The sequence below is a fragment of the Thunnus thynnus genome, chromosome 10 (genome assembly GCF_963924715.1).
Source record: "Thunnus thynnus chromosome 10, fThuThy2.1, whole genome shotgun sequence".
Lineage (NCBI taxonomy): Eukaryota > Metazoa > Chordata > Actinopteri > Scombriformes > Scombridae > Thunnus > Thunnus thynnus.
The window spans coordinates 24,131,348-24,184,982 of record NC_089526.1 but is presented as its reverse complement, the minus strand read 5'-3'; the positions used below and the strand labels follow the sequence as shown (position 1 = coordinate 24,184,982).

The 53,635-nt window shown below is 41.6% G+C and overlaps 4 protein-coding genes and 1 long non-coding RNA gene across 13 annotated transcripts; 2 read left to right on the top strand and 3 right to left on the bottom strand.

The window, feature by feature from the left end:
- Window positions 1-4,851: 4,851 nt before the first annotated feature.
- On the bottom strand, window positions 4,852-27,228 carry LOC137191792 (microtubule cross-linking factor 3-like). Of its 7 annotated transcripts, none has more exons than XM_067602189.1 (12): window positions 27,025-27,228; window positions 25,126-25,935; window positions 24,656-24,880; window positions 24,372-24,530; window positions 23,590-23,661; window positions 22,905-23,224; window positions 22,585-22,744; window positions 22,059-22,128; window positions 21,305-21,851; window positions 21,052-21,181; window positions 20,597-20,717; window positions 17,307-17,424 (listed from the first exon to the last, which is right to left on the bottom strand). In XM_067602189.1, exons 2-11 carry the CDS (start codon window positions 25,873-25,875, stop codon window positions 20,601-20,603), a joined length of 2,550 nt encoding a protein of 849 aa, XP_067458290.1. In that variant the 5' UTR covers window positions 25,876-25,935; window positions 27,025-27,228; the 3' UTR covers window positions 17,307-17,424; window positions 20,597-20,600. The 7 variants fall into 7 exon arrangements, with proteins under 7 accessions (XP_067458286.1, XP_067458287.1, XP_067458289.1 ...); XM_067602192.1 differs by having other exon boundaries at window positions 17,409-17,424; window positions 20,597-20,921; XM_067602191.1 differs by lacking the exon at window positions 27,025-27,228 and having other exon boundaries at window positions 25,126-26,973.
- LOC137191793 (uncharacterized) lies at window positions 18,935-21,283 on the top strand. The gene is made up of 3 exons (XR_010930447.1): window positions 18,935-19,025; window positions 19,679-19,768; window positions 21,054-21,283. It is a non-coding gene; the product is annotated as an uncharacterized lncRNA (long non-coding RNA).
- A 6,579-nt stretch (window positions 27,229-33,807) lies between the features above and the next one.
- Window positions 33,808-40,550, bottom strand: elovl4a (ELOVL fatty acid elongase 4a). The gene is made up of 7 exons (XM_067602181.1): window positions 40,314-40,550; window positions 39,270-39,352; window positions 38,368-38,555; window positions 37,969-38,049; window positions 37,113-37,284; window positions 36,188-36,315; window positions 33,808-35,991 (listed from the first exon to the last, which is right to left on the bottom strand). The coding sequence occupies exons 2-7, from the start codon at window positions 39,334-39,336 to the stop codon at window positions 35,665-35,667; spliced, it is 963 nt and encodes a 320-aa protein (XP_067458282.1). The 5' UTR covers window positions 39,337-39,352; window positions 40,314-40,550; the 3' UTR covers window positions 33,808-35,664.
- A 936-nt stretch (window positions 40,551-41,486) lies between these two features.
- prelid3a (PRELI domain containing 3A) lies at window positions 41,487-45,279 on the top strand. Of its 3 annotated transcripts, none has more exons than XM_067602183.1 (7): window positions 41,487-41,876; window positions 42,246-42,405; window positions 42,633-42,722; window positions 42,909-42,979; window positions 43,206-43,308; window positions 43,592-43,668; window positions 43,828-45,279. In XM_067602183.1, exons 1-6 carry the CDS (start codon window positions 41,845-41,847, stop codon window positions 43,661-43,663), a joined length of 528 nt encoding a protein of 175 aa, XP_067458284.1. In that variant the 5' UTR covers window positions 41,487-41,844; the 3' UTR covers window positions 43,664-43,668; window positions 43,828-45,279. The 3 variants fall into 3 exon arrangements, with proteins under 3 accessions (XP_067458284.1, XP_067458283.1, XP_067458285.1); XM_067602182.1 differs by having other exon boundaries at window positions 42,246-42,414; XM_067602184.1 differs by lacking the exon at window positions 43,592-43,668 and having other exon boundaries at window positions 42,246-42,414.
- Window positions 45,280-45,900: 621 nt separating this feature from the next.
- Window positions 45,901-53,168, bottom strand: fbxo32 (F-box protein 32). Its single transcript, XM_067602179.1, has 9 exons — window positions 52,939-53,168; window positions 52,263-52,384; window positions 51,859-51,908; window positions 51,633-51,725; window positions 49,069-49,162; window positions 48,337-48,521; window positions 48,010-48,192; window positions 47,370-47,513; window positions 45,901-47,265 (listed from the first exon to the last, which is right to left on the bottom strand). Exons 1-9 carry the CDS (start codon window positions 53,049-53,051, stop codon window positions 47,176-47,178), a joined length of 1,074 nt encoding a protein of 357 aa, XP_067458280.1. The 5' UTR covers window positions 53,052-53,168; the 3' UTR covers window positions 45,901-47,175.
- Between the last annotated feature and the right edge of the window lie 467 nt (window positions 53,169-53,635).

Here is a 53,635-nt window from a genome sequence, read left to right as displayed (position 1 = left end):
CCAGGCAGCCAACAGTTATATTAACATGGCCTATGAAGGTGAAACAGAAAAAAAAAAAAAAAGTATTTTTCTTTTGGTGTAATTTAAGCTTTGTAATGCCAATGTGTTCGACACCAATGAGCAGACTGATTCTAAAAGGCAATATTGCTGTGGATACTTCCAAGTCTAACACCATGTCAGCGTCTTGTCAAACAACAGCCCGCTCTGAGATTTGGTTTCATGTCTTGCCAAGTCAAACATTTAAAACTGTGTACATCTTCAGATGAAAGTGATAATAATCATTCAGTGGTATTAAACAAGAGGGTTTAGAATAATGGATGACGTTAAGATTAGGGTTATTTTCTCCTGTGCTGGAACAGTGCAAACATGTGGTGATAAGACAAAAGAAAAAAGCATTCTTAGAAGATGTCTTCCCAGTTTGAGGAATAGTCCACTCCTCCTAGAAACATGTAATATCATACCAACAGGGACCACCACCTTTCTGAGGGGCAGTAAAAAGTGTGAAATGCTCTGGGATCATAGTACTGTGCAAACACAGTCATAAACTGCTGCTGACCTGTTGGCACACTATTTAGATAATTTGTCTAAGCTGAGTAATACTGAGGTCCATGGATTCGTACAACTTTAAGTGTGCGTAGGAGACAGATGGAAGGTCAAAGGAGAGATGAATGTTATGTTCAGACAGTGAGACAGACAGGCATAAAACAAACAAACAGGAAAGAAAAGTTTATACAAAGACCAAGAGATGGTGCAGGGAAAAAAGAGAGAAATGTGCCAAAAGCAGAGGGGGGTTACTAGGACTTTCTGTCCTGTGGTCTACTGGGAGCATAAATCCTTCACTTCTATCCACAGCAGTGAACATCTCTGTGAAAACAAACTGAGAAAACCAGTAATACCTTTCTGCTTCACTTGGATTACTGAGGATTCCAGAGACATGTTGAATCAAAGGTCTGACACAAATTTCAGGGTTGCAAAAGTGAGCATGTGAGCACATTTGAAGAGGAATTGGCAAAACATTGTGGCTGCTCACGTACCAATAACCATCACTGATCTAACATCTGCATTAAGTTTATCTTGGAAGCATATGGTTTCACAATAATATTCAAAGGAATCCCCCCAATTTTCTGCACATGCCCTTTGAAGTACAATTATATACTCAGATAAGCTATTTAAGACACAGTAACACTATTGTATCAGATTTGATCAGATATGTGTGTAGATAATGATCAATAAAATGTATTTTTCCATAAATAAATGCCTTTTTCAGACTCCTCCATGACTGTACCACAAATGCAAAAGGTCATCAGCAAGGATACAGTGCACTGCATCCAAGACTGCCATAGAGCCAGCTCTGTTTTAAAGTCCACACCTCTCCGATCTATTTAAAAGTGGGGAAGGAATTCAAAAAGGTCGGTGGGACTCTTCCCAGACAAGCATTCCAGACACGCTGACTCTCCATGCTCTGTACAGTACATCCAGCTAGGTCAGCTAGCCTGCAACCTGTTTCTAAATATCACTCTGTGAAGTGCAGCACCTGGGGAAGGACATGGCTTAATTTAATTTGCATACATAGTGGACAAGTCACCCACAAGTGAGTGCAAATGATTGTCAATTTTGACCTCTGTGTATGTGTGATGGGCTGGCAGCTTGTCCAGAGTGTTCCTCCTCCCTCATGAATGTTCATTCTAAATCCATTTTATAACTGTGCCTGTCCACTTCCATTCATCATCTGCTCAGCCCCTTCAGTCATTTTGAATAAATTCAGCCCTGCTGTTTCATGATCCATCCGGATATTAGTGATGCAGCCGCAGACTCCAGCTGATAATGGAAGCCTGTCTGAAATTACTACCTGGCTAATGGGAGAGAGAGAGAAAGACAAAGAAAGGCGTGCTCATTGTACTCATATTTCTCTGGTCACATGCACAAATATTGTTGCATGTATGTATGTATGTATGTATGTATGTCTGTGTGTGTGTGTGTGTATGTGGCCTCTAATGTGATGCATCAACGTACTGATCGATATGCAGCTGTCTGAGGCTCCACAGGAAGTCAGGGAATGCGCTGCAGTCAGCAAGCCTCTATACCAACTGACCAAGATAAGAAAACACATGCACACACACGCAGACACACACACACACACAGACACAGATCAGATAAGTGCCAGTAAAGGTCTATTTCAGGGCAGGAAGAATGGCAGGTTGGCAGGTGCCGGAGGCTCTCAGGGGCCTGAAGGTTTCCTGTGTGGAGTGCAGGGTGGTCAGTGGAGCTGGAGGGCAGAGAGCCAGGAGACACCGGCGGGCCAACAAACACTTTTCCACAGCAGCAGCTACTAGGATGTGTCTGCAGCAAGACACACCAATTCACACCATTAAATGACAAAATAATATGTACTATATATTTGAAACTTTCGCTCAATTGTGCAAACATAAACATCAACTACAAGTAGTATTTACTCAAAATCGCCATAAATTACCTTAATCTCTATTGGGAAAGAAGAAAACATTCTCTTTATTGTTGTTGTTAAACAGGGGAATGCAAAGATGTCTACCAGCCATTCAGGTTTTACCATATGGTCTAGCTTCACAATTTTTTTAGCAAAAGCACAGGGAACGCCACTGGCCAAAATTAAACCTGGACACTGGTTAACACCACTGCTAGTTATAATTCCTATGCTGTATAGTGAGTGAAAATTGTATCTCAGTTCAGTAATACAGCAGCCATCAGGCCCCAAGAGCTGGAAACTGCAGTAAGGACCTGTTCTGGTCTTGACAGATCGAATCAGATCAAATAGTGTGCTTGGCCGGTGGATGCTGTGTGTCTTTGTTTGGATAAGGAAATTTACTCTGATTAGTTCCTTGACTGAAGGGGTGTTAAGCAAATCACCCACTATAGTGTAGCAGGACTGAAATCCTGAGCATATACAGCAATGTACACAGCGCAGTTGAATGACACATGGCTGACAATCACTGTCATTAACATCACAGTAATGACATGCCCATAATCATATAATTGCTACATCTAGACTTAATGTCAATGTTGCACAACTGTCTGTAGCCACATGCAACTGCAATCATTTTAAGTTCCCTTTCACTCAAAAAAATGTGTTTGCTTATTGTCAATTTACTTGAATGTTTGACCTTCACTGTGCGGACATACCAGAAGGATGTTTTCATATTCATCTGCTGAAAGGAGACATTTTCTCTGAGCTCACCTTGAACCTGTCTCACAGGCGGTTGTAGTCCAATGTGCAGCTTACATAAGTGTGATGTGGAAACATGAATCCTCCAGTGCACATACACTGAAACGGAGAAAGGAATGTATCTAGTATCCAGTAGTTTAACTTTTGAGAGGAAACACATGTGCATATTCATAAATCCTGGATTTTTCAATGAGGGAAAAGGAGCAGATGTCATTTTAAGAATTTCTAACTAGATTATTAAACTTTTTTGTGGAAACACTATAGTAGTCACAGATTATGATTCAAAGGGGAGTATTTTTATATGTCTTAAAATATGTCCGGTGGAGACCATATCTAGAAATAGTTGCTGTTTCTACATTTGATGACAATTATTTGATAAGAAACTGCAGTCACTCTGTGTTTGCATGATAAAACACAGATGGTTCCATAAATTCTTTTCAGTATCATTGTGTTTTAAGCAGCAGTGGAATCAAAACAGTTAGTGCTGCTTATGGTTTCAGCATCTGGAAACCTCCAGACTTGAGTGCAGGCCAGCACTGGGAATCTACACTCCTGCCTAAACTCGACACAGGAAAACAGGGTGAGACAGCCAACATAGCACTAGGCTGGGCATCAGGAAAGGATGACAATATTTATATCATCGCCAGGGTAGGATTTCTGGCACCATAACATTGTCGCACCTGTTATTTCAGTCAGCCTCGGGTGCCAGGTTTCAGGGTGAGGGGTTAGGTGTCCGTCGCTGTCAGGGCCAAGGGTGTGTATGGTTGTGTGTAGTGCGCGGGCGTGTGTCTCATTTTAAGTGAATGGCCATGAACATGTATCTGTGTATGAAAACTGATTCATTTTACAGACAGTGCACTTAAATTATGAAATAACACAGGTCTTTTTATGTCCAGACAGACAAACAGGCACAAGAAGTAAAACGGTGAGTCTAGCTCATCACAACAAAACAAAATCACACACATCTGGAAAGGAATGCATAAAACATTCAAAAAAAGCACACAAACACACACTACCATAATGATGGACTGTTCCTCTGCTGCCGTCACGTAGCTCTGCAGTCATCCCTCAGAGGAAGAGATCATAGTGTCGCCAAAGATGTCAGCCAACAAGATTAAAGAAGCCAGACAGTCCTTTGGTTCTGGTGCTCCATCTCTGCAAGTTGTATGGTCGCCTAGGACTCCTCTTGATGCAGTCACAGAAATATTTATGTGCAACTTTTTGACTGATGTTCAGAACGTATTAAATTGTTGCTCCTGCTTCAGGCTAAGAATTAAGGAGGGCTGTATTTGGACATGGCAGCTGCACAGAGGCAAGGCTGGCTTAGCTTATAGTTTGTGAACTAAATTATTGGAGATAATTGGGGATAAAAAAAAAGAATATTCGGTTAAATATGTCTCAAGTTTTTTTTCAAAGGGCTGCAATACTTTTGAAATTCTACAGTCTCCCTTTATACAGTGTAATGTTGTACTGATGCTTTCACAGTCACGCTTCACAAATGGGTTTAAGCTACCAAGAAACTTTTTTTAAAAGTGTAATGATTTGAATAACAAGCCACACAGCATAACAAAACATAACATAGAGTACACTGTGAGTATGAAACAAGTGCAGATACTTTGGTATGGGATGTGAAAAGAGAAGAGGAATCCATATTAGTCCTTATGTTTATTACACAAAAAGAACAGCAAAGGCATCACCTTCATCATGATATGATTCACCACTTTGACCCAAAAAACTGTACCACTCAGCTGAGTAATGTCCTGATATGTGACCATTCAGAATTAGTAAAAGTAGAAAAAAGGCTTTTCATTTTTTTCTTCTCAGTAAGCATCATTATCTATTTTATGCACAAAAGCGGGCTCTCATGAATGAAATTTAACATTACATTTTGATTGGAAAAGATCAGCAATGAGAGGACAGCAGAAATAAATGCCATTACAGACAATGCATTTAATTTTCAAATCAAGAAAATGCATATAAAGAAACCAGCCTTTGGTACAAAGTTATAAAAAAGGAACTCACATTTTAATCTGTCGATATCAAGTAAATACGCATGAAAAATGTAAAGCCAGTCGTGAATGTAAAGCAAAATGTTTTTGTCACAGGCAAGGTACAGTTCAGGCATGTACTGCAAGTATTTATATTCAAGAAGGCAGAAAAACCAACACTGCTTTATCCAGCACACTGAGAAAGTGACGTTAGGGAAAATCTTTGCTCCACTGCTTTATATCTGAATCCAACATGATGCTGCATATTGTGTATGTAACATCCTATTTTGTGCAAAAAAAAACCCCACACAAAACATAATGTTGCACACAAAATACAAAACAGTACATCATAAATACATCATACTGTATTTTGTTTGGCTGAAAATGTGTACACCATTTGAATATGAGCTAGCATCACTTTAAGGTGTATATACAGTATATAGAACAGAGGAAAATAGTGAAGGGTCTGTTGTTGGTAGATCTGCAAGGCTACACTAGTCAAGGCTAGAATCCTGAGCATAGGATATCCATTCAGATGGCTGGCATGAATGAATGATGCTTTGGATGTCATTATTCCTTTTAAAAGTGATGTTTGAGGAGATGCATGACGCCTGGAAGGATAATCAGAGCATACTGCTGAATAACTGAAGCTTCTTCGGATCCTTTTCTTGCCTTGGTCAGCTTGGCTCCACTGAATGCCACATACATTCTGAAAGTGAGTTGGCGAACTCACAACTAAAGCACTTCTGAGTCTGGGGGAGTGGAGATAAGTCTGGGTTTGGTATGTACAACAGTAATGGAGAGAAAAGGGAAGGTTATCACTGAAGGCTTCTAGTTGTTCAAGGTGAAGATCAAATGATGACGGTCTCTATGTGAAAGGCGTGTGAGTAGGTAAAGGAGGAAGTGTGTTTCTGGAGCGGGAAGGATGGAGGTACGACAGGGGTGGTAGAGGGAGACGAGGAGGTGGAGGAGGAGGAAGTGGGGGAGCGACTGGCCCATCGGGAGGGGAGGCGTCGATTGGCTGGGCGGGCAGGCCTCGAGAAGTTCTTCTGGACGGAGGACAAGGAGAAGCCAGACTCTTCTTTCTCCTGTGGAGAAACAAATGAATTAACGTTTAGGATTATCACACCGTTCTATCAACGATCAAATTCAGCCACTCAGATACTTTACATTGTGTCACGTGTTCCATCTGTAGTCTTCTTGACCCTAGAGAAGACGACAAGCATACTTCAAACAGGAAGACTGATAAATTCAGCCCTGTCCTGGGAAAACAACAGGGCAAAGAAGATGATCCAATTCCTTTCGGTTAAAAGAGAAAAGCAACTGAATTAAAATACCTTGCACGTGCTGCAGTTCAACTGCCACTTCACAGGATCTTGTAATTTTATTTTGGAACGTGCTCATCGGTTAAGGTTAAACTAAAGTGGTGCCTCTAATTACATTCTTTTCATGAGGTCAAATAAAATTGGCTTGATAATCGTTTCCACAATTTCTTTAACATTTGCATGACTTTAAAGCAGCGTAACCGCTTCAGCTTTCTTGCTCCCTGTGGTCTGCCAAGGGCATTTAGTCAGCTGGCTTCTTCCAGATACATCTGTAATTACAACACAAAGGCCAGAAAAACACTTGCACTGAGGCCCCGTGGAAGGACTGCAAGATGAAAGTTTTTTTTAAATGGAGGGACATGAGGGTGATAGACCTCCTGCCAAGTTAACTTTATATGCCACAACATCAGTTCCTTTTGTTAGGAGCCTTTAAGCAATGGAATGGCCCAGATGCACAGATTATAATGGAGGCTTTGGCCTGCTTCTGTCTCTTAGCACATACCAGAAATAAACAACATTCCCACCGGAGCTGTCCTCAGTCAAGGGCAATCGCTTAGTATTTCCAAATGGAAGGGAACAAAATGAAATGTGCAAGTTCATCCAGGTGCACTGGTGTAACTGGCCTTAAAAATATAGTTTGATTTAATTTCATTTTAGTAATAACAAAATGTCAACTACCCACCTGCACTGTAAGCTGTATCTCTGTCACTCCCATGACATTGTGGCTGCTGAGTTGTGAATGTGTGGTGTGTGTCTGTGAGGTGTGTGAGGGCTGTGTGTGTCTCAGAGTAGGAGGTAAGGGCAGAGGATGTGTGTCCAGCATGTCCAGTTCTGTTGCGTTCTCCTCCTGCTTGACGCTGAGGTTAGGACTTGAAGTCATTTCACTCTGTTGGCTCTGGTTCTGTTGAGCCCGGGCTGCACTCTCATAATTCTTCAGAATCCTTTCCACTGCCCCGTAGTTGGACCTGGATCCCTCGGGCCGTGGATACGCAGCCAGAGTGAGGGGCTTCCAAGGATGGTCATTCATCATTCGAGGTCCAGGTCTGGAAGAGTCAGACTGGGAGGAAGGAAGAGATGCATGCTTTGGCTGCGTCTGGTGCCCTGGCTGTGTCATCTGTCTTTGTTTGTTCTCAGCAGAGGGCTGCTGGGGTGAGACACCAACCCTGGCTGGCTGAAGTTTTGCTCCATGGGGATTCTCATTCTTGGAGCTGGAACCCTCCACATTCTGACCTGGCTGGGTATTTGCAGGCAAGACAGTCTCAGAAAAGGGAGCCTCTGTGGCTGCTCTGTGTTGTGTTTTCCTGGAAGGACTGCTTGCTGTTCGAACTTTGTGCTTGACCTCAGAATGGTGTGCGGTTCTCTGAGAGGTTATCGTGCTTGCTTCCCTGAGTCCAGCCTGTGACTGTTCAGGTGAAAGGCCAGACGGGATTTCCTGCTTCATTCTGACTTTTTGAACTTCAGCACCACATCGGCTTCGCCTCGGTTGGACCTCGGGCTTCTGATTAGGGGAATCCAAGGTGGACAGAGATAATGTGGCTTCAGGATGTACGCCCATGACACTAGCAGTGACATCAGTACAACGTGGCTGAAATTTACTCTCCCTGGGAAGTAAAACCTCATCTGACGCACAAGCTGCTGAAATGGCTGGTTGGCAACCCACAGAGCGGGCATCTGTTGCTGTAAAACTGTCTTGCTCCTCTACGCCACGGCCCATCTCCGCCTGAAACAAAGTTCTGTTGAACTCAGCTGTTTTTTGTTCCAGCATTATGTTTCTTTTGGAACCTTGGATGTTGGGGCTGGTAGTTGGTATTTCCAGAGAGGACAATAGCAAATCTACAGGTAAGTCTTTGACAATCGGAGGTAATTGTAGCTCAGGGCTTTGTAAGTTCCCAACACCAGGGCTGTAATCTGGGTCTTTTCCAGCACTCAATATGTTGACCTCGGAGAAACTTTTCTGGACAGTCCCATACGTAGACAACTTACTGCCAATGAACTTGCTTGCATCACAGGACCAGCGGCTGTGGCAGCAGCCCATGTTACAGTTAGAGCTAACGGGTACAGCGCACGATGCTACCACACCGTCTATTAAAACCTTTCCTTCATTTTCTTGGAGCATAGCCTCAAACTTCCTGACGATGGATGGACTGCTACACTTTCTGTCCACTAGAACACACGGGCTATGGCACTTCCTCACTGTCGTCATGGGGGATTCTGGGATGTGGAGTTCTGAGTCTGGATGGGTGGGGCTACTCAGATTCCAGGAGGAGGAGCGGGGAGGGATGGGCGGGGCTGCTATATCCATCTCAGACAGTACTTCAGGGCTTGTCTGTGTGTCATGGTAGCTGTCTGGATCAGTGGCACTCATTCTCCAGGATTCGTCTGGCCCTCTGGTGGCCTGCCAGGTGTTATCTGGTGACAAGGTGATCCAGTTTTCCCTCTCCAAGGCCCGCAGGTCTTCGTAGATCTGGCTGAGGTCGCAAGGTGCTTCATCCGCTTCCAGTCCGGTTTTATCGTGCCCTTGCAGCATCTCCCTCTCCTCCGGGAGGCACAGGGATTCAGATTGATTCCTGAAGGGAATTAAACCATAAAATATATTTATTACTTTAATTATAATTTTTATCAACCTATTTACATATAATTTGCAACTAATTCAATTTGCAAGAGAAATATGTTAAAATATGATTTATAATTCACTTACTGCACTGAGACAAACCTGGCACTGAGATTATATACATAATAAGTAAATCAAGACAAGAACAGTGATTACCATGCTGTAGGTACAAGTTGGCGCCAGGAAGTTATCATAGCAAGGGGGATTTATTTACCTCTTATCCCCACTCTTCTTTCTGATCTCATACTGGTAGCTACATAGCTCCTCACTGACACGGGCAATCTCCTTCAGAGCCTAAGACAGAGGGAAGGGGGAAACAGAGGCAAGTTGGTAACTGTGTATTGCTGAAGTAATGTGCAAAACAAATGTAGGATTTTGAATTGATGGTCAGGCAGATAAAGAGGATTTTCTAATCAAAGAAACCAAAGGAGGACTAAAACAGGTATATACAGGAGGATTACAGGAACACTGATGATCAAAATGTTTGTGACAAAGAAGCAGAGAAGGAAATGAAAGAAATTAAAAACACTCTGATGTGTCTAATCTGTATATAAATACAGAGCTTATAGCAAATTTAAAAAATATATACTTTAAATGACTCACAGCATTGAGAGCAGTGGTGTTCTTCTTCTTGGTGCTGCCACAACTCAGCTCTCCCCACAGAGGACTTTCATTCCCTTCAGAGTCATTTTTCTGTACCACTCCACATCCAGGGGCTCCGTGTAAAACAGCCTCCAGCTCCGATGTGTCCAATGCCTCCTTGCTATCAGTGACTGAGTCTTGCTTCCAAGGGCCTCTGGATCTCAATTCATCCACCAGCTCAGCTTGTAAATGGTCATTCTGATTAAACTGACCACCAATATTAAATTCACAGAGGCTGTCTGCCTGGAAACAGGTGGACTGTTGACTATCTCTCCCACCACTGCCACTGATGTTGCTGTTGTGACCCAAACCAGGTAATGCTGGGTGTCTGCTCAGTTCTGACTGACTGCTGCTGCTGAGCTGCTGGGAGTGGGAGTTGTCACTGAGCAGACTGGAGCCAGTGCTGGTTGAACGCATACTGAGCCGATGCACAACATCGTGCTCTTCCTGCCTCCCAGTGTCCAGTCCGATTCCTTCACGCTTGACCTTCACTTCACAGTACAACTAGAAATAGGAAGTAGAAAAAAAGAGAACATAATTTATTCAGCTTTACTAAAGCCTAGTTTTGAATGAAACAATCATTTTATGATGTTAAATGTATTCTTTAAGGATACATTTTGCAATAATTGAGGTAAAGCAATAATACCATCAATTAAATAAATGATATTATCAGTAAAATGCAACACAAATTAACAAACAAAGTCGAGTTTTAATGAAACTATCTATAAGGTCACAAAGATACACCTTATGTCAGAGTAATAAGTTCAAAGGGGCTTAATGCATTACGACTGTACTTTCTGCAATTACTCTACTCTCACTGGATGGTTAAAATGAGATGCAATAGTCAAGAATGAAAACATAAGACAATATAAAGAATGTAAATGGCACAATAGGATCATGCAAGATATAAAACTAATGACAGCATGAGAAGTCAAAACAGTATTGCAACCAATCATACAAAGATATTCAGACCATAGAGGATTAAAAAAAAATAACATTCAAAGAATTCTTTCAAATAAAATTGGATAACATCTGGCCTGCTACCATGGAATCCGAAAATAGTTACTATTTCATGTTGACTGGGCTCCCTTCCCATCACGCAATGTCTCGATTGGACTACTGCCTTTTAGCCTGCTTTATTCTTGCACTGTTTTCCTCTCTCATTTTCTGGTCTCGAAGGGGCAAATGAGAGCCACATGTTCTTTTCATAGCAAATTGTTCCAGTGCCTTAGCACTATGTCCAACTACTTTTGTATGGCCACCCTCATTAAAAACACCAATTTGCTCTTCGGGGCATGTCAGATTTTGTCTTGAGCTTGGTCATTGCCCATTGCTCTGAATTACTTCCCTTGCTCTCCTGTTATTGCAGAATTATTTTCACTCAATTGGCCAACAGATTAATCGATTGACTAACTGTTTCAGCTCTACTTCTCATATTTCCCCCACCATAAATCTATGCATGCTGAAGTGAAAATCCATCTTACAGACTAAAACAGATCTAATCCTAAATTAGCTCTGATAGAGACAATTAGGCATATTTCTAAACATGAAAAGAACAAGAACCCCCTTGATGATGTTTTGTTTATTCACTTCATTCAAAAATGCATGAACAATTTGACACAAAGATGGTACTAAGGGCACCATATGAACATAAATCTCATTCTCTTGCATGCCAGCTTCCCTGTTTACACCACGGCAGATCACAGACCGTCTCATTCACTGCCTCTGTTTCAACACACAGAGATCAGAGAAACAGCAGAATTCTTGCCCTCCTCCTCCCACTCCCTCCTTTCCTCACACTCTGCAGCTGCACTGATCAGGGATATTGTTTTGACAGTGTTGATGGTTAGCAGGATGTGTAGGAGGGACGATTAACACACTCGGTGCATAGGAAGCTAAGTATTATATACAAATTAAGCAAAACTCCTGGCAACAATGAACCATTAAAATATGCGTAGGATCAAAAACTTGTAGAGAAGTTTGGAACTGAACATACCTTTGAGCTCTTTCCTTTATCTATAGTTATAACTATCCCCTTACTTTAACCTTTACTCTTGCCTAAACACAATTTTAACTATAGTGCTAAGCCCAAACCAAATCATCTTAGCAACGTGTAGAAATATTATTATTCAGCCATCTTACCTCTTCTATTTTCTTTTGCATATCTTTTAGCTGGCTCTCCCATTCTCTCCTCTCCACGTCAAACCTCTCCAGCAGCTCAGCTTTCTCCCTTGACCAGTCTCTCTCATTGTGCTCCAGGCGACAGCGCAGGTCCATGGCCGTCGAGTGTGTGTCTGCCAGGAGCCTCCGCTGCGCTTCCCTCTCCCGGCGGAGCGTTGAAGTCTCGTCGTGCTGCTCTCGATTGCTCCGTGACGCCACAGTGCCAGGACCTGCTGCTAACTGGACCCCTCCGCTGACCAACTCAGCACGCTCTCTAGCCTCCAACTGAAGAGAAAGAAACAGACAGGGAGTTCAGGAGGCACAGAGGAGGAGAGTGAAGGGAGCAGGGAGATGGAAAGGCAGAGTGGGGGAGACAGTGAGAGAAAACAGTCAGTGGTGATAAAGGGATAGATTGGAGGAAAGGAGGATGAAAGCCAGATGACAAGAGCAGCAAGGCAGAGGGAAGAGAAATTGTTAAAAGTGGAATTAAGAGAATGAAGGAGCGGCAGGAAGAGAAGGTGGAGGAAGTGGGGGAATAATGCACCACAGGGACGAGTGTGAGTGGGTTCAGAGGAGGGAAGAGGGAGAAAAGATAGAGGATTGAAAGATGAAAATATCCTGTGAGAACTCACACACGGGGTTCATGGGTTCAGAGTTCAAGTCTCTTTTCTATGGTTCTTCACTAACACAGGATACAGTTCAGGATGCGGCAGATTTAGGCACAGCAAAATATGTCTGCAGAGGATGCATGTGACCTCAGTCAAACAACACTCTCGCGTACTAGTTTTTCTAGAAAACAGTGATACATGCAGACACAATCTCTCAATACAAATAAGGCCAAACTCCTGATTCTTTTCAATATTTCTTATTATTACAAAAATGCCAATTTGATTAGGTCAGTTTGACATTTTTGTTTTAATGAGAATATTAGTATAGTGCCACTATTCAATGTCCTTTTCAACTGAAAAGCCCTGGGCATTTCCCCTGGGAATTTCACTCCGTAAGGGCCAAAAATTTGAGCCAAAAACATGTGATGACTTTAGAGAGAATGAATGAGAATAAATAAGAGAGTCTGCAAAACTATGCCCCAATTAAGACTGTGCTACTGAGTCAGACTCTAGTTCACTGTCAACAAAGGAGCAGAACAACAGACAATTTGATTACATCAAAGTTTAAAGCCTAGTTAGTCTGATTTGTACCTTTAGATGAGATAATAGTGTTGGGAAAGCTATCCTGAAATGTCCTCTAGCTCCATAATAACATAATGTAATTCTTTGATTTAGAGGTAATCCTCTTTTAAATTGTTAAAAAATGAGGGTGTGTTTTCGGACCTAAATCTGTATATTCTGTGGTAAATATGTGCATTTTTGTTGTTAGTAAAAAAAAGGGGGAAAAATGTTGGCTTTAGGCCTGGAATGAGCCCAAGACAACGCCTGTGCATGTGCATTTACGCATGTGCCTCTGTGTTTGTGTGTATGTCCGTGTGTGTGTGAGTGTGTGTTAGAAAGAGGGAGAGAATGCATACGAGCATGCCTGAGTGTGTTATTTCAGTGTTCAGTCACAGACATCGACCAAAGCCTTCTTACAAGCCCCGGTCATGGTGCTATTTCTGCCTGTGGACTGGGGTCAAGAAATTATGGTGTAGAAAAACAAGTGAACCCTTTCTGTCTGCCTGTGGCTCTTCTCGAAGTTATCCACAATTACAGATTGGTGATGATGGGTACCGTCCACAGTCTATTTAAACATACAAATATAAACAAATAGTGAAAGTGCAAAAACAAGATGGTTGGAGCCCAAATAAAGAGCTTAAGTCCATTTATCATTGACAGAGAAAGCAATGGCAAACTGGCTTCTTAAAGGAAATTCTGGAGGAACTGTGCATGCAAACAGGGACCCAGCATCACATCAAACACACTCGTGCACACACACGCAACTTAAATTCAGTCTCGACGAGCCTTCTGCAGCTACTCTTGACCACCCTGTCTGTCACTGTATGGCACAGGGTATATAAAGGTAACTGTGTCACCACGGTGACCCACTATAAATAGCGGACACACAGCCTTGTACAATGTCACATTCCTAGGGGAGGTGGGGAGACGAGGTAAAAGAGGAGGGGGAGTTGGCTGCTAAGGCCGAGTGAGATGTCTCCTAGCCAGCAGCTTTCATAAATCATTGGCATGTCATGTGGAGAAATATGCTTGGAAATATCCGGCCTAAGCCTTCTTCCTCAGACCTTGGATGCTTGCATGGTATTTGGTGGTACAAGTGCCCGAAAAGGATGTTACAATATACAGTAGATACATTCACAGACATAACACCCTGAGGAAAGAGGTGTGTAATTAAAATATCGAGTAGAACAAGCAACTGGTGATAAACTGAAACCATGTTGATGCTAAATCGATTCACTTGGGATTAGACCAAACAAGTCACATTTAAAAAGAAATGGTGATGTGGCAACACTGTTTGCAGCTTAAAGCTTCAGTTTTGTGACCGATCAAATGACTAACAGAGGGACTGCTAATCGTATCTAAAAATATGTAAAAAATGTAAGACTTGGAATTTTCACGCATGAAACTGTACTTATAAGGCAATTACATGCAGTAGCAATTTAGTCTCCTGATTGAGAACAGATAATGTCTTCACTATGAAGATGAACAAATGCCATTTCACTTGTGGCTTCTCTTAAAATTCCAACTCACAGGACCCAGGAGCTTAAAGCCCTTAAGCACATCCTCCATACACTAACTTCAGGTTTGTATAATACACTTGGCTGCTTGGATAATCCTCTACAGTATTCTGGCCGCCTCCCTCCAGTTGTGTGCTACCGCTTTCAAAGTCTCTTGTCAAAGTGCAATAATGAGCGGACGAAAGCGAAACAGTCCAGCTAGCTGTGGAATGCTAGCAGGTTCATTCAGGTTTCCAAGATTTAGGTTAGACTGCATGTCTCATTCAGCTGATTGCACTGAATGGCTCTTCTCAGGCAAACATGCTAATTCTACCGTTACTTTTCAACTCAGCACTATTCTGGATTGTCATCAGCATGATCACTATCAGAGTTCAACTTGCCCCAACAATTACCTCCTGCCTCCTCCACATCCTCTGATAAAAAAATGGGCTGTCCTCTGCACTGGTGAAGTGAAAGCAATGTGTGGAGTTTCTCATCTGTGTTGAAATTGTTCACATTTCACCTCGAAGTGAAATGAAGTTACACCCATTTTGCTCTACTGACCTCCTTGTACTCATTTGCATGCATTTCTCCAGACCTCTGAAACACCGCCCACATCTCTGATTTGTTCAGCAACTGATATATAAATGAATGAAGTGAAATGATATGGCCATTCAGTCTGAATTCCCAAAATCATGAATCTAGTCTAACATCAGCAGCCAAATTACATGTTGTGCTACTTTCTCAAACTAAAAGAGACCAAAATTTGGTTATAGACCTGTTGTAAATGTACTCTAAAGTCTGTAAATTAGTCATTTCATTCCTGAGCTACAACTGATTTTAGAAACCTTGGACTTGATGTATTCTGAACCTGATGAGCAGCCTTAGATTAGCACTTGGTAAACATGTACCCAAAAGTATACACTGTGGCAGGATGTGGTATCAGGACAAAACAACTTTTACAAATGGAAGCTAACCCCACCCAGCATAGCTTCATCCCAAGTCACATTTCTCTTGGTCTGTTTGTGCAATCAATATAGGAAAATCTATTTGAGTGTCTGCATGTGTGTGTGTGTGTATATGTGTGTGTGTGCATGTTCCATTAAAATTTGGTGTCCATGAGTGAGAAATAAGTGGATTTGGTTGTTTACACATTGTTTGTTCATGCACATAAACAGACTACCATGAGCACTTGGCAAATATATAAAGAAGAGAGACATCTCTTCTGTCCCAACCATGTGTGTGTATTGGCAAAATAGTATAAGCTCCTGGAGTAGATTAAGCCTCCTTCTCCAACTGCCTCACAGGGTTTTAAAAACACAAAGCAGAACAGTAAATGTCTGTTTTTATAAGGCTCTTTGTCAACTACACTGTAGCAAGGCCTAGCGACCAGAAGGACAAAAAGAAGAGCTGAACGGTAACATTGTGCCATCTACTCACACAGAGGAAATGACATTATGGCGGTTAAAACCATCTATGTGTGTGTGAGAGCTGTGATCTGGTAAAACTATGCTACTGTGTTGCATTCCCACGTCATCGTGTCATCAGTCTTCTTGGCCAACTGCTCTGCAGTATCATCGCGCCACCTTGTTAATTTCCAGCACCACATTATGGAATTTCAGAGCTGCATCACTTGACTCAGAGAAGCACTTGATTTTTCTTCGAGCTTCAGAGGACAACAGAAGGAGAGAGCTGTGCGGATGGGTGAATGCACGACCAATCAGGTTTAAGTTTGTGATAGGAATCGGGGCTCAAGATAAAGAGATTGAAGTCGCAACATCACAAAACTACAGATATAACAAGCACAGAGACATGAAGAAAGAGAAAGCACGCAGATAAATCTGACTCACTGAACAAATTTCACAGAATTAAAACTTTCCATTTTTTGAATGAAATGTGAAACAGCCTGATTAGATTTGGACAGACTTCCACTTGAGGCCAACGAAATAAATCCATCTTCTGATATAACTACAAAAAAAAAAAAAAAAAAAAAAAGCTAAATCTCTAAAGCCGCATTGCTTTGAGGAATAACTATGCACGGTCTGTCAAGTGATCCATGCAATGCCTGACACAGCGTGGCACTGGTATGCAAACTTAACTCTGAAAGTATTCTCTGCCCATTTCAAGACACGCTTAACAGCAGCTGTCCAAAGTAACAATAGGTTAATATTTCATCTGCTTACAGAAAGCTGTTAAAAGCCAAGCTGAGTGTCTGTGTGTCTGGCTGTGCTGGGATAACCAAGTTCATCTCCTCAGTGCAAATCTTTTGTCTAAGCTGAGGGCTTGAGTTGGATGAGTTCCAGGGTGACTTATCACCCTGCCATGTGGGTGGCAAACATGGCCATCCCAATTTACACCAAACTACAAGCCAGACATCCAGAGACGAGAGAAAATACACAAACATAATACACAAGAGGAGCAACTTAGAAATTAATCAAAGAAAAACACTGTTTATGTGCAATATGTGTTACTACTAAACAAGATTAACGTTACATTGTTTTTGGATACTTGCATTCATATTGTGTATGCACAGAAAAATGTATGAATATACACACACATGCACTAACACGCTGCAACTGACAAAATACTTTTTGCAGATGCTTTTAAATGCACTACCAGATCCAACCCACACATCATCATCACCGTCATCATCATCCCTCAGTTACCTGTGCAATCCTGCATTGGAGCTCAGCCTTCTCCAGCTCCCAGGCACATCTGTCTCTGGTGTACTGCAGCTGGAGCTCACTCCTCTTCTCTTCCTCTCTCTTCACCTCTGCCTGCACTTCCTCCAAAACCGTCTTCAGGTCCAGCAGAATCCTCCGGTTCTCCCCTCCCTGCATGGGAAAAACAGTGTTGGCAGCAATGTCAACCAAATATGCCAGATGAACTGTGTCTGCCTTCCCAAATTGCTCAGTATATCATTTTCAACCAACAACAGCAAATTACTGAAGACTTAAGGACAAACTCAATACTTAATCATATATTGATGCATACACTGGTATGTCAAATTATCACATTTTGAATTTAGAGCCCTGATATATAATATTCTGGGAATATTATAGATAGCTGTAACACAACACAACAAATACATTGTTAAAAGAGTGCAGACAGACAGGACAACGTTTACTTTTCACAGGACAAGTAAATACTTCCAATTACTTGTATGTCAGCCACTTCTCTCAACAATGATTCCTTCTCGCGCATCCATTCTCCTTTTTCCTGCACGTGTCGCTTTTTCAAATCCTCAAATTTCTTTTTGAGCCTCGTGTGTTGTGTCTGCTGTTGCTGCTGGGGTTCGGGACCTGGCCACATTTGTCCCCTGAGGACTTCGAGCTGCGTCCCTGCTCCACTTTCTCCTCCGCCCGGTGAAGTAGTACCAAACTGGGTCTCGTAGAGCTGACTGAAGACAGTGGGCGGAGATGAGATCCTCCTCAGCGGGCTGCGGCTTTTGCCCCTGCCTCTGTCTGTCCTCTCCATCCCAGAGCACGGTACAAACTCCCATCCCTGAGACGGGACGTAGCCCCCACCAGCACCGCCCCCACCTTGTAGCCCCGAACCGTTCATAAACGCAGTCCACATTTCTCAGCCGCATCAAAAGAAAACATTAAAAAAAAAAAAAAACTTAACAATGTAAATTAGATTATTAAAAACTGATCATGAAGATATTTTGCAAGTGTACATTTCTGCTCTATAATGCATACGTTCAAATACTGCAGAAATGTCTACAGTTCAACACCGTTTTTTCAGTTGGTGACCGGTGGCATAATAAAAATTATCCAAACCCGGCCAAGTCCCCCGTCGGCCACACAGCAGCGCCCAGGCCAGCAGTGACCGCTGTGCTGCAGGCGACGGGACTGGACTCGTTGGTCCCCTTCATGTCTTCGCAGGGACAAGGTCAAGCCCTCATTGTGGTGCCCGGATACCCACGGTGTCCTGTTTTGTCTCTGAAAGACCTCCTCACTGCTACACCCATGCGTTGTTTTCCTTTTCACACGTTCATATCGAAATCTCAGGACGCACTGTGTCTTTTCTCTCCCCCGCACGGAGTCGTCGTAGGCGACAATCCAGGGCTGGCAAAGACAGACACCCAGTAACCACTCCGGCGCGAATGGGAGAAGTTCCCAAAAATATCACGGGGCACACTGATGTAAGAGCAGCGGAGTATTTTTACCCCTTGTAACCAAGAGTGTGTTTTCCTGAAGCCAGATAGCGTCTGAAGAGGTACCGGAGGAGCATCCATTAATCAACACCGGGTTGCTCTAATCACGTCGCAGGATACTACCTTACGCTGTATCCATGGCAACAAATCAAATTTACGCACAGTGCGCTGTAGTGGACTGGATGGTCAAAAATAGCAGTCACCCCTTTCAGAGGCAACAAACTTCACTTATGGTCTGGGAGCAGTAATGTCTCACAATAAATGCAAATATAAATGGTAGGTATCTTACCTGTAAAAAGACGTGACAAGTTTCATTTCTCCTCAACCCAAAATGTCAAATGTCGATCTGTTTATCCGTCGCCACGATGAAAACGCAGTAGCAGGGATACTTCCAACCATTTTCATCTGCTGTCTTAGCGTGACAGGGGGATGACTATCACGAGGAAAAAGACGAGGGGTGGGATTCTCTTCATTTTGATTTAAGAAACATAGATAGCCGCTATTATGTAGGCTATGTCTATCTGTAGCGTCAAACCTGGAAAAAGTAATGCGTTACTCGCTACATAGTAACTGTAGCCTAACGCGGTTACTGTTTTCTGGTGTCCGTTTGGTCCATCTGGCTGAATAGATCCTTACCTCCTCTTCTAATATGATCCTGGATAATGGAGGTCCTCCTTCAGAAACAGCCACGAAAGCCTACATTTCAGCCAACGACATGAGTAGCTGAAATCAAGTCTCAACTGGAATGCAGTGGTTTAGTTAAAAACAACTGGAGAGCGACAGCCTACAGCTGAAATGATGCTTTCATTAACGGGAATAAAATCTCTCTCTCTCTCTCTCTCTCTCTCTCTCTCTCTCTCTCTCTCTCTCTCTCTCTCTCTCTCTCTCTCTCTCTCTCTCTCTCTCTCTCCACATCCACATCTCCACAGCTGGCCCTAATATGTGACGTAAATCATCCCACCGGTGGGATGAAAGAACGATACACAAGACACCGATTCCGCCCCCGTCCTGGTGGTCAGGTCCGTTGGTCAAATAGATCCACCATCAACACATTTTTTACACACTCCTCCATGTCACATGTAACCACAATCCAAATATGGGTGAACTGCCAGAGCTCCTGGTGTAGAGGGATCATATTCTATTGGAGTTTTGGATGATTTGTCACATATTACGTTGACATTTTGTCATGACTCAGACAGTATATGACACTTGCCTGTGAAGAACTTCCAAGAGACATAATGTTTGGTTCATATTCAGATTTTGTGTGTGTGTGTGTGTGTGTGTGTGTGTGTGTGTGTGTGTGTGTGTGTGTGTGTGTGTTAGTATCAGTCATAACACAAACTTCACTCCACATAAAAACCTGTTTTTTAGTTCTTCATATTTTGGAGAAGCATTTGGCAACATTATTGATGCTGATTTTTAGCATTTACAGTAAAGTTTTTCCACAACATTTATAAATCTAATTAAAGGCCCTGCACACCCACCCAGGTGTTTTCAGTTAATGTGGCTGATTAGACCTCTGCTAAAGTTGAAATTGGACTAAGCTATGCAGAGAATTACAAGATGTCACCAATCCCTGTGTACTAATAAGAATAGTGTAAGATGCCTCTCCCCAATTAGTTCAACAAATTAACAGTGAAGTGAGACAGATGTCAATAAAACATAGTTGGAACACACCTACACAGTCCTGAGAAGAAGTCTAATTAGGCATAGTAAGTGAAAAAACACCTGTGTGGGTGTACTTTGGGACATAAAGACTAAAATTTTACAAAACTGCAACTTAAACATAGATTGTCTGCCAAAAGCACACGGTTCACTTTAAGTGAAAAGTTAAGTGACATACTCACCTAATTAAAGCTCCACGGTCACTCCAAGGTGTTTGGTCTCCAATAAATGTTGAAAGCATCTGAGTAGATGAGTGGCGTGCGTCATACGTGGAAAATGATAATATCCTGTACCTTGGGTGACCTCATGTGACGTGTTCAACATAACAGAACTGAAATGAATGGATATGCTAAAATAATAATAAAGATGTACATAATATGATATTGATTATGTGCTTTACAGAACAAAGAACAGGGTGAAAAGGAATACCAATTTGAAAATGGTGGCATAAGAGAGTGAGGAAAACAGAACAAGAATGAGGATCAGCAAAATAATGGGCTGAAACATCTTGATGGATGAGAGTTAAATGAAAAGGGGAGGGGAAGAAGAGGGGCAGATTGACAAGCAGTTAGAATACAAAATGTGCATATTAGACAGCACAGAAATTACAGTCGTCTGTGTATTTGCATCATCTTACAGACAGTGGCTCCTCTGCCTGTTTATCCTCCTGCTTGGGGACATCCAGTCGGTCAATGAAGCTCTGCAACTCCTTCCTGAAGGCTTTCATCTGAGCATTGATGCGATACAGGAGCTCATGCTCTCTGATCCTATGAAGAAGAGGAAGAGTATGTGTGGACTCTCAGTGAACTCATGCATGAGTTGCTTTAAAAATTACAATAAAGACATACTAAGGAACATCTGATCACTTGAAGCCCTCTTGTCTTCATTACCTGCCACCTTCCTCATCCTCATCCAGCCTGGCAAACAACTCCCCGTTGGTGACGTAGACGCGAGCCTCAGCGATGATAGTGCTGGTGTCAGCGATGAGCCTGTCGATGGTCCGGCCCAGCCTCTCCGCCTCGATGCGGATGTCTATCATCTGCTGCCGGTCCTTCAGGCTTCTGGATAAAAAACGGCTGTCCACGGGTGAGTACAGGGAGCGTGTCGGGGTAAGGCAGCGGATGTTCCTCACCTCATCCGAGTCACTCTCCCCTCCAATAGGGCCCTCACGTTTGCGGTGGGGCGGGAGGAGGCGAGGGGAGGAAGCCGAGGCTGAGGGGGTGTCATCATCCCGCCCTCCGTCGCTCTCTGCATCACTGTCCCGCGGGCTGCCTCGGATGCCCAGGTGGGAGGCCAGGTCATAGCGCTGCATGTTGGAGAGCAGCACGCGGTTCTCATACTGGAGCTGCATAACTTTTCCGCTCAGTTCATTGATCTGCAGACGTGCTGCTTTCAGCTCCTCCTGGAGGGCCTCCACCTTAGCGGGGTCAGCTCCTCCTGGGGTTGAAACAAGGCAACAATGAAAAGTGGAACAACTCTGCAAATGAGAAGTTAATGTGAAGCTCTTGGAGGCCTTATGAAACACATTTTTCACCTGATACAGATTTATTAAGCGAAAAGAGAAGCGCAGTGCAGCTGTTTCGTCTCATATAACAACGACTTACTGAGAGACAAAAAGTAAAAAAAAAATCAAAATAAACAAACCTCCTCCATGTCTCATTCCAGCTTCATGCGATCCAGCCTTGTACTTCAGTTTATTAAGCTCACTTGTCACCTAAATGTGAAACTGAGTGTTAGTATGTGTATTTAGTGTTGTGAGTATAAATAGTTCACACACTTGAATTTCTTATGCATGAGGCTCAGACAGCAGACAGCTTTTATGCAATGCCTCACAGTCACTGGTGATACCAAAAATAGCAACAGATAGACAAGGAAAGAGGAGACACTTATGAAAATTACATCTTACATCTCTGAAATTAAAGCAGCCTTATGTTACCTTGTAATATCAAAAAAAGCATACGTCATATATTATTTACAGTCTGTTGTAATTTTGATGGGATTTATTTAAAGTTTAACAGAGCTTAACGATGCATCAAATAGAAGGCAGAGAAAGTAGAGAACAGACTAAAGAGGAGTACATCTGTGCATTATCATTTATTACATTTATTAAGACATTACTGTCATTACTTGGACCTGACCAGAAATCAGTCATTATGGGAGTGCATTCTACCTTTTTGTTCTCCTCTTCCACATCTGCTAAATTTCTGCGGAGAAGTTCTGCCTCATCTTCCACCAGCTGAAGCTGCTGCCTCAGCTCTGACAGAGCCTCGCCCTGCTCCCTGCACTGTTGACCTCCACTGCCGGAGCTGTCCACTCCTGCAGCTGCCATACTAGGAGAGGAGAGAGAAGGCATCAGTAACTGTGGAATTTTCTTTACAGAGTCCTCTTTTCTATTCTGTTTTTGCAAAAACAATAAAATGTAATTTGTGTTGTCACAAATTACAAATTGAATTTTCCTATGAAGGAAAATAATGCAAGAGTGCCAAGTACCTGTCCTCCCTCATGTCATCCAGCTCAGCTTTCAGTCCCCTGTTCTCCACCTCCAGCTCCACAATCTTCCTCCCCAGGATGTTCGCCTCCTCCTCCACCAGGCGTAAGCGGAGTTTCAGCTCTGATTCGCGGGTGGTGGGGGGTCCTCCAGCCTCACCTTTAGGTAGAGGGCTGTCCACATCCCCATAGAAGGAGCGATACTTCTGCAGCTCCTGCTCCAGTCGGTCCTTCTCCTTGTCGATCTTTGCCATCTTTTTCCTCATCAAGATGGCCTCCTCCTTGATGAAGGCTAGCTGGCATTTCAGATCTTCATTTTCTTCCTATGAGGAGGGAAGAGAATTTGCTTTTGCCCATTAGTCTTCTGAGAGGTTCATATGGGAAAAAATAAACTTGCAAGTGTTTTTCTTGTCTAAGTTCAGATTCGTTTGGTAGCATGCTTTAAAAAAAAAAAAAAAGAATCCTAGGAACAGTTTCATTGCCTCAGCACATATTGTTATGGGGTAACGGTCATGTTCTCCCTTCATTATACTTTCATTCACAACGAATTATTACCTTTTTTCTCTTTCTTTTCTGCGTACTACATTTTGTTTTTAAAATGTGAATTGAATTGGAAAACAACCTCATTATTAAACATCTCTATTGGAGTTTATTACTTCATAATCTAATAACATAAATGCTGACTCACCTCGGTCGGTGTCTGTGGAGTCTTTCTCTCTGCTTTCTGTCCATCCTTACTTCCTTTTCTTTTCAATGAGAGCTGCAGGGAAACAGTGGTTACATCATCATCATCATCGGCTCACTGTTTTCTTCCTGACAGCAGTGATATCATCACTTTATGGACTCTGAAGGCTCAGTAATGGAAAAGCAAGACTGTATCAAGTCATCCTCAAAATCATTTCTGGTAAAATGTTCAAATTCAAATCTCGGTGCTCTCAATGTAAGAGCAATGTTATAGCCAGAAAATCATTTTTAAAAAACTTGCATTTTTTAGCCCTTTTGTCATGTTTGTTTTTATGAATGAGTATCTCACAAAACTTAAAGGGATATTACGACATACATCTATTATGTCACTGCTGGGCAGCGTGAGCTGCTCCACTAATAGTAAACAGGACACTGCTGGTATTGTGATATTGTGATTAACCTGGTTAAATGAACTGAACCAAACTGTAGTATATTACACTTTTATTTTACTGTGCCTTTTACTGAGTATTTATTCAATAACAATAATAACTTGTTTATAGTGCTTTTAAAAACAATTTAGGAAGCTCAGGATATAATTAGCACATGTCAGACACCATCACTGCCTTGTAAACACTATGTCTCTGTCTGTTCACCTTCTCCTCAAATGCATTTATAATATCTTCAAACTGACCTTGTTCAGGCCACAATTTGCATTGCGCTTCCCTAAGTACACACACTACATATGGTGAAACAAATGAGTACACACACTCTCCCTCAGCCCCTCACCTCTTTGGCTTTCTCCAGCTCATTCTGCAGGGCCTGCTTGGTGACCTCCACCTCTATCAGCTGCTGCCTCAGCTTCTCATTCTCGTCCTCTGTCTTTGTCCTCTTCTCCTCCACATTCTCCAGCTCATGGTGCAAGCGCACAGACACATCCTTTGCCACCTGGGAGAGGGACCAAGACAGGACAGACAGGGGAAAGAAGGAATAGGAGTTATTATTAATCATGATAGAATATATTAGAGTAGAAAACAGAGATTGGAATGATGCTCAGTCCAGCATACACCCACCTTCAGGTCTTGCTCCAGACTTCTGAGCAGTTCTCCATCCACCTGGCCACTTTCTGTAATCCGGAGCCTTTTCCTCTCGGCCTTCTTCAGTCGATATTGGAGAATCCGACAGTTCTTGTTGGCTCTCTCAAGCTCTCTGCGCATGTCCTGCAGCTGGCAGGCGTCTTCCTCATAGAAGGTGTCCCGCATCTCATCCATCTCTGCCCGCATCTCCTCGATTTCAGTCTAAAAAACAAGGAGGAAGAAAGTGAAAATGCTTCACGAAATGATTAAATCCAACATTTGGCTCAATAAAGAAAATTGCTCAGGCCCCTTTAAAAACATTTTTTTGAAAACAATGCCTGTAGCACTAAAGCAGTCACCATGCAGCCTGCATGCAAATACAACAGGTGCGTCTATTGCGCACGATGAAATTACATATTCTAAGCGTAAATCTAAATTGTCAAGCTTGGAGCATGTTACCAATTTACCTTTAGATCATCGTTTTCATCCTCCAGCCTCTCAATCTCATCTTGTAGTCTCTGGTCTGGCTGTGGAGCCGGTTGTGGACAGTCTGGCTCCGGGGACAGCTCCGGCTCTGAGGCCGGCGGAGATGCTGATTTCGCCTGCATCTTTGTCCCTTTCTTCCCCAAGCTTTTATTCAAGTGAAACTGAATTAGCTCGGATTGCAAGCATCCCTCCTTCCAGAAACCGGGTCCGCAGCCTACTGTGCCTTTGGAGCTCTTCTTACTGCCGCTCGTCGCCGCGGCGGCCTCCCCTCCTCTCGGGTTTTTGCTCCTCAGTTTGGGGGATTTGGATGCGCAGGGCTGGTCGGAGACGACGCGGTTCGGATCTGCTCTAGAGGGTGAGGAGGCATCAGTGACGAGGCGGGTGGAGTCGTCGGATGTGTGGATGCCGCCTCTGTCTGCCGCCGCCGCCGCCGCGGGCCTGCTCAGCGTCGGGCTTTCAGCACCAGCTGCCTGGACAGCAGCCGCGCCTTTGATGGCAGGAGCCCCTCCTGCCTGCCGCTCCCTGCCTGTGGAAACGGGAGAATGACCTCGGCTGCTTCTCCCTCCTCCTCCTCCTCCTTGTTTCGACGTGATGGGCTTTGACGAGTTGCTGCCCTTCTGTGTAGCTTTAGCTCCACCGTCTTTGAGCCCGGCCGGGGACGACGACCGCTGCTGCTTCCGGCTGCTATTGTCTGGCTGCCGCGACGAGTCGGCAGAAGATGGGTTCATCATGGTGTCAAAGGCTCAGCTCATCCTCGACAACATCCATCCCCTTCCCCAGTAACCCTGTGGCTAGAAAACAATTATTTTAAATCAAAGTTCAGCCCTATTGGCTAAAGATGGATAAGGTCTAGGCTAGATTACATAGTTTATCATCTACAGGTCCAAGTTTGTTAGCCTACTTGTCAGACACTGAAAAAAGAATGGGAATTACACATATTTATAGAATACACAATGCACGGGCGCATCATTTTAGATGGGGGGGTTATAGGCCTGGACGAAGCTAATTACTGTCAGTGGAAAGCGCCCAGAGACAGGTACGTGACCACCAGTCATTATGCAGCCCCTGCTTGATTAGATGTGTGTGAGATCAGCTGCAGCTCAGGCAATTAGACAATCCACATTTGCGTCATGTGTTCTGCCGAAAGGGCAATGAGCGAGTGAGAGGGCAAAGAGAAGGCAATGTCATTGGCTATTAAACCTGCAGCCTTCCAGCCAATTAAACCGCGCTGCTTGTTTAAGTTGACAGAAAGCAGTTTCTGAGTGGCCTCTTATCTGATCCTCCACCGAACCATGCTGAAAGAAAACAAGGATGACCCAGCTTCTTGGAGCCATGAGAGTACAGCCTACTGAGGAGCCGTTTCCTGTCAGCCATCATCATACTCCTCATATCCAACATGCCCGATGACTCATTACTCAAATGGATGGAAGATGAGCTATAAAAGTGCCAAGAGCAACGGACACAAAGTCTCTTTAATGCATCTATTGCACAGTTGGCTCCGTTTGGGCATTTTTTCTTTTGTCTCTTTTGTTTCAAAAGCATCAAGAATCGACTACCTGTCACACAATCTCTCTCACACAATCTCTCACCCAGTGCTGATTAAATAAACACCATTCATTTAGTCCAAACAAGAAAAAAAGCACAGCTCAGTGTAAGCTAAGTTATTGCCCGGAGTGTTTTCTAGAGATAAACAACTGGGAGCAGCAACAGTAAATCAGCCTATCTTGGAGGCCTGACAGTACAGAGCATAATGTGGACCACAGGCAGACATTTGCCCTTCATACAGGTTCCAGTAGTCACATTCATCAAAAACACGCTTGTGCGCTCAAAGAAAAGGCATCACCAAGTGGAAATAACAAACGTCCAAATGAATTTCTTACCTTTTTTGGGTGTTTTTGTCGGATGTTGAAGGGTGACGGTGGTGATGGGAATTAAGGCAGAGGGGATGCTGACTCGAGCGCCTCCCGACCACCAGCCAACCTGTTTCAATATTCATGACATTACATCATCGCAAGGAGGGCTGGGGCTGCACGCAGCAGGCTGCTCTCATTGGAAGAAGGCAGGATACACTCTGTCCTGCTCTCTCTCTCTCTCTTCCTCCCTCTCTCTGTCCCTCTTTCAACGGTGATTGGACGTAGCTATTGCAACTCTAAAATCACCTTGTATTCAGTCATTTGAACTGACCTTGATTCATTGACTTGACCACTACAAAGCTTGTGACCGTCCAAAAAAATTATAATAGGAAATTCAATTGTATTTGCCTACATTTTGACTCAGATGAAGACACAGTGGTGTCAAAACATTGATCTGTTTGCACCATTAAAGGCTGCAAATCAATGCTCCAGGCCTTTTTTCTTCTGAAGTTTGCTGTCTTTGTCATGAGAAGCACCTGATTCAGCTGCACGTTGCTGGAATATGTGTAGAAAATCTCTTTTTTACCAAGCAATTCTTTTCACATGGTACAGCAATGCCCTTTATCCAGACAGACATTATGACTGACTCATTGTCTGATGGGACACAACAGCTGTCACTGAACAAGGACGAGTGCAGCATCTGGTCGAGAATTTAAGATTTTCAGCACATGTAGAAAGTGTGTTTGACTGCTTTTTCCAGTCAATCGTTCCAGTCAACCTTTATTCGTTTTTTACAATGATGCATGACCCATCTGTACATTTCCTTCTTATCCCTGTCTTAATATACAGTAAGAACATCTTAAAGTATCTGACATATTAAATCAAGTACACCTGATTATGTGTGGTTATAATTAGGCAATGATTTGATTGGGTAGTGTCCATACAAAAGTCTCTTGGCTGCTGCCTGCTCATCTCTCATTTTTCTCTCTCTCACAAGACCAACCAAAAATATTCTTACACGAATGCCCAGGAATCATTAATCAAACTATTTAGTGTGGGAAAGGAGACTAACCCTTACTTAATGATGTCAGGGGATAAATAAAAAATTTAATTTGGAATTCCTCCTGCCAACTAATTTCTTGCAGAATTAGTTTCTTTCAGGACAGGAAATGTGAAATTAGAGAGGATTAGGTTTGAAAACAGGTTGCTGTGAGAGTTTTTTCCACTGGAAATGGTTACTGAGGAGCATCTATTCTGTCTGGAAAGAAGCCTGACTCTCCCGTGCTCCTCATAAACTCAAGGCATCGTCACTTTGATTGAATTATATTGCAGCAGGCCAGACTCATCTGACCATTCATTTGGGTTTTTTCATTCTTGGCCCTGTGCCAGTAGCTTTTGTATAACCTGAAAGATAAATCACACACACATTTGAAGTTCCAGGCTTGAAATATACCTTAAAGGAGGTGGACCGGTTCTGCATGCATCATCTCTGTGTGAAGCTGAATAAAATAACAAGTGTGTTTGCAGGAAGTGCTAGGGATAGAAGTGGATTGAAAGCTAGGATTTGCTCTGCTCTAAAAGTTTCACGGCATGGATTTTAGCATTCTGTCTAGGCTTCAGTAACCACAGCTCTTAGCCTCTCTGTGCAATCCATTTGCCTCTGTCACTGTAGGCTTTTATAACACTATATCTTGATCCATTCAGAAACAAGACTGCTCTCTATTGTAATCACAGTTTAATTATCAGACAAGATGTTACCAGGGCCAATCAGCCAGCTTTAGCCAAAAACAATGATCCACTTTCTCTGAATAGGATAACAGATGTTTGGGGTTCCTTTCACAGTGACACACACACACACACATGCACACACATGCACACACACACACACACATACACACACCACTTCCCCCGCTATCCTCTCCTTATGCCCCAGGACTATTCAATCATTTGCTTGCATTAAAGTGACAGATGTCTGCATCATGGAGGCTCCCATATGCCAGACAAGACGACTAATTCTGCTTTGTCTGAAGTAAAATAGAAGGTCATTTTTGGCTGAGGAAGAGAGAAAGAGAAGACATTTTTTCTCTAATTACAAGAAAATCTTTAATTGTCTTACATTTTACATGTTGTGGTCAGTTTACATTTTGATACTGGAGTGAATATTACCTTATATTTTTTTCTAAATACTATATATTGTATAATATAAGCACTAATTTCTGAATTATCCCTGAAACAAGTTGACTTACTGTATCTCTACTCAGCAGCAAAAATGTTCACTTGTTAAAGACTTGATGTGAGACTAAATGACTCGTTGAGGTGGTGATAATGACCCAGCTCACTCAACAACAATTTGTTATATACAGTATATTATTTTATATGTGCTCATCTATTTGGGTAGTAATGCTTTTTTATTTCCCAGTCCTTAATCCCACACCATGCACTGGTGAGAATTATAGCTATGAGGACAGGCTATGAGAGAAGGACTGTGAGTGAGAGAGAGAGAGAGAGGGGGGGGGCCCTGATGAACATCCTTCTAAAAATAACACCCTCATTCATTTCAAACACACACAAGTCTCTCATTCTCACTTTCTCTATTATTCACAAACACTCCTACCCTGGATCATCACAGTAACACCATGTGTAGAGAGGGATCCCAGGTGCTGAAATTGTCGCTGTTACACATCATCAGGAACAATCTGCAGCGTCATGTTGTAGTTTCCATGCTGAGTTTCATAATTTTTTAAACTGAAATGTACCACTTGTGGCATTTGGCATTTGTATCACTTCAAATGCCATATATTTTTGCATCAATGAATCCTTCCCACAAAGAGTTTGATACATTAGCATAATTTCTAATATTTTCCACTCAGAATTGTTTGGATATTACCTTAAAATGCAATCAAAGTTGAAGTGTAAACAAATCCATTTTTCTGTAAAAGAATGTAGAGCAGGAGAAGAAATACTCGCATAAGAGGAGTCATATACAGAAATGTTCATTGCTTTATTACTTATTAATAATCATTCTTAAAATAAAAATCATAAAAAAAATCATAAAATCATAATTCTTTAAGCCTTCTCTGCAACCTTCCCTGACTGGTAAGCAGTAGAAAGCTTTGTGAAGTTAGTGCTTTATTGATCCAATGCGTCTCCCTCACGAGGCATGAAAACACGCCTGTCTCCAGTCTCAGTTGTTGTGCTCCAGATATCAACTGAGTTTCTGACAGGAAGGAAAATGGTTGCCTTGCTGTGAAATCCACAGGGGAGTATACTGAAGGAGGCAGCTCTGCTGCACAGATACAGGCATACAGTATGTTCAAATTGTCAAACTGAATTACACACACAGTTAATACACATACTCTGTATTTAGTCCAGGTGGTCTAATTATGTGGTGTGTGAAGGTGTAGAAAAGTCATTTTGTTTTAATATAACACCAATATAAAGCATTTGATTGACTCACACATTTATGAGATTAGGCCAATAGGAGTTAAAGCCAACACACAATACATGACTTAACGTACTTATGTTATGACTAAGGGTGCTAAGTAGGTTGGTATTCTTTCTTGGTTTAAATCTGATATTGTGCACATTATAAAAAATGTGTGTTGATTTACTGTTTGAATAACACTGCTGGGAATTTAAGTGTAAAGGAGCTTTTGAGATCTCTGCAGAAAATCAACTGTATTGAATTGTATATTCACCAAGTTTTCATGCAACGGAAGAAAATATCTGCCAACCAGAAGCGACTGAAGAAACAGTCATAAGGATATGGGGCTACCATCCAAGGGAAAGGTTGCTGATGAGGTCATGGTTCTCTGTTACCAAGTTATGAAATGATTGCACTGGGTTGAGGAGTAACACAAACATCATCCATGTAATACCACTCTGCTAGTGGAGGCCTCCCACTCATAAACTCTGCGGGGGGATTGCACACACACACACACACACACACACACACACACACACACATATAAATGTGTTTCTCAATCTCTCTACTTATTGCGCAAACACACACACACACACACACACACCCACACACACACACACAAGCACCAAGCACACACACAAACACACACACACAGACACACACTCAAACACGCACCCACACACACACACACACAAGCACACACACAAGCACACACACAAGCACACACACACACACACACACACACACACACACACACACACACACACACACACACACATAAGCACCAAGCACACACACAAACACACACACACAGACACACACTCAAACACGCACACACAAACACACACACACAGACACACACTCAAACACACACACACACACACACACACACACATACATAAGCACCAAGCACACACACAAACACACACACACAGACACACACACACACACACACACAGACACACACACACACATAAGCACCAAGCACACACACAAACACACACACACACACACACACACACACACACACACATAAGCACCAAGCACACACACAAACACACACACACAGACACACACTCAAACACGCACACACAAACACACACACACAGACACACACTCAAACACGCACACACACACACACACACACAAGCACACACACAAGCACACACACAAGCACACACACACACACACACACACACACACACACACACACACACACATATTCTCCACTCACCAATCCACCTACACACACACACTCACAAAAGCACTAAAACCCTGTTAAATAGTTTATTGCACTGGTGCTGTTTCCCACATAGGGTCCAGCTGATTCAAGAAGAAGCAGGAGGAGGGGGGAGAGTGGGTGGGCATGGGAGGGGTTTGGGATGATGAGGGGGTGGGGGAGTCAGACAGCTGCTGTGTACAGTTACCATGGAAACCTTTGTCTAAAGTCATCAAAATGGGAGGAGAATTCAACAGAAGCAGTGTTATAAATTAATATTTAAAAGGTTTTTCTCTTATTGTAAAAAGGTTGGCAGAGATTTGCCTTTGGCACTGTTTTTTAAGTTACATCAGTCAAGCAACATTTGACTGAAAACATGGCAGACATGGCAGACATGTCATGGCCCCACCTTACCCAACTCTGTATTGCTGCAGATTCTGATGCTTTTTTGCTACACAAATGAATAACTGAATCGGTAGAGGGCTTACAAAATGAATTAAGAAATGTAATGTAGATATCACTACATTAGCAGTTTTGATAACTGGACAAATATGGAGATAAAATTATATTATTGAGCATTGCAACAATTATACAGAAATTTTACACTCACATTTCTATTTCACTGATTGCAGGACACGTGGGTAAAGCCAACAAGGAATAAAACTCAATTTGTCTATTTTGGCTTCAACAAGAAGTAGTATTCACAAGAAGTATTCCATATTACAATGAAAATACCCAAATAAAAGTAAAAGTCCTGCATGCAAAATATCATTTGCAAAATGTATTTAAAGTAAGTATCAAGTATCAGAAATAAAAAAGTATTAATTATGCAGAATGGCCCTTTGTAGAGTGTTATATTGTTATTGCTTATGCATGAACATATAAGCAATGTTTTAATGTTGTAATTAGTTAAGGTGGAGCAAATTTTAACTACTGGTACTTACACTCATCGGCCACTTCATTAGGTACACTTGTACCATCTAATGCAATCCAATACAAGAGCTCTGCCATAAATTCTACATTTACAAAGCTTATACATTTTCAGTTTTTGTTGACATTGTCAGAAAGGTGATAATTCTCCTTTATGATTATTATTGAGGTCGTAGTGGTGGTGGTGTACTGGAGTGCACTATATTGAAAAGTGTTCCTAATATTTTGCCCTCCTCACATATGTTAACAGAGTAAACAAAATAATAGGAACACCATTCAATATAATGCACCACTGTACACCACCACCACCCACTACGATCTCAATAATAAACATGAAGTAGAATTCTCACCTTTCTGACGATGTCAACAAAAACTGAAAATATATAACTTTCATTGATGTAGAATTTATGGCAGAGCTGTTGTATCGGATTGCATTAGATTGCACAGGTGTGCCTAATGAAGTGGCTGGTGGGTGTACATTGGGTTATTTAATCTATACATCATGTAATAAATTGATAATATTTTTGTACATGAAGTAACCAGTAACACCAGTTGTGAGATAAATGTTGTTGAGTAGAAGTATAAAGTAGCAGAAAATAGACACACTCAAATTAAGTGAAAGTATCTCAAAAAATACTACATGAGTAAATATACTTGGTTACTTTCCACGTCTGGGCTCCAACACATTTTACAGATAATGCAGTATCAGAGAAACATTGGTGTGTGTGTGTGTGTGTGTGTGTGTGTATGGGACTCTGTATTAAAACTGAGGCAACCTCCGACCTGGGGCTGCCAGTGTGAAATGAGTTTTGATAAAGCACCATGAACAATACCAAACAGATAACCCAGGATTAAAGATAAAACTTCATAGATTAGCAGTCATTGTTTAAATGACCAATAAGAATTTTCCATTTGTTCTTTTTATAATATAAAACTCGATTATGTTCTTTATCTTGAGGAGAAGTTATTCCCATAATTACAGTGGATGATTATGAATGTGAAGAAAATTTTGTGCGTACAGTGTAATAACTGTAATGTGACCATAGTGCCCCCTAGTGTTGGAAATCTGCTTCATATGTCTGTTACCAATATTGTCTATTCACAATGGCTAAACCAGCCTAGTCATAGATGTACAAATCTTGATCTGTGTGTAAAATAATTTATATATTAATAAAAGAGCCCTGGCATTTACTATGTTATGAGGTACATTTTAAATGAAGTAGCAAAAGGAAACCAATATTTTTACAGGCATTCAGTTTAATTTAATTTGAAGAGAGCTCAAAGTTATGATAGTTTAAAAAGAAAAAAAAACAACAACACAGAAGCAACGTGGACGTATAAATGTCCAAGCTAACAAGCTGGGAACATTCCCAAATGCGCAGTGTACAAAATATCACAATGTAATATGTACAACACAAAAAGAACACAAATACACAGACGAGCACTCTCAGCTAGATGAAAATCAGTATTTACACAAAAGAAATGAATAAAAACAACCAATAAATAACATCAAAATGCATTTGTTGATGAATGACATAAAGCTGGATTTGCTGATATAGAGCCAACCATTGATTTATACTCTATATTCTACAGGCAGAGCAAAGTTATTCTTCATAGTGGTTTAACATACACAGTCACTATAGAGGTTCACCAGCTCTTTTTGTATATAAATCATAACTTTTCATTTATATTTTTAAATTCCAAATTTTTTCCCCTGATAAATTTACATTCAAGGCAGTTCAGGACACAGATTAAGCCTGAAAACTTAGACATTAAAAGATATTTGATTGAATATGGGAAGAAAATGGTGCTTAAAATAGGTTTAGTTAACTTGATAAAAGTGTAAGCTACTTCTGAATTCTCTGTAAACACAAAAGGAACCCAAAACTCCATCGCTTCTTTGTTCGGCACACGACATTTTCACCAGCGTGTAAGACAAACAACAACATCAGAGAGGATATAAAAAGACAGGTAAACATCTGCAAACATCTTAGACAAGTTCTCTGTCAGAGGGGGGAGACATTGAGATAATCATCAGATCCATAATTTCTCTGGATAATATTCATTACATTTCATCACATTACATACAATTAGGGATATACAAAACCTGTAATGCATACAGAAATAGAAAATGTTCACATATTGTTAATCCTCAATGAGCCACAGTGGATGATTATTCCATCTTAAACCAGTGATGGAACAATTACATCACAAGTCTCAAAGGATTAGAAGTTTTTTTTTTCTATTCCTACATACACCTTACCGCTGGATATTGATTTATTGTCCTTCTGTAGAATATACGTAACTGCGCTAGTGAATGAAAGTAAAACGGTGAGTGACAGCTGAGTCCATGACCTGGAATTAATAAGAATAAATAACTCCATCTTCACACAAGTGTGGATAACTGCAGAAGCATCCGTATGTATTGTAAACTTAAGTCTCTGTCACATAACATCAATAATAGCTTGAATAAGATGAGGACAAAAATGACTTGATACTGTACATTATCATCAGCTTTATACCTGTAAAGGTGGACAACAAAAAATAAGAAGCTCAAATATAAATAGAGATGTTTGTGTGCGTGTTATGTTGTGTATTCCTGTCTCAGTAAAGCAGTGGTCGCTAACAATAATGGTACATCATCTTTTTCAAGCAGCTCAGGCAGATTTAATGCAGCTTTCTCAGCAAGCCAAATGGGCTCAGTGAACTCTTTGTTTCTTTCACAGGCTCAGTTGTTAGTCGCTGAAAGTCACTTTTTGAACAAGATCTACCGTACCTGGCACCACAATAAAGAGAAGGAATACTAAGATCTATCCCGTACCAGACACTACTGTATTTTGGGTTAGTTGTGATAACGGTCGCCTTGGGCGTGACCTTTGACACCTCTTACTGACAGAACGATCCTCTCTCAACACAGGCCTGTCTCATAATGTATCTACAACAACTCAGATCATGGCTTAAATAAACACATCACACTGTAACTCATCCATCCATCTATATCTTCCTCAAATTAAGTCTTTCATGTTTTAGCACTATAAACCTAGAACCCAAAGCAAGGCCCTACCTCACCTTTACCTCTCTCCTTAATCTTCTTCTAATCTCTTTTAGCTCTTCCTTTCCTCTTTCTCCTCCCGGAGTTTTCCTGGGGCTTCTCCTCTTTGCTCCCCATCACCACTGCTCCATTAGCGGCCTTGCTGAAGCCATTGAGGGTCCCATTAGAGAGGGCCTTGCCTGCTTTGGAGGAGGAGGAGGCGGCGTCACGTCTGGGCTGCTGGCGGCGGTAGGTCTGGTAGTAGAAGTTGCCGAAGAGTACGATGAAGGTGATGGCGTAGCAGATGAGGGAGTAGTGCATCCAGTGGGGGAAGTCACAGTTGACGTAAAGGGACAAGGCCGTGTGGCCGATGGTGACGTGGAACTGGATCTGAGACAAAAATTACACACAAAAAAGACATTAGATTGAATTACATTTTTTACATTTTTGCACTGTAATAGTTTCACACCTCTTCGATTATTTCAGTCACAGATTGTGTGTAAAATGAGGTAAGATTAACTGTCCAAAATGTGTCAGAGGAATACATTTCTGTTTAAAGGACTCAAACAGTGAAGAGATATTTTACCATCTGGATGATGGTCAAGTACTTCTTCCACCACAGGTACTTTTGGATCTTAGGACCACAGGAGGCTAGGCCATAATAAAGGTACATCAAGACATGGATTGCTGCGTTCATGTGTGCACCAAAGAATGCTGCAAATAAAAAAAATGAAAACCATTGATATTAGTTTTGTCATGGTAAATGTGGTAGAGTACAGCTTTGTTACATGCACAACTCTGGTTTTCTTGAAATCCCTTTTTGTACTTTTTCATACTTTTAAATACAAATCATGTAAACTATACATGACTGGTCTTGATTTCCAACTGCATTAGCACACAATGATAACATGACTGACAAAAAATAATATCAGCAAATTGTCCTCTTTGATGGATTACCTATCTAAAGCAAGTTCTATGTCTCTGAAAGTTGTTGTTCTTATAGTTTGAAAATAAATGGAATAATTGAAATAAAATATCAAATATATATTGAAACAAAAACTGATACCATTACACACTTTATTCTACTGAAATGTATGTAACTTGTGAATAAATGTGATTTGAGATTAACATCATGCAGATTACTTGCAGATTATTATGTAATATTATATGTTGATTATTTACCAATTATTATGATGTAATTATAATATTATGTTGTCCTTGATAATTACGAATGGTGCATGAAATTAATGCCAGGTCTCATGCACCCTGTTGTTGTCTCTGTTATTTGCTCCATTATTAATTTTTGGTGCACCAGCAAGGCGCAATGACTGATGGGTCATTTTGTTTGTCAACTTCCAGCGAACTGATGAACCATTGTTCAATTCTTCCCTACACAGTTCACAGTTCCAGTTGAACTGAGCAGGGCACTACTTGGCAATCTTAAAGCACCCTTGATTGATTTATAGGTATAAAGCATGATACTGAAATCTACTGTAGCATGAGCTACTCACACTGCCCTCCTGCCACCCATTTGATGCCAATCCACCAGAGCGTGAACATGGTGCAGTGGTGGTAGACGTGCAGGAAGGTAACCTGGTTGAATTTTTTCCTCAGGATGAAAAACACAGTGTCCAGATACTCGATGCCCTTGGAGACGAAATACCACCACAGAGCTCCTGCAACCTGTCTCAGAACAGGACATGTGGAAGGGGTTGAAGAGAGAAGACATGCACAGGTGAAGTGAGGGAGCAGAAACACATAGAGAAACAGAGACAATCTGAAAAACAGACTTTTAATATATCAATAAGGATGTCTCAATTAAACTAAATGTCCTTCCTTTAGGAAAAATGTTCTCTTCCATTCTTTTCTATTCTACTGTATAATATCTTAACCTCAGGTTCACCTGAGACCAGCTGCCTCCTGGTTTCTGGGTCAGAAGTGTAACTACGTCATGGAGCAATTAGGAAGGAAGGTGAAACTGAACACCCTCCATGATCCTTCTTCCAGCTCACACTTTTTCTGATAACAGAACCAGGGTCCAAATGGATGGAAGCTGATCATATTTCTAAAACCACTGAGCGTGCCGCTTCCGTGGCAGGCTGACAAGGACTTTCTTAATCATTTGGGTGCAGTAGAGAGAGATCTATCTGTGTTAGTAAGTAAGAGGGGGTGTCTGGTTTCTTTTGAAAAGTGTTTCTTGGACACATGAGCCGTAAGAAACTGTTAAACTAAATGACATAATAAGGCTGGTAAAGTTCAATCCATTGTGGTAAATGTTCCATTTTTAATTAAACATAAGTGAGTGTGTGTGTCTCTCTAACATCTACATACAACCTCCTGCAAGCCACCTCAGCTGCAAACACTCACCCTGACTTCATTGGGGTCGTCTGAATAGTCCACCGGTTGGCAAATGTAACTGTAGCTTGCCGCCCGCGCTGCCATAAACAGCTAAAACACAAAAGAATATCTCTACTTAGTCTCTTTTGAATGATACAAACAGACAAAAGGCAGTGACACACAGTGAGAGTGACAGAGAAAGGGAGAGAGATGGAGTACAGGCAGAAAGCTGGATACACAGTAATAAGGTTAGTCTAAACCCAGGGGGCAAAACTACTCGTGTAATGTACTCAACTAGATGGATAGTTATGGTTGTAGAGGAGCGATTTATCCCGGGATAAGACTTCCACAGATTCAGTTCTCCCTGTGCAATTATTTAACACATACTACCAAACAGAGGAACGCCTATGGTAACTAGTCTCTATCTACCTCTTTGAAGATGAAGAAGTTGAGGAAGACCATGCTGAAGTTATAGACAATGAGGGTTTTGCGAAGCTGGAAGGGCTCTCTGTTCTTCATGTATTTGGGCCCAAGCCAGAGGAACAGCAGGTAGGAGGTGCTGATGGCCAGCGTGGGCAGGGGGTTGTCCATCAGAGGCCATTTCTCCACCCGCTTGTCTGTGGGACAGATATTCTCAAGGTGTTACATAACTATTCTTAACGTTCACCTGCACAGACACAGTGTGAGTTCAATGTCAGTTTACGGGAATAAGTGCTGAGTAGGCATACAGATGCCAGATTTTGTCCCGAGGTGACCGTCTGGAGGTCAATTTGATGCAGACAACCTTGTTTAACGGCACATGTGATACTTTCAGAATGAGTGTAGTTCAGTCTAAGTGTAAAATGAGTTTCTCTAAAGAGGAGACGAATAATAATACAAATTCCTACTAAACTGATGAAAATTGATTAGGCAGGAGAATCAGGATGAAAGCTATAACCTTTAGTTGTTTTCCCTACTGATTCCAGATATGATAATGATGTACAACTGAAGGTGGAAGACAGGACAAAGAAGAAATTGAAGTCTTCAAACTACTAAGACACCCTTGGAGACAATATATTGCAGTATATATTTCATTTTAATATATGTCCATGCAAACACATTCCTCAACAATGGTGCAACCTTGACTCATCCCTTTACAAAAAATCGTAGGGTGCCACCATCGTTTAAGTGACTCATTCTATACTGACTCATAGCAAGAGAGGCATACCTTTAGATATATATACAGTATTTAAATGCACACACAATAAAACATGCAAAACAAGTGGCCATTCTTCACTTTTTTTCCAACAGAGCTCTCTTATAGGTGACAAAAACACAATTATTATAATTACCTGCAATAGTTAGAGTCCATTTGTAGAATTCTATGGTGTCATTTATTAAATGTGTGACAATCTCCATGGCTGTGGCCAATGACCTGAAATAAAAGAAACAAGGGTGAGGATGGAAATCTCAACTTTTAACCAGCATTTCATAGTTAAAGCTGAGTCAAGAGTGGTGCCATCTTCCAAGAGATACGTTATCATCTCTGTGATTCAAGGTTATTTTCTAAGGTGGGACATAACAATATGTTTTTAAATCTTTTTTAAGGGGTTAATATTTAAATTATATGAGGCCACAAAAGAAATCCCAGCCATATGAGTCTGAGGCCCCATGAGGCCATGACAGATGAGCTATAGGCTTCATTGCGCACAAAGGCTGGGAGCCCCGGCCGGCAGAGCGCATGTGTCAGCAGATTTTTGGCTTGAGCACGACCACCAGCCAACCTGGTGTCCCTTATTATTGGTGGGATTGCCTCGTGGCCCACTTCTACATTGAAATGGGTCATCGCCTATAGAGTGCCAGACTGGCGCATATGCTGATAAGTAGCGGGGTGCACTCTCACTCTGTAACACAGTGTGATTTAATGATCCTAAAAAGATGACGCCCCCCTCTCGCTCCCTCTCCAGCCTGGAGAGGATCAAGCGCTGCTGCAGCATCTGCCATAGACTACTCCTCCACGCGCTATCCGCATACACTGCTGAGAATAAACCAACAAACAACGCTGCTTGAATAGACATTTACATTCATATCTTACATTTAAGTGGCCTATACTACTATATTTACAATATAAGATTTTTATTATTTGAATGGCGAATTTGCATTCTGCGGCATGCAGTCCGGCCTTCACCTAGGCTGTATGAACAGTCCTATTATCAATATGACTTTTTCCCCAAAACCTCTGAGCTGTTTCAGCCTGTAAAAAAACAACAGAATTACAATCCATAAAAGATAAGTATGATCATAATCAGGGCTGCGCAAAGGCAGCACACACTAGGCTCAATAAAAGCGACATTTCGCCCCCTGCTCCGTACGGATGAAGATGCTTATTACCTTACCGTGTCGGTGGTTTAAAAAAAAATCCGTCTATTATGACATTCAATGCAAGGTCATGCAGCGCGCGTTACTCCGCCTCGTGATCGACTGAGTTTGTTTTCTATAAATGGATGAATTGCTCCGCATCCAGAGTGAGATAAACGGGCCGTTGAATTAACGGCGATGGCATGTATTTCTCGTCAGGGGACCATACTAGCCTCCACTGCGCGTCTGCTTCAATGAATTCCTCCTCTGATCCCGCACAACACCCGCGTGAAGGTAGCCAGAATACGCCGCAAATTTCCGGTCAAACCTTCAAAATAAAAAAAGCAATACATGTTTTCCGTGAGCAAAAATATGAAAATATAATTAAGCCATATATGGAGCCATAAAGATGTCAACAAAGGGCTCATTTTATGAACGTAATTCACTGCTTCAATTTGGCAGCAACTGGTCATAATTTTGGTCACAGGTTCATGCTTTTATTTGATAGTGAAATCCCTCGGTTTCCTGTATACGTCTGGCTGTCTGTGTCTAACTTGATGCAGCTCCGGTCCATTGGTGCCACTTGCCGCGGATGATGGAGATGCTACGCGCATGCGCACAAATGAAGGCGGATGCAGCAGCTGCAGGGCTACATCAGCTTCGTCAAGTGAACTAGAGACAGACAGAATAAAACCGGAAACGCAGTGTGTTTGCCTTCAAACTGAAACTGTAAAATGTGTCACCTACAGTGTGAGTCTATGCCCTCACTCATATTTTTGATTATCTGTGTACAGACAGTAAAAATGATTATTGGAGGCAAAGACAAGATCAGACGAATCAACAGGCTACTGCTGTCACATACATAGCCAATAAGAAAACGTGGTAGGCTAATACATCAGGATGCAGTAAAGTGTCATTAAAATGGCTAAAGAATTATTGAAGAAAAAAACCTGCTGTCAAATGACTTAGCCAGGACTCTCTGTGAATTTAGGTATGTATTATTTATTATTTATTTAGGTAGGTAAGTTATTTTGATACCCAACAGTCAGTGTATTTCTGTCACTTTTTATATCATTTAATGCCATAGACTGTATAATGTTGCTAAAAAGCTATATATCGTATCCTCAGCAGATGTGATGTCTGTAACTCAAACGTTGCAACCATGAAGGTCACCAAAGAGACTTTTCTTTGGAAACTCCAGAGCAGCCTCCTGTGTGTCACTCTGTCTGACTTGACTGTTGGTGGCTTCGCAGTTGCACCGGCTTCTCTCTTCTCTTTTCTCTTTACGAGCTCTTCATTGTAATCTACACATTACATGTTTTCTGCCTCTTGTTCCTGTGCCACAGGGATCAGCGGAGCATTTTTGCGCAGTCTTTCTGCAGCACTGATATTCAGCGAAAAGTGGAGATAATGCGCTCTCTGGACGCACTTCATTGATGGTCGTGAGCTTCCAGGCCTTATTCTCTCTGATTACAGGAGCTATTCCCTCAAATCAAAATGGTCCGGTGAGACAGAGTTTCGGGGGACAGAGGCTGTTGCAGAGATAAGGTCGAGATTGTCGTTTGAAAAATGAAGATTTGGAGCACGGAACATGTTTTCAGGTTGGTCAAAACAATAAACCCTATTGTTCAAAATATGTAATAAAGCAGAACTGACCTGACATTGTAGGCCTAGGTTGATGGAACCTAACTTACAATTAATTTGAAACTGGCTCATTAAACTCTGAAATTCATGACTGGTTCTTGTCAGTAAATTCCACCTGCACTATATTAAAGGCCTATGGACTGATGGTGAGTCTCTACTATAGGAGCATTTAACACCATGTTTCATTTTTAGGTATTCTAATAGATAGGGAAGGACATATGGGAAGCTTTTTACACAAACTTTAGCATCAGTGTGCACTTAACATAATAAACCGTTACTCTAAGTCTATATGTGTTCTTCTACATGTTGTCTTGGTTTGTGTGAAGTTACCCATGGGAGACGGTGATCAAGGCTGCAATGAGAAAGTACCCCAACCCCATGAACCCCAACGTGGTGGGGGTGGACGTGCTGGACCGCAGCCTGGACGCAGATGGACGCCTACACAGCCACAGACTCCTCAGCACAGAGTGGGGCCTCCCGGGGATTGTACGTGCGGTCAGTCATTACATACTATATCAACACAAGATATGTATACAGTAACTGTGTATAACTTTTATCATGTGGCGTTCAGTGGTCTGTTCATCTAGGCTCCGAGTCAATACCTAGCCCTCAGGTCTGTAAAAGTTGTGTCATGCATGTACACATATCATGTATCAGTCAAGTGATATTTAGGCTGATTACTCTGGTCTCACTGTGTATTATTGTCTGTGTAGATACTGGGAACCAGCCAGACGCAGACTTACGTGAAGGAACATTCCATAGTCGACCCCGAGGAGAAAAAGATGGAGCTGTGTTCAACAAATGTAAGTTTATACTGAGCCCCATTCAGCATTCATTTAATATTGCTTAATAGTTCATTTTGCAGTGGTCAGCCACCGCGGCATGAAAATCTTTAGCCGTCTGTCTTTGCTTCATGATAATAAATAATAAATAAATGATACATTTCCCATGAATAAGGAAATCCAAATTAATTTACATTCAACTTCTAGATTACTCTCACCAACCTGATTTCAGTGGATGAGCGGCTCCTTTACAGACCACACCCAGACAACCCTGAGGTGTAAGTACATTGTGTAGCGTTTTTCTCTTTGCATTTCATTTCTGAAAGATTTTTGGGTACAGTGTGTGTGTACTTGCTGTTTATTCAAAATGTAACAGTGTAAAGAAAGGCAGGAACCAGAATGAGCCAGACACTGTGTTCTTGCAGGTACACAATGTTATACATTATGTTCTCTCTCATTATATGTGTGTGTGCGTCTCTCTCACCTCTCTTCACTGCTCCTCAGTACCGTCCTGACCCAGGAGGCCATCATTACAGTCAAGGGAGTGAGTCTAAGCAGTTATCTGGAGGGGATGATGGCAAGAAGAATGTCCGCTAATGCCAGAAAGGTAACACAAGATCAAAACATCACATATATCTTTATGTGCTTATTCTATATTTTGCATGCGATATGAAATCTGGTTCTCGATTAAGATATTGCTGATGGATTACTTTGCATGCTTTCTGGGGATATCTGTTAGTTTTCTCCCCTCTTTCAGGGCCTGTTTATTGGACATACACTCAAAAGTTGCTGTTCTCAGTGATGTTCACCTACTGTACATCTATCTCTGTTTATGGCTGCAGCTATACCATGGTCTCTTTAATCTTCTGTCTTTCCGTGTGAATCTGTAGGGTTGGGATGCTATTGAGTGGATTATTCAGAACTCTGAAAGAGAGAACGTACCTCTCTGTGACATTTACTAACTCTGGTAACTCTTAGCTTTTCTTTGCATTTTTTTCCTTCTGTTTTACCTGATTATTATAAGCATGCTACATCTTTTTTTTTCTCTCAAATCGATTTAAAAAAAAGTTTGTTTGTTTGTACACGTGTCACATAATGCTCAGTGCTCATTTGTTTGCACACACAGGATAGTGATCTATAGTGAAGACTACTTTCCCTGGCTACACCTCATAAACCACCGGGGATCCTCAGCATCTCCAGATCCTCTGCAGTTGGTACTTACACCGTCTGGGAGGTTGTGTGGATTTCCAGCCCACACCGCCTCTCTTACCTCTGGAGTACATGCACTGGGAGTTGAGACAGATGATGCCAAAGCTGAATGGTTATTAAGAAGAATGAGAGTCAAAGCACTGATGGAATTGTGGGTCCAAATCTGGTAGGCGTGGCTCAATGCTAACTCAGCACTCATTTATGCATTAACAGTTGCTTTAAATAAGGGAAGAGAGGAGAACAGGACAGTTTTCTTCTGTGTGTGTGTGTGTGTAGCATGTTCTACAGTACTGCTGAAGGCTGCTACCAGGTTTACCATCCATAAGGAGTTGCATCGACATCATGAGCCTACCAGACTTTACCAGTTTGAATATTATATAACTACTCCACTTTTACTTTGCTCTAATGTCATATCTTCTGTTTAGAAAAAATACGTGATGCAGATGCTAAACAAGGATGCAATAGATAGACACACACACAATCGTTTGAAAACAAGGTACGGTACAATATTGACAATATGCAACAAACTTTCTAACTTTTATTTTCCGTTATGTCAAACACTGGCGACTCCTGTTGTAGGAGTTAAAATCAGAAAGTCGTAACTGGTGCTTATAACATGTTTCAAGATTCACAAACTGTAGATATTTTTTGCATGATAATATTAAAAAAACAAAAAGAAAGCAGGAGATATTAAAGAAAATAAGTAGTGTGGTAGCTAGTCATTAAACTGCTATTGCAGCTTTAGGTAGGAATCCAAATTGAGTATTGTTTCTCTTAAAAAAAAGAAAAGATGGGAATGTATCATGAACATTGCCTTCTTTTTCTGCTGTCAAAGCAGCAATACACTGGCACCTTTTTGATGTATCATATCAGACTGTATAGCCTCAAACCAGCAGATTTGTGATTGAGTTAATGAGGAAGAACAACGAACAGTACAGGAAAAAAAAAAAAGTTGTCTTCTAAATGTGAGTAGAAGTGTACATATATATGGCCTTAAAATGCAGCTTGTGTATTATTGCTTTGACAGCAGTATCATGCCTTTGCCATTTATACACATCATGCTTCCAAATGTTGAACTACTCCTTTAAAAGCTACCTATACACCCTGAGGAGCAGGGCAGGACTGGATGTGCAATGCTGCACATGGTAAAACTCTTACATGCTAAAATATATTTCTTTGGGAAATTGAATAATATTTGTATAAAATATTATTTATTTTAAAAACATTGTGTAACAAGTAAGTTGATTATTACATTGTTTATATTGTCTGTGTGTCATGCAGAAACAAGTTTCATTTGCTTTTGAAAATTTGTTTTAACCTCAACTGTTTGTCCTACTGCAACAATTAAAACAATTGTTTGAGAAACTTACATTTTGAAACTTGATGACGTGAACACATTGTTTGTTGTTGGATCACACAGAGCTCATTGTGCAACAACCCTTGTGCTATTATACAGCAGGCCTGACTAATTAACACTAATGCTCCTGGTTAAAAGACACTGGAGAGGTTGTTCTCTGAGTCAGTGCTTTAAGTGTTTCCTCTGCCAGTGTGCGAGTGAGGCTGAGGCACTCTAAGAATTTCATTTGGTTTGTTTTCATTAGACTCTCAGTCTAACGTTCCATCTTCGAAGCACTGATTCAGTTCTCTGCTCCGCTAAACACTCAGGTATGAGCAGTGATGGAAACTCTTAAGCAGAGAAAAGATCATCTCTCAGAGGTAGTTTGTTGTAAGTATGTTCTGATGAGTAGCAGCAGCACCCATAAAAAGACTGAAAATACCAAACTGTCTTGCAGTTCATCATTTGTCCAACAGAGAGTGCACTTTTGCTGTTAACAGCAGGAAAAACTACAGAGCAGCTCCAACCAGGGGGCTCCAGTTCACCTCTGGCAACAAGCCCATGTGCATTTCAGCTCTCTCTTCAAAATGATGAACTGTTCTACAAAATGCTTAAGTGTGTGCTGATTATATATAATTGATGCCACAAGTTAGCTTATTTGCTTATTTTCTTTTATTTATTCAACAGAACATAAACAGAATGCATTGCATAGCATGTACATCATTCCTCACTGTCTGAGCAGTGATAAGAGGAAAGTCTGGGTCAAATTGCACTTTTGTACCAATATTTCCATTCTTGCAAACCCAATAGTGCAATTTGAGCTAATTGCCAGAATCTGAATAAATAAATAAGTAAACACAATCAGCAACGTGTTTAAAAAAAAAAAAAAAAAAAAAAACATGCATGAGGTTAAAGAAAAGTAAGATGTTTCAAAACAGTCAACTTTGGAATCAAAGCCTCACATCTTGATTACCACTCTTCTGTAAAACAAGACATTTGATGATGATGTTGATGATAACGATGATGATAATAACAGCATCAGGATCTGAAAACATTGCAAACAAGGATTAAGCTGTACCGGTTTCAAGTTTCACGATAAGGCACACACACCATTTTTTATAGTTCCTTTGATTACAATCTTTGGTAATACTGCACTCAGATGCTGTTGCTATAGCAGCCACAGCAGAAAATGAACACACACAATATTAAAAAAAAAAAAAGTCGTATTAAATCTTTATAAAAGTGAAAAAGAACAACGCAAAATAGAAAAGATACTATGGTGTGTCAACACTCCCTTGCTAACATTCATTAACTCTTAGGTACTGCAGCATCTCCATCCCAGTGCCAAAAAAACATTGCAAACTTCATCTGAGCATATAAAACACATAGCAACCCCCCCCTCATGTGAGCAGGCCTTGTACTACTATATCAAACAAATCACTATTTCAAACATTAACTCAAAATTTGAATCATTTTCCTACTTTCCTGTTGAAAAGAACAATGTCTTTTAGAGCCAAAAATAAAAGAAAACCAAATTATTCAAATTAAGGGGAAAAAAATGCACATAGCTACAGTTAAGAGATGTGTTTACTTTGGAGGTGTGAACTCAAAACCTCATTAAACTAAGATCTCACTGAGCTGAGTGTTTCCACTGCTCTCCCCTCTTCCGTCCACAGGCCGACTGTTCCTACATTTCTTTCCCTCTCTGTCACATTCGCTCTCTTTCAACAGTGAACTCTCACAGAAGCCTCTGCACTCTTTCAAAAAAAGTAACTCGATTGCATAATTGTCCCACTGCCTGAGCGCCCCTCCAGTCATACCTCATCTATATATACATCCAGGAATTGATTGTGCTATCAAAACAAAAACAATATTGTACATTTCTATGTACAGTATTTACAGTCAGATCATCTGGATTTGGGGAGGGGATCAGAACTTGAAAAGGTTAATAAAGTCTTGAGGGGAGAGGGCCATAGTGCAGCTTTCTGGGTTGTTGGCTGTGCAGGGATGGTTTGTGTCCTGAGAGGAGAAACAAGATAAACAATAATCAGTAAATGTATACTTTGATCAAAATGAAAAAGTGAAAGAGAGAGAAGAAAAATCCTGAGCATGCATGTGTGTACCTTCCAGAAAAGGATGTGACAGTGTGTGCAGAAGTGCAGGGTGTCGCTGTATTGCTCTCTGTGAGGATAGCAGCGGCTCAGCTTAAAGTACATCTTCTTCCACTCCAGGTGACCTTTATCTGACACCATCAGACGCTTTCGAATCTAAAAAAGGAGTGCAAACAGATTTTTCAGATGTAACCTAAGGAGAGAAAAACACTTTGAAATGTTTGCTTTAAAGTCTGCTTTCTGGACTTTTTTTTTTTTTTTTTTTGCCCTGAGTCACATTTAATAAAATACTTGACAGATGGAGGTTTTGCCAGCATTAATGGATAGGGGTTCTCTCCCCAGACACAAATCTAAACCATCCTAAACTGTGGGAAAGCTTCACTGTAACCTACTTTTTCAAGTGTGTGCTTTTGAGCATGGTGTGAGGTTACTACACTCTGCTGGCACATCCTGTTTATCAGAGATGCTTGACCTCTTTGTTAAGTTTATTATTTTAAAACAGTCTCACGTATTGTATTCTCCCTGTAGGTCATCAGAAATACAGGAAGCATTGACACTTGTAGTGTGCAAGATGTGTGTGTGTGTGTGCACGTACGAGTGCATCGTTCTCATTGTACATATATTTAGAGATCATCCAATAATCTCCACATGCCTGTCTGTCTGTGAAGTGGTACTGGCAGAGTCTCTTCCAGAGCAGCCGGTCCTCAGTAAGGGCCCCCAATTCAGGACAGACCTGGCCCAGGCTGACCAGGTCCCTGCCATCAGACAGCCGCTCCATGATGTTCAGCTGCAGGCTAGCAGGAAGGTCAGTCAGAGTCATGCCTGTAGACAGAGGCTGGAGGAAACAGGAGAAAGAAAAAAAAAGTTATAATGGGGAGAGTATAATGGGGAAAATGCACCCAAGAGCCTTCCCAGTAGTCTGCATCGTAACACCCTTCTAAATGCAGCTCCTAGTTTTATATTTCGGACAGATGCTTACCCTGTTGATCTGGATGTTGTCCAGCCGCTGCTGCCACTGCAGGATGTTCTCCATGCGGTGCACCCACATGTTGATGTTCCCCACAAGCACAGACTTGCCCATGTCCTGAACAAGACCGCACAGCGAGACGTAGAGCGTTTGCAGCAGCTCCTTGATTGGACGGACATTCTGCTGGTCGTCAAGGACTGTGGGAGGAAATCAGTTCAGTTTAATACTACAATCATGACCCTAAGTGAGTTTTTAAAGCAAGAGTGTTGCACAGAGATTAGCAACTACCAGGCGAACAGCCAAGCAGTAAAATATTTATTGTGCATCATCGACAAGCACATTATTAAATCAAGTGTTTTGCAGTGGCTGTACTCTCCTCCTGGGACGTCCATAATATTTGTCCAACAGGTTTCATAACGCTACCTAAACAATCTGAATCTCTGTTTAACACTTGGGACATTTTAGTTTACACTGTTGCTTGGGGAGGGGTCTGGTTACTGTCAGTGTTTTTCACTGTGCCATTAAAGCAGCATATTCATGCCTTTGCCATCTTTACACAACACCAGGGCTCATTTTGTCACCTATTGGTGCAACTAACAGGAAGGTTTCATGGGAGCAGAAAAATATAACCCTTAAACCAATAAAGAGAGAAACTGAGAGGCAAACTAGTCAGATGGCTTTATAAAAATAAAAAAAAATTTAAAAATTTTAAAAAAAGGGCGAGAGAAGAGCGACAGGGCTCACCTTTCTGTACCACTCTCTCCAGAATATTCATGTAGTTTTTCTGCGCCACTCCACTGAGCGAGGGGAGCTGGGACTTGGCGATAAGCTCCAGGAGCTAGAGCAGAGAAAAGAAAGAGACAGAAAAGAAAGAAACACAACATTAATTTCACCCTGTCAGCTGCTAAGACTCTCTGTTCCACTGCCTCATTACTTAATGTTTGTTATGCTGCATTCTTACAAAAAAGCACTCACACTCCTAACAATAAATGCCATCTAGAACAAATTTGGAGCCTTTCCACCTGGTCATTACTCTAAATCGAAGCTGGATCCAAAGACCATATAACAACGTTCTTGGCTATGATCATACTTGGTCTTGAGTCTCTTTAGGAGAAGAAGCTGCTGGAAAGGTGTTGGACAACAGCCCAGGCTGTCAACAGCATCAGCCTCCACAAACAAGCTTTTTATCATTTCACTCCTGATCCCCTTGTGAAATTAATTAGCTGAATCATTTGACAGAGTGTGTGTGATTGTGTGTGTGTCTATGCAATCATGCTTTTGTGTGTATGTCTGCGTGGTTGTTGTCTTTGGCTAGTGGACAAACGACGCGTCCCAGGGTGGCATGTCTGGCATCTAACAGATGCTGTGACATCATGGAGAAACAAGTCCCCCCCCCCCCCCCCTTACTCGATATGTGACCTTTGTCATCATATCAACATCACAACATCAACTTTATGGTTAACTGGAGAAAAATGCTTAAGTTGACAACTGTAGGTAAGCATTCAGATAAATCCTAAATAACAATGTTAATGAGTTTGGGGTTCTTAATAACACCCAACTTTTAACTAAATTACTTCTCTCCTTCATCCTCTACCTCCCTGTCCGCTTTACCAATTTTAAGCTTCTTCGCTCGCTCCTGGCTCCTTTTTTTTTCATTCTTTCCAGCTCCATTCCTAAAACCTAATCCCGTGCCCTTCTTCTTTTAGAAGCTCATCAAGTGTTCCTCTCTTTGTAGAGCAGCCGGGCAGAACAATGTGTGTTTCTGTATCTACTTTTAGCCCCCGCTGTTCACTAAACTGCACTTCATAGCTTGGCGTGCGACTCGCGCTTTTCCACAAACATAGCGACTGTATCAGGAGTGCTGCATCTTCTTGTTATCATATAATGGCAATGATGAAACGAGTTAAAGTTAAGAGTTTTCTGTTTCTCCTTGAAATAACCTCTATTTATCCCCTCGGTGAAAAAAAAAAAAAAAAAGAGGACCACTTGTTGTCTTTCTGTGGAAGAACCTGATCTGTGTAACCGAGACGGAGTTAAGTGAACCCGCAAATGCCATCAGACACAACCAGTGAAGAGCAGTGACCTAGGACAACGTGTCCAGACTATATGGCTTGTGTTACACAGCCATATTGTTCTTTGGGCTTACCACACTACACTGCACTCGTTAGCTGGAACCTGTGTTAAAAGTGTGTGGATAGTTATGTATAAAAGATTAAAAACTCAGATCACTGATGAAATAGCAGAAATATGTATTCTGATATCTGAGGAATATTAAAAGTTAGCACTATAAGATGTTCATTACATATTTCAAGTCTGATACACCTCACTCGTGTCTATCCGTTTATGACTGTAGATAAAAACAAAACAGCCATAAAACATGAGCCCCTGCAGTGTGACTGTGCTGCCAGAATGAAAGGTTGGTTCATCTCATCCTGATTAAGCCCCTACAGCACTGATTCCGATGGTAGTTCACATGAGACAGATACAAAAAGAATTAAAACAAAAAAACAACATATGGTGAGTGAAGGGAGAGAGACAACGAGAGAAAGAGTAGGAGACAATACAAAAGAGGGAGGCCTACGTCTCGCAGAGGCAAGTGTGTGTGTGTGGGGGGGGGTTCTGAATCACCTGACAACCACTGGGTCTGGTTTCATAAACCCCTGTCGGGTGGTCGCGTTGCACCTCACCGCACAGCCGTCACCCCTCCCGCCCACCCCCCACCTCCTCACACCCAGCAGCAGAGGAGAACATGACCACATGTAGCCCTCAGCTCACATGGGAGCACATGTGGGAGAGCCGGTGTTCGGTTCAGTGCGGTGACGCTTTGATGTGGAGGGGGAAAGCTCCAAATTGGATTTTACACCAAGCCATTTGGCATCCCTAGTGCACATGCAATGGCACTACAAATTGCATCAATTTTACACTTTTTTTTGAATACCAATTGAATGACAATAAGTGAATTGTGCCCTGGGTAGAAAATAGGGACTGATTTTGGATACAGCTTTGGTGTAATTCAAATTAGCAATTTGAGGATGCCAAATGGCATCAGCAGTATTACCACAACTAAATATCATACTGTGACACACTCCTTCCCTTACCACATACACCCACTCATATACACTCCCAGGGTCAGTGTCATCACCATTAAGAGCCTCTTGTCTGCACAGCATTGATAAGAGCCTGGCAGAAGCCTACACACCCTCTTAACCTTAACCCCTTCACTCCCACTAACAAAAAACACATCAACAACCACAGGGGAAGACAAAAAGAAACAGAAGAAACTGGAAAAGAAAGAGATGAGGACTCACTCTGACGACGTAATTAAATCTCCTCGTGTCCTTGATGGCGCTGCAGAAATCTAAGCGGTTGAAGGCCTCTCCCAGTGTACAATATCCGTGGCGCTGGGAGAATTTAATTATCAGGGTATTAGATTGCAATCCTCTGCAGGAGTGTAGAGTTTTCTCTGCATGTTTACATTAACAACAATGATGATATGAAACGTCGGTGTGAAAATGAGGCTTGGTTATTTGTTACCTCCTTGGTGCTTCCTTTATGAACATAAATCCACTTTTCCCGGTGGAAATCTGTGAGAAAGCAGAATGTTTATATTAGGGGCCTGCCCTCATTAAGCGGCTTATAAGCTATGTGACAAATGCACACATCACAAATAGGATACAATTTCAGAGTCAGTGCAGTTATTGAAATTGAGTTTATGAAATGACGGAAAATTAATCATAAACAATATTATTAGGAAGCAGCTCCCCTCCTGAATGTTACATAACATCCTCATGAGCCTCTACTGTTAATATTTTTGGTCCGGAAACTAACTTTAGGATATTATTATACGATTTATAACCCCGTACATAAAATAACAACATGTTATCCTTTGCGTATTTATACAGTAAGTCAGACTGAGTGGCGCTTTCATTGAGACTCACAGGGGACCTTGCTGTTGTTGTTCATTAGGTCTTTTTTCCTCTTCTTGGCAGCCATGTCGTAGCTGAGAGAGAGCAGCAGGTTCTCCTTGTTGAAACACTCCTCCTCCTCGGCTTTGCAGAAGCTGGAAAAACACAAGGACACATATTTCATTAAAGGCATCACTTCAACATACTGTGCTTAGAATACAGTACAAACTCTCCATGCAGCACTTTTTATGCCTTTTTCCTGTACCGAGGACACACATACACATCAAAACAAAAAGGTATCAACTACATTCTTAACTGTCTTTGTTATGCTTTAACTGTAACCGCAGGTCGTGTTAAAGGCGACTTCTTCGTGTTAGAAATGAGTGTGGTCTTTTTTTTTTGAAAGTGGACAGATAGACTCAACAGGCGTTAGTTAATCCACTCACTTGTTGTGAGGTTATTAATAGCTCAATCAGAGATTAGCCTGGAAAAGGAACACAGCCCCAGAAAACAAAGACGCTAGAGTTAATGAGAAGGAAACAAGGCCTACAGCTTGTACAGTCACCCTGTCTTTGAACATAACTCTGCTAGGACTTTCTTCAAAATATTTCCCCTCCTCCTTCCTCCCTCCCTCCGTCTTTCTCTAACTAAAAGAAAGAGATGGCGCATTCAAGTGTTGCGCAACTTTTTAAAGTGTTTTTTGACCAACCTCTCCACGGAGACATTGTTGTTTTTGTCGTCTGCTGTTGTCTTTTTCCATCCCTCTTCGGTTTTTACCCAACTCTGACCCGGTGACCTCCAGTCCTGTCCGAGGAAAGGCATCCTCACTTGATGACGTTGACTTAAATAAATATTTTTAAAAATCCTTGTTGCGTTAATATGTCTCCTTTCTTCGAAGCGCTTTGTCCTGCTTGTGTTTCTGGTCTACTGTTGTCATTGCGCAGCTCTTCTTATATCCTCCAACTCAGAACCCGGAAACACATGAGATCCGCCCACTTTGGAAACTTCCCTGCAACACGTGGCTTTGTTTATCAACTTGAGCGTTGCAAAACCTCCTCGAGAGGTGAGCAGAGGCAACAAAAGTCCTCATGTCACGGAAAGAGAGACGTTGAGGACACCGAGGACATTTATTTGTAACGATATTTGCCTGATAAACCACACAGGAAAGCATTTTTACATGTTAGAGTGGGCTTGGGATACAATTATGTTAAAGTCTCAGCTGTGACCAGTGCTGGTTCATAAAGGTGTACAGGTACATTTACTCTGCCATGAAGTGCAATATACATTTTGCATTTTTATGCTACTTAAACTTTTATTGGGAAATATTGTACCTTTTACTTCACTGCATTTATTTAACTTTGATTTTACATTCAAAACACATGAACTTCTTATAAAATATGATGCAT

What these genes read in the sequence shown, in the direction of transcription:
- LOC137191792 (XM_067602185.1), bottom strand. Translation starts at nt 18,169, where the DNA reads ATGTGGACTGCGTTTATGAACGGTTCGGGGCTACAAGGTGGGGGCGGT. An exon ending in TGACATACAAGTAATTGGAA is followed by an intron (nt 17,421 to 17,739) that starts GTATTTACTTGT and finishes CCATGCAGGGAG; the next exon opens with GGGAGAACCGGAGGATTCTG. An exon ending in ACACCACTGCTCTCAATGCT is followed by an intron (nt 9,418 to 9,726) that starts GTGAGTCATTTA and finishes CCTCTGTCTTAG; the next exon opens with GCTCTGAAGGAGATTGCCCG.
- elovl4a (XM_067602181.1), bottom strand. Translation starts at nt 39,336, where the DNA reads ATGGAGATTGTCACACATTTAATAAATGACACCATAGAATTCTACAAA. An exon ending in ATGGACTCTAACTATTGCAG is followed by an intron (nt 38,556 to 39,269) that starts GTAATTATAATA and finishes TCTGTCCCACAG; the next exon opens with ACAAGCGGGTGGAGAAATGG. An exon ending in ACTTCTTCATCTTCAAAGAG is followed by an intron (nt 38,050 to 38,367) that starts GTAGATAGAGAC and finishes TTTGTGTTTTAG; the next exon opens with CTGTTTATGGCAGCGCGGGC.
- prelid3a (XM_067602182.1), top strand. Translation starts at nt 41,845, where the DNA reads ATGAAGATTTGGAGCACGGAACATGTTTTCAG. An exon ending in TCCCGGGGATTGTACGTGCG is followed by an intron (nt 42,415 to 42,632) that starts GTCAGTCATTAC and finishes TTGTCTGTGTAG; the next exon opens with ATACTGGGAACCAGCCAGAC. An exon ending in TGGAGCTGTGTTCAACAAAT is followed by an intron (nt 42,723 to 42,908) that starts GTAAGTTTATAC and finishes TTCAACTTCTAG; the next exon opens with ATTACTCTCACCAACCTGAT.
- fbxo32 (XM_067602179.1), bottom strand. Translation starts at nt 53,051, where the DNA reads ATGCCTTTCCTCGGACAGGACTGGAGGTCACCGGGTCAGAGTTGGGTA. An exon ending in AACAATGTCTCCGTGGAGAG is followed by an intron (nt 52,385 to 52,938) that starts GTTGGTCAAAAA and finishes GTGTTTTTCCAG; the next exon opens with CTTCTGCAAAGCCGAGGAGG. An exon ending in CAACAACAGCAAGGTCCCCT is followed by an intron (nt 51,909 to 52,262) that starts GTGAGTCTCAAT and finishes GCTTTCTCACAG; the next exon opens with ATTTCCACCGGGAAAAGTGG.